Source organism: Salvelinus alpinus, chromosome 18 (assembly GCF_045679555.1).
Source record: "Salvelinus alpinus chromosome 18, SLU_Salpinus.1, whole genome shotgun sequence".
Lineage (NCBI taxonomy): Eukaryota > Metazoa > Chordata > Actinopteri > Salmoniformes > Salmonidae > Salvelinus > Salvelinus alpinus.
In genome coordinates, this window is record NC_092103.1 from 35,790,143 (window position 1) to 35,851,493 (window position 61,351).

Here is a 61,351-nt window from a genome sequence, read left to right on the forward strand (position 1 = left end):
GCCCCTTAAGTCCCCGCTGGTCAACAAGGTGGTGACGGGCCTGATAGCCCCCGTGGGGGCCCTCATGCAGGGGTCCTCACACACCCTGTCTCTGTCCCGCATGGAGATCAAAGAAATCGCCAGCCGCACCCGTAAGGAGCTTCTGGGTGAGTGAGGCACCAAGACTGGACTGTACATACACACCCCTGACTACACACACACACATAGAGGCACACACACACACACACACACACACACACACACACACACACACACACACACACACACACACACACACACACACCTGACACAGCATTCAGAAAGTTATAATATCATTAGTTTTAATTAGTTCTTGTCATATCCTCTTTCCCATCACAGCGACCATAGAGTAATTTAGCTTGTAGGTTATAGCTGTGTCTGAATACCCATACTAACATACTGTATACTTAATGAGTATATACTACATACTATATACAGTAGTGGCCAAAAGTTTTGAGAATTACATAAATATAAATTTTCACAAAGTTGGCTGCTTCAATGTCTTTAGATATTTTTATCAGATGTTACTATGGAATACTGAAGTATAATTACAAGCATTTCATAAGTGTCAAAGGCTTTTATTGACAATTACATGAAGTTGATGCAGAGAGTCAATATTTGCAGTGTTGACCCTTCTTTTTCAAGACCTCTGCAATCCGCCCTGGCATGCTGTCAATTAACTTTTGGGCCACATCCTGACTGATGGCAGTCCATTCTTGCATAATCAATGCTTGGAGTTTCTCAGAATTTGTGGGTTTTTGTTTGTCCATCCGCCTCTTGAGGATTGACCACAATTTCTCAATGGGATTAAGGTCTGGGGAGTTTCCTGGCCATGGACCCAAAATATTGATGTTTTGTTCACGAGCCACTTAGTTATCACTTTTGCCTTATGGCAAGGTGCACCATCATCCTGGAAAAGGCATTGTTCGTCAGCAAACTGTTCCTGGATGGTTGGAAGAAGTTGCTCTCGGAGGATGTGTTGGTATCATTCTTTATTCATGGCTGTGTTCTTAGGCAAAATTGTGAGTGAGCCCACTCCCTTGGCTGAGAAGCAACCCCACACATGAATGGTCTCAGGATGCTTTACTGTTGGCATGACACAGGACTGATGGCAGCGCTCACCTTGTCTTCTCCGGACAAGCTTTTTTCCGGATGCCCCAAACAATCGGAAAGGGGATTCATCAGAGAAAATGACTTTACCTCAGTCCTCAGCAGTCCAATCCCTGTACCTTTTGCAGAATATCAGTCTGTCCCTGATGTTTTTCCTGGAGAGAAGTGGCTTCTTTGCTGCCCTTCTTGACACCAGGCCATCCTCCAAAAGTCTTTGCCTCACTGTGCGTGCAGATGCACTCACACCTGCCTGCTGCCATTCCTGAGCAAGCTCTGTACTGGTTGTGTCACAATCCCGCAGCTGAATCAACTTTAGGAGACAGTCCTGGCGCTTGCTGGACTTTCTTGGGTGCCCTGAAGCCTTCTTCACAACAATTGAACCGCTCTCCTTGAAGTTCTTGATGATCTGATAAATGGTTGATTTAGGTGCAATCTCACTGGCAGCAATATCCTTGCCTGTGAAGCCCTTTTTGTGCTAAGCGATGATGACGGCACGTGTTCCCTTGCAGGTAATCATGGTTGACAGAGGAAGAACAATGATTCCAAGCATCACCCTCCTTTTGAAGCTTCCAGTCTGTTATTCGAACTCAATCAGCATGACAGAGTGATCTCCAGCCTTGTCCTCGTCAACACTCACACCTGTGTTAACGAGATAATCACTGACATGATGCCATCTGGTCCTTTTGTGGCCGGGCTGAAATTCAGTGGAAATGTTTTTGGGGGATTCAGTTCATTTGCATGGCAAAGAGGGACTTTGCAATTAATTGCAATTCATCTGATCACTCTTCATAACATTCTGGGTATATGCAAATTGCCATCATACAAACTGAGGCAGCAGACTTTGTGAAAATTAATATTTGTGTCATTCTCAAAATGTTTGGCCACGACTATACTATTAGTTAATTTTAGTATACTGTAAAATAACAGTATGCTTTCAGTTGAGCGTTCTAGCTCTTCGCCTGTCTACCGGAAGTTAATGTTGTTGCTTTGCAACCTCTTGCTAGCATAACAAATTACTACTTAGACATTTTACAACTTCGGGTGTGTTCTTAAATTCAAGCTGGAGTGCCAGAGTGCGCTCGTAAATTCAGAGCGTTGTCAGATTGTCCGTTTGTAAATTCAGAGGAGTAGGGTTGATTTGAGCGTTCTGACCTTACAACGGCAGTCAAGCACCCAAGGTAACGTTGGCTAGCTTGCTAGCTACTTCCAGACACAAATGAGACCACTCTGGCCATTTTACTCGCCCTGGCTGAGCTGGTTAGGCAGTTTTCATGTTATCCAGAGCGTTAGTGACTGCAACTGTGCTGCTGGCAATAATTTAATTACGCTTTTTTGCCTACGTTTATTAACACCGGCCATATTCAACGGGTGTTGAGCGCTCGTAAATTCGTTATTCTGCGCTCTGGTAGACTCAGACAAGAGTGCTCTGAAATCTGAATAGATAGCCAGAGCGAATTTACGAAAACACCCGAATGTCCATTGAGAACGCACAACTACTATACCATTTAGCTAAGCTAAGAATGACGGGAATAATCAAGTCAATAATCGTTAGGTAGTTAGATAGCCTATAGTTTATTTTTATTTATTTATTTTCACCTTTATTTAACCAGGTAGGCCAGTTGAGAATGTCGTGGATAATCGTCTCAGAAATATAACACTCTTACAAGAACTTGTAAATTCAATATAGGCTTTTAATATAAAATATCAGAAGCCGTGTCAGTCCGCGGAAAAGACCAACTTCCATAAGCACTGGCTCTGTTCTTATACACACACATCAAATGAGTCCATCCCATATCTCTCATTTTAGACTTCCTGCTTGTTCATGCCCAATAACGCCTGTATCCGCTCTTGATTAGATTACAATGGTGCCAGGACCCTCTCAGTGTCCTAAAATAAATATGTATTATGCCTATAGTCCATCTGTTGGTCATTTGGCTGGCCCCCTCCTTTGTGTGTCCCTCTGACCTCGGTATGTCCAGCCATTCTATGCACTTATGGCCTTGCTTTAGTTTCCTGTCCTAGACAATAGACAATGTACTTTAAGTGTCGCCTCTTCCTTTTTACCCTAAGCCTTTATGCTTTTTATGGCTTTGGCCATTATGTCTGTTATGTCTTAGATTCCTGTTTTTACCAGAATGGCAAATGCACTCACGAATTGCCTTCTCCTCTTATATTCTAATGTACACCTGTCTTTTGCTTAATAGTGTGATATCTGTCTCTATATGTCTAAGTACTAACTCCTACAAGAACAAGTTCTCATTTACAACTGCGACCTGGCCAAGATAAAGCAAAGCAGTGCGACAAAAAACAACACAGTTACACATAGGATAAACAAAAGTACAGTCAATACACAATAGAAAAATCTATATACAGCGTGCGCAAATGGAGTTAGGAGGTAAGGCAATAAATAGGCCATAGTAGCGAAGTAATTACAATTTAGCAAATTCACACTGAAGTAATAGATGTGCAGATGATGATGTGCAAGTAGAAATGCTGGTGTGCAAAAGAGCGAAAAAGTAAATAAAAACAATATGGGGATGATGTAGGTAGTTGGGTGGGCTATTTAGAGATGGGCTATGTACAGCTGCAGCGATCGGTAAGCTGCTCAGACAGCTGATGCTTAAAGTTAGTTAGTCTTCAACTTCAGCGATTTTTGCAATTCGTTCCCAGTCATTGGCAGCAGAGAACTGTAAGGAAAGGCGGCCAAAGTGGGTGTTGGCTTTGGGAATGACCAGTGAGATATACCTGCTGGTGCGCGTGTTACAGGTGGGTGTTGTAATGGTGACCAGTGAGCTGAGATAAGGCGGAAGTTTACCTAGCAAAGACTTATAGATGACCTAGAGCCAGTGGGTCTGGCAACGAATATGAAGCAAGGGCCAGCCGACGAGAGCGTACAAGTCACAGTGGTGGGTGGTATATGGGGTTTTGGTGACAAAACGGATGGCACTGTGATAGACTGCATCCAGTTTGCTGAGTAGAGTGTTTGGGATAGTCAGTTTCATGAGGGTATGTTTGGCAGCGTGAGTGAAGTAGGCTTTTTTGTGAAATAGGAAGCCAATTCTAGATTTAATTTTAGATTGGAGATGCTTAATATGAGTCTGGAAGGAGAGTTTACAATCTAGCCAGACATCTAGGTATTTGTAGTTGTTAACATATTTTAAGTCAGAACCGTCCAGAGTAGTGATGCTAGTCAGGCGGGCGGGTGCGGGCAGTGATCGGTTGAAGAGCATGCATTTAGTATTACTAGCGTTTAAGAGCAGTTGAAGGCCACGGAAGGAGTGTTGTATGTCATTGAAGCTCGTCTGGAGGTTTGTTAAAACCATTTCTAGGGTACGTGGGACGGTAGCGTCCCACCTTGTCAACAGCCAGTGAAACTGCAAGGCGCCAAATTCAAAACAACAGAAATCCCATAATTAAAATTCCTCAAACATACATGTATTTTACACCATTTTAAAGATACACTTGTTGTAAATCCAGCCACAGTGTCCGATTTCAAAAAGGCTTTACGACGAAAGCAAACCAAACGATTATGTTAGGTGAGTGCCTATTCACAGAATAACACAGCCATTTTTCCAGCCAAAGAGAGGATTCACAAAAAGCAGAAATATAGATCAAATGAATCACTAACATTTGATGATCTTCATCAGATGACACTCATAGGACGTCATGTTACACAATACATGTATGTTTTGTTCGGTAAAGTTAATATTTTATCCAGAAATCTGAGTTTACATTGGCGCGTTACGTTCAGTAGTTCCAAAACATCCGGTGATTTTGCAGAGAGCCACATCAATTTACAGAAATACTCATAATAAATGTTGATGAAAATACAAGTGTTATGCATGGAACTTTAGATGCACTTCTCCTTAATGCAACCGCTGTGTCAGATTTCAAAAAAGCTTTACGGAAAAAGCAAACCATGCAATAATCTGAGGTCGGCGCTCAGAGCCCAATCAAGACAAAAATATATCCGCCATATTGTGCAGTCAACAGAAGTCAGAAATAACATTATAAACATTCACTTTCCTTTGACGATCTTCATCAGAATGCACTCCCAGGAATCCCAGTTCCATGTGTTATGTTATGTCCAAATTCCTCCTTGTTGTTCTAGCGTTCAGTACACATTCCAAACTCACGACGCGCGTGCAAGTCCAGCGGAAAGTACGGACGAAAAGTTTTAAAAGTTATATTACAGTCCGTAAAAACATGACAAACGAAGTATTGAATCAATCTTTAGGATGTTTTTAACATAATTCTTCAATAATGTTCCAACCGAAGAATTCCTTTGTCTACAGAAGTACGATGGAACAGAGCTCGCTCTCACAAGAACGCGCATGGTCAGCGCATGTTCAGCTCATGGTAGACCTTACTCAATCCCCTCTCATTCGGCCCCACTTCACAGTAGAAGCATCAGACAAGGTTCTAAAGACTGTTGACATCTAGTGGACGCCTTAGGAAGTGCAACATGACCAATATCTCACTGTATCTTCAATAGGGGCTGAGTTGAAAATCGACCAACCTCAGATTTCCCACTTCCTGGTCGGATTTTTTCTTAGGTTTTTGCCTGCCATATGAGTTCTGTTATACTCACAGACATCATTCAAGCAGTTTTAGAAACTTCAGAGTGTTGTCTATCCAAATCTACTAATGATATGCATATTCTAGCTTTTATGGCTGAGTAGCGGGCCGTTTACTCTGGGCACGCTTTTCATCCAGACGTGAAAATACTGCCCCCTACCCCAAAGAAGTTAACACAGTGTCCAAAGAAGGGCCGGATGTATACAGAATGGTGGCGTCTGCGTAGAGGTGGATCAAGGAATCACCCGCAGGAAGAGAGACATCATTGATATATACAGAGAAAAGTGTCGGCCCAAGAATTGAACCCTGTGGTACCCCCATAGAGACTGCCAGAGGTCCGGACAACAGGCCCTCTGATTTGACACACTGAGCTCTGTCTGAGAAGTAGTTGGTGAACCAGGCGAGGTAGTCATTTGAGAAACCAAGGCTGTTGAGTCTGCCGATAAGAATACGGTGATTGACAGAGTCGAAAGCCTTGGTCAGGTCGATGAAGACGGCTGCACAGTACTGTCTTTTATCGATGGCGGTTATGATATCGTTTAGTACCTTGAGTGTGGCTGAGGTGCACCCGTGACCAGCTCGAAAAACGGAGAAAGTACGGTGGGATTCGGAATGGTCAGTGATCTGTTTGTTAACTTGGCTTTCGAAAGGCAGGGCAGGATGGATATAGGTCTGTAACAGTTTGGGTCTAGAGTGTCTCCCCCTTTGAAGAGGGGGATGACCGCGGCAGCTTTCCAATCTTTAGGAATCTTGGACGATACGAAAGAGAGGTTGAACAGACTAGTAATAGGGGTTGCAACAATGGCGGCGGATCATTTTTGTTTAGCCGAGCTGATTTGTACGGGTCCAGGTTTTGCAGCTCTTTCAGAATATCTGCTATCAGGATTTGGGTGAAGGAGAAACTGGGGAGGCTTGGGCAAGTAGCTGTGGGGGGTGCGGAGCTGTTGGCCGGGGTTGGGGTAGCCATGGGGAAAGCATGGCCAGCCGTAGAGAAATGCTTATTGAAATTCTCGATTATTGTGGATTTATCGGTGGTGACAGTGTTTCCTAGCCTCAGTGCAGTGGGCAGTTAGGAGGAGGTGCTCTTATTCTCCATGGACTTTACAGTGTTCCAGAACTTTTTGGAGTTAGAGCTACTGGATGCAAATTTCTGTTTGAAAAAGCTAGCCTTTGCTTTCTGAACTGACTGTGTGTATTGGTTCCTGACTTCCCTGAAAAGTTGCATATCGCAGGGACTATTCGATGCTAGTGCAGTACGCCACAGGATGTTTTTGTGCTGGTCAAGGGCAGTCAGGTCTGGAGTGAACCAAGGGCTATATCTGTTCTTAGTTCTACATTTTTTGAAAGGGGCATGCTTATTTAAGATCTTGAGGAAATGACTTTTAAAGAACAACCAGGCATCCTCAACTGACGGGATGAGTTCAATATCCTTCCAGGATACCTGGGCCAGGTCGATTAGAAAGGCCTGCTCGCAGAAGTGTTTTAGGGAGCATTTGACAGTGATGAGGGGTGGTCGTTTGACCGTGGACCCATAACTGATGCAGGCAATGAGGCAGTGATCGCTGAGATCCTGATTGAAAACAGCAGAGGTGTATTTGGAGGGCAATTTGGTCAGGATGATATCTATGAGGGTGCCCATGTTTACGGATTTAGGGTTGTACCTGGTGGGTTCCTTGATGATTTGTGTGAGATTGAGGGCATCTAGCTTAGATTGTAGGACGGCTGGGGTGTTAAGCATATCCCAGTTTAGGTCACCTAAAGCACGAACTCTGAAGATAGATGGGGGGCAATCAATTCACATATTGTGTCCAGGGCACAGCAGGGAGCTGAGGGGCGTCTATAACAGGCGGCAACAGTGAGAGACAAAAAAAAAAAATCGAAGCTTGAACTGTTTGGGCATAGACCTGGAAAGTATGACAGAACTTTGCAGGCTATCTCGGCAGTAGATTGCAACTCCTCCCCCTTTGGCAGTTCTATCTTGACTGAAAATGTTGTAGTTGGGGATGGAAATCTTAGAATTTTTGGTAGCCTTCCTAAGCCAAGATTCAGACACGGCAAGGACATCAGGGTTGGTGGAGTGTGCTAAAGCAGTGAGTAAAACAAACTTAGGGAGGAGGCTTCTCATGTAAACATGCATGAAACCAAGGCTTTTACGGTTACAGAAGTCAACAAATGAGAGCGCCTGGGGACACACAGGGCCTGGGTTAACCTCCACATCACCCGAGGAACAGAGGAGGAGTAGGATGAGGGTATGGCTAAAGGCTATCAAAACTGGTCGTCTAGTGCGTTGGGGACAGAGAATAAAAGGAGCCGATTTCTGGGCGTGGTAGAATAGATTCAGGGCATAATGTACTATGGAGAAAACCTAGGCATTGAGTGACGATAAGAGAGGTTGCATCTCTGGAGATACTAGTTATGCTAGGTGAGGTCACCCCATGTGTGGGAGGTGGGACAAAAGAGCTCTCTGAGGTATGTTGAGTGGGGCTAGTAAAATAAAACAATGATAACTACCCTAAACAACAGTATACAAGGCATATTGACATTAGAGAGAGATATAAAGCGAGGCATAAAGCAATCGCAGGTGTTGATTGGGAGAGCTAGCTAAGACAATGTGTAAGACAGCAACAGCTAATCAGCTAAGACAACAACAACAGGTAAAATGGCGATGAATGGGCAGAGAGGGTCAGTTAACTACACACAGGGCCTGAGTTCGAGGCTAGTGCCGACAGATAAACAAAACAAACAAAATTATGTCTTCAGACCAATCGTGATGGATCTGCGGGGCTCCGTGTCGACAAAGGGTCCAGGCCAATTGGCAAGAGAGGTAATGTAGCTGGAGCAATATCGTTTGCTAGCCGGGAGATGTGCCTGGTTCAAGGCTAACTGGTGCTAGCTTCGGGACAAGGGCGTTAGCCACTATGGCCACTCGGTAGCAGCTAGCTAGTTGCGATGATCCGATGCAAAGGTCCAGAGCTTACGACAGGAATCTGGCGATGTAGTGGCTTCTAGTCGTGTTAGTGAAGAGTTCGGGAGGCATCAGCTGTGTAGCCGAGTGATCATAGGGTCCACTGAGCAGGCTGGGAGATGGGTTTGGTTCAAAGGCTAGCTTTGGGGCTAGGCCACTCGGTAGCAGCAAGCTAGCTGAGAGGATCTGGAATAATGGTCCAGTAATGGAGTAATCTGGAGTAATGGTGGAGAAAAGCAGTCCTGATATGCACAGGGTTGATATCGCGCTGTGCAGACTGGCGTTGTGCAGACTGGCGGGTATTATCCAGGGTAAAAGCGGCTGGTGTCTGAGCTAGAGGTAAAAGCTGCTAGCAGTGGCTAGCAATGACTAAATAGCTAGTAGCTAATTAGTTGGTTAGCATCTGATGGCTAGCTTCTGATGGAGGTTCTAGCTATAAGGTCTAAAAATAGCGGATCCGTATCACATTGGGTGAGACGGGTTGCCAGAAGGTATATTTTAATTAAAAATTGAAAAAGAGATTGACATATATTGAAATATATACAAAAAAGACAAAAAAAAGAATACATTTACATGGGACAACGACAAACACGTCTGCACTGCTACGCCATCTTGGATATGCCGTCTTAATATATTGGCAAGTTTGATGTATAAGTAGCCAACTAACGTTAGGTAGCTAGCTAACAACATACTGGTACATACTGCTGTAATGATACGCTATGTGGTTCGTAAGGATAGCGTAGCTAACAAATTGTCTTATTTGAAAAGTCATTACTTTATTACATTGCTCAACATTTTCTTAACATTTGTCATAATTAGTTAAAGCAATGAATTTGTATCCGCCCTCGTACTTCAGCTGCACATTTTCCGCCATTTTCTTCAAATCTGGAAACGTTGTGAAGCCACGCCCATTTCCTGAAGAATTGCATTATGCGCACTAAAGTACAGAAATGGTGTCCTCTGCGTGTATACTTCATATTTTGGCTAATTTAGTATGACATCCGGGAACTTTTGGCATGCTAACTATATCCATACAATGACCAATAAGCAAACTATATACTCAATTCACGTCACAAATAGTATGCTTAGTGCGGTTGGTATGAGTATTAAAACACAGCTTATGTTTCCATCTACAAGCACCTACAGGTGACAGTGACACATACAGTATATTTACTATATGTTTCCCATGAGGGAATGAAACTGTCAACCCATGTGTTGCAAGCACACTAACCTGTCTAACCCACTAGAACCATCCCAGCATACTAACCTGTCTAACCCACTAGAACCATCCCAGCATACTAACCTGTCTAACCCACTAGAACCATCCCAGCACACTAACCTGTCTAACCCACTAGAACCATCCCAGCATACTAACCTGTCTAACCCACTAGAACCATCCCAGCATACTAACCTGTCTAACCCACTAGAACCATCCCAGCATACTAACCTGTCTAACCCACTAGAACCATCCCAGCATACTAACCTGTCTAACCCACTAGAACCATCCCAGCACACTAACCTGTCTAACCCACTAGAACCATCCCAGCATACTAACCTGTCTAACCCACTAGAACCATCCCAGCATACTAACCTGTCTAACCCACTAGAACCATCCCAGCATACTAACCTGTCTAACCCACTAGAACCATCCCAGCATACTAACCTGTCTAACCCACTAGAACCATCCCAGCATACTAACCTGTCTAACCCACTAGAACCATCCCAGCACACTAACCTGTCTAACCCACTAGAACCATCCCAGCATACTAACCTGTCTAACCCACTAGAACCATCCCAGCATACTAACCTGTCTAACCCACTAGAACCATCCCAGCATACTAACCTGTCTAACCCACTAGAACCATCCCAGCATACTAACCTGTCTAACCCACTAGAACCATCCCAGCATACTAACCTGTCTAACCCACTAGAACCATCCCAGCATACTAACCTGTCTAACCCACTAGAACCATCCCAGCATACTAACCTGTCTAACCCACTAGAACCATCCCAGCACACTAACCTGTCTAACCCACTAGAACCATCCCAGCACACTAACCTGTCTAACCCACTAGAACCATCCCAGCATACTAACCTGTCTAACCCACTAGAACCATCCCAGCACACTAACCTGTCTAACCCACTAGAACCATCCCAGCACACTAACCTGTCTAACCCACTAGAACCATCCCAGCACACTAACCTGTCTAACCCACTAGAACCATCCCAGCATACTAACCTGTCTAACCCACTAGAACCATCCCAGCATACTAACCTGTCTAACCCACTAGAACCATCCCAGCATACTAACCTGTCTAACCCACTAGAACCATCCCAGCATACTAACCTGTCTAACCCACTAGAACCATCCCAGCATACTAACCTGTCTAACCCACTAGAACCATCCCAGCATACTAACCTGTCTAACCCACTAGAACCATCCCAGCATACTAACCTGTCTAACCCACTAGAACCATCCCAGCATACTAACCTGTCTAACCCACTAGAACCATCCCAGCATACTAACCTGTCTAACCCACTAGAACCATCCCAGCATACTAACCTGTCTAACCCACTAGAACCATCCCAGCATACTAACCTGTCTAACCCACTAGAACCATCCCAGCATACTAACCTGTCTAACCCACTAGAACCATCCCAGCATACTAACCTGTCTAACCCACTAGAACCATCCCAGCATACTAACCTGTCTAACCCACTAGAACCATCCCAGCATACTAACCTGTCTAACCCACTAGAACCATCCCAGCATACTAACCTGTCTAACCCACTAGAACCATCCGAGTACACTAACCTGCTGTAACCCACTAGAACCATCCCAGCATACTAATTGAGCGGTTGTGTTGAGGTCGGTTCTTTCTAAGTGGTTAATTGAGCGGTTGTGTTGAGGTCGGTTCTTTCTAAGTGGTTAATTGAGCGGTTGTGTTGAGGTCGGTTCTTTCTAAGTGGTTAATTGAGCGGTTGTGTTGAGGTCGGTTCTTTCTAAGTGGTTAATTGAGCGGTTGTGTTGAGGTCGGTTCTTTCTGAGTGGGCATGACATTCCCCTACTGAATGATCTTATTCTGTGTGTTCTTCCCAGGCTTGACCGAGGAGCCGAGCAGTAAGCCCGACAGCAGCACGGTCAAACAGAGGAAGATGAGCAAGAAGACCACTGAGGAAGAGATAAAGGCACGAACATTGACATCCACCAGCAGTGACAGGTGAAGGACCCATATCATCTTCAACAACTCAAAAACCTAGATTACAGATTATATTAATATATAAAAATATATACAGATTTGTATCTATCCTTAGGCCCTCTCTGAAGGTGTAGAGGGCCCTTGCGGTTCCCCAATGTTCAAATGATATGAGTGTAAAACGTTATGATGTAGTGATTCAAACTGATGGGCATGCTCTGTGTCCTATCAGAATGGGCTCAGAGTCGGCCGACACGGACTCGGACATCCAACGGCACTGCTCGTCCAGCTCGGAGGCGGAGCCAGAGAAAGTGGTGCTTAGAGAGGAGAGCCCACCATTGGCCAGCCCCTTCACCCTCTCCACCTCGTTCGAAGAAGACATCCTGGACCTAAAGTGAAGACAATCCCATCATGCACTTATTTTCTGCCTCCTCCTCCTTTCCTCCTCATCCACCTCTTCTCTCCTCCTCATTTCCCCGTCTTCTCTGCTCCTCCTTTCCTCCTCATCCCCCTCTTCTCCTCCTCCTTTCCTCCTCATCCCCTTCTTCTCTCCTCCTTTTCTCCTCATCCACCTCTTCTCTGCTCCTCCTTTTCTCCTCATCCCCCTCTTCTCTGCTCCTCCTTTCCTCCTCATCCACCTCTTCTCTCCTCCTTTCCTCCTCATCCCCCTCTTCTCTCCTCCTCCTTTCCTCCTCATCCCCCTCTTCTCTCCTCCTCCTTTTCTCCTCATCCCCCTCTTCTCTGCTCCTCCTTTCCTCCTCATCCCCCTCTTCTCTCCTCCTCCTTTCCTCCTCATCCACCTCTTCTCTCCTCCTTTCCTCATCATCCACCTCTTCTCTCCTCCTTTCCTCCTCATCCCCCTCTTCTCTCCTCCTCCTTTTCTCCTCATCCCCCTCTTCTCTCCTCCTTTCCTCCTCATCCCCCTCTTCTCTCCTCCTCCTTTTCTCCTCATCCCCCTCTTCTCTGCTCCTCCTTTTCTCCTCATCCCCCTCTTCTCTGCTCCTCCTTTCCTCCTCATCCACCTCTTCTCTCCTCCTTTCCTCATCATCCCCCTCTTCTCTCCTCCTCCTTTCCTCCTCATCCCCCTCTTCTCTGCTCCTCCTTTCCTCCTCATCCACCTCTTCTCTCCTCCTTTCGGTCATTTTATTTGTAGTTCGTTGATTTCTGTTTAGTTTTTATCTCTGTGGTCTGGGTCTTCATCCTCAGACGTGGTGTGTAGAAGAGGAATGTGTGTGTGTGTGTTGCACTGCAGCGAGTAACCCAAAGAAAACGAGGAGGTAATTTGAGGTGGTGTGGTTAGTTCAGAGTTCAGAGGTCATTATACGGCGAAGGTTTCATCAATAAACCAAAACTGAATGTAAATCTACGCACCAAGGCACGAAGAAAAATCTGTGTTGGAACCGACGCCCTCGTGAAGTTGCTTTGGCTTACCATTTGTTGCATATTATATGATTATTTCCTAATCCACTTTCAACTGTAGTATAATATATGTATGTGTACATCTATTTATATATTAAGATGCATACACACTGACAGACATGTATGCCTTTATAGATATATTATAATACACATTTTATTCACATATTTAGTAAATGTAAGATGTTTTATGCTCTCCATGTCTGTCAGTCTTGTTCTGTTTCCTTTCCAACTCACAGTATGCAGGTAGACAGGGCTGGACTGGAGGCAGAGTCTCCCACAAGTGCCAATTCGCCACATCCTACACCAAAACCAGAACTCCCATCAGCCAGCTCTCCTCTGATTGGCTGGTCTCTGACAGTAGCAGTCTTAGTCATGTATCCCTCTGTAGATAACATCCTACAGTGACTCTGTGAGCTAGGTTCAATCATCATAGAGTCACACACACACACACCCCTCTAGGGTTTCTAAAAGCACCTGCATGCCATGCCTTTGCTAATACTGTCCTGTTTCTGGCTATCCCTGAGAATCCCTCAGTCCAGGTCCTCACAGAATGAAAAGGCATACAGTCTTCTATACACAGACTACAACCTTCCCTGACAGTAAGCTTACTGTGGCCTATAAGTGGCCCAACATTGTCATAGCCAGCGGCCAGTTAGCTCATCGGCTTTCTAGTGGGTTGACGGCAGTATCTGACACAAACAGCCGGGCACACACTGGCTGAATCAACATTGAATAGTCCTTTCAATGAAATAACATTGAACCAACATTGAATAGATGTTGAATTGACGTCTGTGCCCAGTGGACATGGTCTGTCTGGTGTTAGGCCGCTATTGTCTACGTGGGACCTCTATCAGCTTGCCTCTCTGTATAGTGGTGTGTAGACTCAGCCAACATTGATTATCTTGTTAATCGGGTTGGAGAATTTATCAAGTAGCCAACTATTTCCTTTTAGGAGTGATGGCATGAGGTAATGTAGTCGGTCATAGGCTGGGTCCCAACTTTTAACCAGGGCCCATAGAGCGCTGATCAAAAGTAGTGCATTATATAGGGAATGGGGTGGCTTTTAGGACATAGACATAGTGGATGAGAGTCCATTTAGATGGTAGATTGGTTAGGGTTAGATGGTAGATGGGTTAGGGTTAGATGGTAGGAGGGTTAGATGGTAGATGGGTTAGGGTTAGGGTTAGATGATAGGAGGGTTAGATGGTAGATGGGTTAGGTGGGTTAGGTGGTAGGAGGGTTAGGGTTAGATGCTAGGAGGGTTAGATGGTAGATGGGTTAGGGTTAGATGAGAGATGGGTTATGGTTAGATGGCAGGAGGATTAGGGGTTAGATGGTAGATGGGTTATGGTTAGATGGTAGGAGGGTTAGATGGTAGATGGGTTAGATGGTAAATGGTAGGTACTGTAGCCTAACTCAGAGTCCCTATAGGAACTATTTGGAAGATGGAATTTCCTCTCCTCTCCAACTCTTCACTAGGAGCAAGGCATAACTCCCCAAGTGCAATGGGACATTTCTGAACACAGGAGTTGTGATGCATGTAAAGAGAGAGTGGACTGAAACAGCACAGAGGAAGCCATAACACACCTCTGATACTTAACACACCTCTGATAAGATAGATAAGTAACCAATCCCAATGAGTAGAGTGATATCAGCCTATCAGCACGCGGGTCGGGTCAAACATGACTCAATACTGGGGCGTCATGGTAAATGTAGTGTTTCATCAGTATGTACTGGACATGAGTTGGGCTCACGCCTGCAACTTCAAAATCAGTGTCATCCTTAACCCAAGTGGGAATTTCCTACTGGGCTAATGGTTAGGAGTCTGGTATCTCCCATGGGAGACCAGGGTTCAGACCCCTCCCTTGACGTACAGCATGATATTGTGTTCTCAGTGTCTTAAGCTGCATCATGCTGAGAGCAGTGTTAGGGAGCGGCTCTGTTGTTACTACTATACAGGTCACGGTGATATTGCTGCAAAACCTACATACAGTACATGTCCTGAGAGGAATATTAGGGAGAGTTCTTGGCTTAAGCATCTGTGCATACGTTTGGCCATGTGTGGTCGGCTTGCGACATGGCACCCCTCTTCTGATCTAGCATGAGCCCCCTTCTCTCTCTCTATCACACCCTTTTCTTCTGTACTTGCCTGTCTCAATATGGTCTCTTTCAATACTATTACGCAAAACCAGAGGGAAACAGGGGGACTATTTTTACAATGGAATTTGACTTGTTATTTATTACCCTGGTTCTTAACAAGAGTGTAGGTGAATGGGAGAGGGATGTCTGGTGGTTTGAAGGTTTGTAATACGGCTTCTATCACTTTGATCATTCTCCCTGTTACTCTCTCCTTTGTTTCCGTCGTCCCTGTTAAGTTCACACCGCCCTACTCCTTGATGTTTTTGCAGTGGTTTTTGTATCTAAATCAATATTTAGTGTTTAGACTGTTGCTCAACCTCTCTGTGATATCAAAACGAAAGAAAAAATAATAAAAATAACACCAAGTGTCTTAAAAATATTGTATCGCCATCGTTTTTAATGCCAAGTACTACTTGTAAATGTTTGTGTTTCAAATGTGGCCTCAAATGAAACTTTATTCTAAAATTATTATTATTATTATTATTTTTTGAACAATTATTTCAGTTATTTGAACAAGTGCTGTAGACCACTGCTGTGAAAGTAGTAAATTCTGTTCATTGATATGTAATAAATATTTATGAAATTTGAACACATTTTGTTTGTTGTCTTCCTCATTATGGATTAGTTATTCATGGTGTTGTGATGTCAGAAATTGCTGGAAGCTGTATCTGTACCACCGACTGTAAGGATCTACCTGCTAAACTACATTTCCCATGATTCCCCAACTGTCACACATGGAAACACCGCTCTTCCCACCTGGAAGGTGGCGGCACAAACTGAGAGGCAAATTAGGGCCATATTAGCAGGTCAATTTAGCACAAGCTTCGTGTCAACACATCTGGTGTCTGGTCCAGTCCCTGTTTGTCGTGTGTGTGTGTGTGTGTGTGTGTGTGTGTGTGTGTGTGTGTGTGTGTGTGTGTGTGTGTGTGTGTGTGTGTGTGTGTGTGTGTGTGTGTGTGTGTGTGTGTGTGTGTGTGTGTGTGTGTGTGTGTGTGTGTGTGTGTGTGTGTGTGTGTGTGTGTGCAGCTGATCAGAATTCATCTCTCACCTCTCTCTGAGCAGAATCATCAATCTCCCTGTAACAGCTGCACCCCCGGTGGAACACACACATACGGTCACATACGCACACACACTCTCAACCTTATTTCATTCTCCCTGTGACACAAATGGGCAAAGTTTTTCCACTGCACTCTCCATCCCTCCCAATACCTCTGACCCCTTCTCTCTTCAAAACCATGGGGAAAGCAGGCGATGGGGCCAATGCGGCACTCTGCAGAGCTCTTTCCCAATGCTTTTGAATGCACCACTAACTGATACAATTAGGGGTGTATTCATTACGCCAATTCTGTTGTAAAACATTTACTCTGTTGCAAAACGTTGCAATGAAAATAAGACCTATTGGACACATTCAGGTAGGTCTACTTTCTTCAATTTCTTAACATTACCAATGTCCTCTCCTAATCCTTTAAACGTATTGAATTATTTCCAAACAATGTTACCCAGTGTTATACTAATGTAACAACATAGAAAGCTGATTCTTCTTTCTTGGCCTGTGTCCAGTTGTCCCCCAACTGAAATGTAAAAGCGTCAGTGACAGATATAGGGAAGATAATCAAGGAGGTGATGGAGTCCAGGTGAGTGTCATGAGGCGCAGGTACGCGAGACGATGCTGACAGGTGTTTGGGATAATCAGCAGCCTGATGACCTAGAGGCCGGAGAGGGAGTATACGTGACAACCTCTAACTTCCTTCATACTGGATGCATGAACTTAAACATTTTCATCTGAGTCTGGGGAAGAAGATAGAGAGCCAAAATCCCAAACTGTCCCTTTAGGTTATTTTAAGATAATTTGGACATGAAGCGCAGAGAATGTTAATATGAATTACTACATTACTAATGTTGGCAACACCCAAACCATATCTGGTGTTTTGGGAGCAGCAGTTTGCAAATCTGAACTAAACGGACTTGACAAGTACCACTCCCCATCCTCTTCCATGACGACTGTGAAAAGTATCCCATCATGCCCCAGAGTTGCGTTAGAACAGAAGTGTGACTTCACTGACTTTCCTCCAGGAACCAGCAAAAGGCTGTTTTGCCATGCACAGGGACACTAAGGCCTCAAGCCCAATCCAAAGCCCTGGGTAATGAATGTTGTGTTGAACATGTGAAGGAGGGTCAGTGAATGTTGTGTAGAACGTGTGAAGGAGGGTCAGTGAATGTTGTCTAGAACGTGTGAAGGAGGGTCAGTGAATGTTGAGTAGAACGTGTGAAGGAGGGTCAGTGAATGTTGTCTAGAACGTGTGAAGGAGGGTCAGTGAATGTTGTCTAGAACGTGTGAAGGAGGGTCAGTGAATGTTGTGTTGAACATGTGAAGGAGGGTCAGTGAATGTTGTGTAGAACGTGTGAAGGAGGGTCAGTGAATGTTGTCTAGAACGTGTGAAGGAGGGTCAGTGAATGTTGAGTAGAACGTGTGAAGGAGGGTCAGTGAATGTTGTGTAGAACGTGTGAAGGAGGGTCAGTGAATGTTGTCTAGAACGTGTGAAGGAGGGTCAGTGAATGTTGAGTAGAACGTGTGAAGGAGGGTCAGTGAATGTTGTGTAGAACGTGTGAAGGAGGGTCAGTGAATGTTGTGTAGAACGTGTGAAGGAGGGTCAGTGAATGTTGTGTAGAACGTGTGAAGGAGGGTCAGTGAATGTTGTGTTGAACGTGTGAAGGAGGGTCAGTGAATGTTGTGTAGAACGTGTGAAGGAGGGTCAGTGAATGTTGTGTAGAACGTGTGAAGGAGGGTCAGTGAATGTTGTGTAGAACGTGTGAAGGAGGGTCCGTGAATGTTGTGTAGAACGTGTGAAGGAGGGTCAGTGAATGTTGTGTAAAACGTGTGAAGGAGGGTCAGTGAATGTTGTGTAGAACGTGTGAAGGAGGGTCAGTGAATGTTGTGTAGAACGTGTGAAGGAGGGTCAGTGAATGTTGTGTTGAACATGTGAAGGAGGGTCAGTGAATGTTGTGTTGAACATGTGAAGGAGGGTCAGTGAATGTTGTGTAGAACATGTGAAGGAGGGTCAGTGAATGTTGTGTAGAACGTGTGAAGGAGGGTCAGTGAATGTTGTGTAGAACGTGTGAAGGAGGGTCAGTGAATGTTGTCTAGAACGTGTGAAGGAGGGTCAGTGAATGTTGTGTTGAACGTGTGAAGGAGGGTCAGTGAATGTTGTGTAGAACGTGTGAAGGAGGGTCAGTGAATGTTGTGTAGAACGTGTGAAGGAGGGTCAGTGAATGTTGTCTAGAACGTGTGAAGGAGGGTCAGTGAATGTTGTGTAGAACGTGTGAAGGAGGGTCAGTGAATGTTGTGTAGAACGTATGAAGGAGGGTCAGTGAATGTTGTGTAGAACGTGTGAAGGAGGGTCAGTGAATGTTGTGTAGAACGTGTGAAGGAGGGTCAGTGAATGTTGTCTAGAACGTGTGAAGGAGGGTCAGTGAATGTTGTGTAGAACGTGTGAAGGAGGGTCAGTGAATGTTGTGTAGAACGTGTGAAGGAGGGTCAGTGAATGTTGAGTAGAACGTGTGAAGGAGGGTCAGTGTGTCAGAAGAGACGTTTTGAAGGACAGAGTGCCGGCCGGCCAGAGATACATTCCAACTCTGTGAGTGCTTCCAGGAGGAGGGGACATGTATGGCAGTGTTCTGCTTATTAAAATGACGTACAAATCTGCTTTTCTGTGTTGGAATGGTGTGGGCGTACCCCAACAATAGAATGGTGTGGGCTTATACCGGTCATTAGAAATATTTATTTCACTGGATAGTTACTTAAAAACGGCAACATTTTATCTTAGACTCATGTCAAAATGTGTAGAGTAGCAGGAAATTAGCTTTAAAACTGTAAAATGTTCTCTCATCCTCATCGCAGAAGAATAGCATGAAATGAGCTATAAAATAGCAAATGTTGCTCTATGCCCCATGGCATTGCAGGAAATTAGCTTTAAAACAATGACAAAATGTGTAGAATAGCATTATAGAACTGAAATTTTTTTCTAGCTGTTTCTCTCCCCCACTTATCCTTCCACTTATACTGTTTTTTTCAAAGTACCCCTTCATATACCCCTCAAAAGTAAGTCATGTGAAACTAGAATTGCAGGAAATATTTTTAAACCCCCCCATATCTAAACCACAATTTCACCCTTGACGTAGAGTCTTCTGTGAAAACCCAAAAGGGTTCTACCTGGAACCCAAAAGGGATCGACAGCCGATTTAGCATTTTTGGTTCTAGATATAACCTTTTTCTCTACAAGTGTAGTTACAACCCTGTCCTTAGCCGCTACCCAACCGAAACTACCAGTGGCCCACAAAGCCACTTTTCTCCAGTGTGTCAGTGAGCTTCTTCTGGTTTATGTCCCTTAGGACTTGATCTTCAGAGCCCCCTTTCTGGCATCCCTCTCCTGGTTCTCATCTTCAGCATGCATCACTTCCTCATCCTTCCTCTGACTCTCAGTGCAATCTGGGTATTGTTTACAAAGAATCGCCTTGAGCATCTTCAGCTCATTTCTCACCAAGGTGATGACATTATCCTAAAGTATCTGAAACAAACAATTCAAATGGAAAGCAAAAGAAAGTTGCGGTGATGCTAATTGTGGTTGTTAACTGCTATGTTGCAATGAGTAGTTGTTCATGAGCAAGGTTTCAAAGCTATTTTATACTAGCTTATTAGGAGAATTAGGCTCACTGTGTGTCACGCCCTGACCTTAGAGCACCGTTTTATTTCTCTATTTGGTTAGGTCAGGGTGTGATTTGGGGTGGCCATTCTATGTTGTCTATTTCTTTGTTTTTGGCCGAGTATGGTTCCCAATCAGAGGCAGCTGTCTATCGTTGTCTCTGATTGGGAATCATACTTAGGCAGCCTTTTTTCCCACTTTCAGTTGTGGGATCTTGTTTTTGTTAGTTGCTGGTTTAGCGCTACTATATGTTACGTGTCATTTATCTTTCTTGTTTTTTTGGTGTTCATTTAATAAATTCAAAATGTACGCCTACCACGCTGCACCTTGGTCTCATTCCGATGACAGCCGTAACACTGTGCATATGGAGGTCAGGTCCATTTGTTGACAGGACAGACTGACCACTGGGGATCTCTAAATGTGAGCTCTCCTGTTGGTCTTTGGAAAATCAATAAGACAGCAATAGATTTCTGAAAAAGTCCAGAAAATTTACACTTAGAAAAAAGGGTTCCAGATGGGTTCTTTGGCTGTCCCCATAGGAGAACCCTTTTTGGTTCCAGGTACTGTAAAACCCTTTTAGGGAAAATGTATGGAGCAAAAAGTATATTATTTTCTTCAGGAATATAGTGAAGTAAAAGTTGTAAAAAAAAAATATATATATATAGTAAAGTAAAGTACACATACCCCCAAAAATGTGTAATTGAAAGTGTAGTGTCTTAGCCCTTATTACTTATTTATATAATAAGAAAGACTCTGAATACAAGAAATGGAACTGGAGCTTCACATTTACTGAAAAGAGTTAGTACCAGAATAAACAGAACAACACTGCGCATGACCAAGGATGCTCCATTCTTAAAGAGGACATCAGTAATTAACAGAACATAACATTCCCTCTCTTATACAATCAGAGTTACTTTTACCAAACCACAACTGAAACACTTCCCAGAACTTGTTGTAGTTATTTAGCATCTTTTAATTTGAACTTGAACAGTTAGTTTTTGTTTGTTTGTTTATAAGTCCAGTCTGTCTGGTGGACGGTGCCTTCGTTCTGGGTAGCGCCTAGGATTGTCTGGAGAGGCTCCTGAACATCCTCAGTGTGTGCTTGCTCCCTTATAGCTTCTGCTATAGCAGCACCTTCATCAACACGTTCCCTTCTTTCAGCCTGGGGTCTCTTTACTGCTCCAGCGCCCTCTACAGTTCCCTGTGTGTCACTCTCAGGAGCTCTCTGTGCCTGTTCTCTCTCGATTGTTGTGCTGTTTTCCGTGGAATGCATTTGGTTAATGTGACGCCGCCACATTATGTCTGGGCTCACTTGAACCTGGTAAGTTCTGGGTCCCGTTTGTGTATGTACGGTCCCTCTTGTCCATTTCCCTCCTCCTCTGTAGTCTCGCACCATCACTTCCTGTCCTGTTTGGAGATGGCGCTCCCGGCCACCGGAGAGCATCTTGGCTTGTTTGTTCAGCACTTCATTACGCCTGTTAGGCTTCATCATGTCCAGCCGTGTGCGGAGAGGCCTCCCGAACATCAGTGCGGCTGGGCTTTCATTTGTCGTGGCATGTGAGTGTTTCGGTAGGAGACCAGGAACTTGGCCAGTTTTGTTTGCAAAGTCCCTTCGTCTCGTTTTGCTGCACGGAGTCCTTGCTTTAGGGTTTGCACAAAGCGTTCTGCCAGCCCATTGGTGGCAGGGTGGTACGGAGCTGAGGTTGAGTGTTTGATTCCATTTACTGACATGAATCTTGTAAACTCGTCACTTACAAAAGCTTGCGCGTTGTCACTTACTAGCTGCAGCGGCAATCCGAAGCATGCAAACGTTGTTCTGAGACACTCTATCGTCTGAGCTGAGGTGGAGGAGTCAGTGCAAAACACCTCTGGCCATTTGGAATGGGCATCAACTATAACCAGAAACATGTGCTTTTCAAAGGGACCAGCGTAGTCCACATGAATTCTCTGCCATGGCTCTGTGGGCCATTCCCAAGGGTGGACTGGGACAGGAGCAGGCATGTGAAGGGTTTCCAAACATCCGCTACAGTTCTTTGCCATATTTTATATCTGTGATCCAGACCTGGCCACCAGAAGTGGCTCCTTGCGAGCAGCTTCATTTTGACAATTCCAACATGACCTTCATGTAGTTGCTGCAAAACCTGATGTTGGCATTTCTGGGGTATCATGACTCTCATTCCCCACATCAAACATCCTTGGTACGTTGTAATTTCATTTCTCCGCTGGAAATACGGAGTCAGCTCCTTTCTGCCAGTAGCTGGCCATCCTGACATGGTGTAGGTGTACACTTTTGACAAGGTCACATCTTTCCTTGTCTCCTGTTTGATAACTGTGCTTGTGACCGGTAGTGCCTCGAGCTGAGCGGTATGGAAAATGTCCACTGCATCCACACTCCTTTGTCTTTCTCTTGTACACGGCAGTCTGGATAATCCATCTGCATTTGTGTGGAGGGACGACGGCTTAAACTCAATGTCATTCATATGACTGGCGAGGAACAAGGCGTATCGCTGTAACCTGGCTGCTGTCAATGCCTTTCTTTGGACTGAAAATGGAAAGCAACGGCTGGTGATCCGTAACCAGTGTGAAACGCTTGCCATATAGGTATGCGTGGAATTTCTTGACGCCCCACACTAGCGCCAGTGCTTCTTTGTCGATTTGTGAGTAGTTTTTCTCTGCATCGTTCAATGTTCGTGACGCGAATGCAACTGGCATCTCTGACCCATCAACTGGCATCTCTGACCCATCGTCCCCACAAGCCAACTTCACTGGCAGTTCAGGGTCGTAATGCATCAGGACCTGTTCAGATGTGATGAGCCGTTTTGCCTCCAGAAATGCATTTTCACACTGTTCTGTCCACCGCCATGTCCTATTCTTTTCCAGGAGCTGATTTAGAGGCTGGAGTACTGCTGAAAGGTTTGGGAGGAATCTTCTGTAGTAATTGATCAGTCCCGCAAAAGATCTCACTTCTGTGATATTTTGTGGTCGTGGTGCCTGTACCACTGCCTCGATTTTGTCCTGTGTTTTGTGCAATCCATTGCGGTCAATTTCATGTCCACAGAAGACAATCTTGTCTTTGAAGAACTCACACTTCTGTAAGTTTGCCTGTAGACCATACTCTTTCAGTCTTTTCAGGACCTCTTCCAGGTTAGCCAGGTGTTCTTTGTCGGTGCGTCCTGTTATGATCATGTCATCCAGGATACACTGGGTTCCTGGGATTCCTTGCAAAATCTGGTCAATAGTTCGTTGCCAAATGGCTGGGGCCGATGCGATGCCAAAAACCAGGCGGTTATACCTGTATAGACCTTTGTGTGTGTTTATTGTCAGGTACTGTTTGGAGCTCTCTTCAACCGGTAGCTGCAGGTAAGCCTGTTTCAGATCGATTTTACTGAAGGGTTTCCCACCAGCTAGTGCAGCAAAGATGTCCTCCAGACGTGGCAGGGGGTATTGGTCCACATGCAACATTGAATTCACAGTTACCTTGAAGTCCCCACACATTCTAACAGACCCGTCTTTCTTCACAATAGGAACTATGGGTGTGGCCCATTCGCTTCTGTCCACTTTCGTCAGGATCCCTGTATCCTGCAAGCGATCGATTTCCGCTTCCACCTTTGGTCTCAGGGAGTATGGAACCGATCTGGCTTTGCAGAATTTTGGGGTTGCGTCATCTCTCAGTACAAGTTTTGCTGTGAAGCCTTTTACTGTTCCCATCTGATCACTGAAAACTGTGTGGTATTTCTTCCACAAGTGTTCCAGTGTTTGGTCTGTGTCTTTCTCTTTGGACTGGAACGTGTGGAGAATTTTCAAATCACACCAGTTCAGCTTTATTTTTGAAAGCCATTCCCTGCCAAATAATGGGGGGCCAGTTCCAGGTACCACATACAGCTGTAACTGTTGTGTTTGCCCCCCATAGCTCACTCTGACCTGCAACGCCCCCATTGAGCTCAATCTCTCTCCTGAGTAGGTCTTCAGCAACACATTTGTGTTCTTCAGCTTGATAGCCTTGAAGTGCTCATTGTAGACAGTAGTGGAAATTATAGACACTGCAGATCCTGTGTCCAGCTCCATTTTGAGGGGTTTGCCTTCGATATCTGGTGTCACCCATATTATGCTACTGCTGGGAGAAGTCACTGTGTTTAACTCCATTGTACCAATTAATCGTTCATCTGAATCACTGCCACTGTTCTCTGCTAGTGCATTCACAGACCCTTTAATTTTCTCAGTTTTCCTGTTGTGAATGAATTTTGCTCTGCATGCTCTTTGAATGTGCCCCCTTCTACTGCATTTGTGACAAATTTCGTCTTTGAAACGGCAGTCCTCTGCTCTGTGACCATCTCTGTCACACCTGTTGCATTTTTCGGCCAAACGGGGGCGCTGTCGGCTGCGCGAAAACTTGTGCAGGGAAGTTTGTGATAGTTCAGTATTTCTTTTACTTTGCAACTGAAATGCATCTTTCGTCGCGATTTCCATAGTCACAGCAATTTCAACAGCCTTTGCAAACGTGAGATCTGATTCTGTGAGCAAACGTTTTTGAATGTGTTCATGTTTCAGTCCACAAACAAATCTATCCCTTAATGTGTCATTTAAGGTTCTCTCCGAACTGGCAATGTTCAGACAGTTTCTTCAACTCTGCTACATATGTACGAACACCCTCACCCTCATTCTGATCTCTCTTGTGGAAACGAAAACGTTCCGCGATGAGGAGTGGTTTAGGTGATAGGTGATTTTGCAATATCTCCACAATCTCTGTGAATGTTTTATTTGAGGGCTTCAGAGGGGCAGTCAGATCTCTTAGCAAACTGTACATTTTTGGGCCAATTAAACTCAACAACGCTGGTACTCTCTTGTTATCAGCAATGTCGTTTGCAATGAAGTACTGTTCCAGTCGTTCAATGTAAGTTGCCCAGTTTTCTTGCGTGTCATCAAACACATCTATTTTCCCGATGCTAGCCATTCTCTTTACCTCCGGCTCCACGGGTCTTTGATCTGCCGCCTCGTTCTCGTCAGCTCTCCCCTCGTCGTCACTGCTTGCTAGCTGTTGTGCTACAGGGTCAACATCTTCCTCTCTTCCTACGAGCTCCATCTGCATTCGTGATGCACACTGCAGTTAATCATCCTCGTCGCCATTGTAGTGTCTTAGCCCTTATTACTTATTTATATAATAAGAAAGACTCTGAATACAAGAAATGGAACTGGAGCTTCACATTTACTGAAAAGAGTTAGTACCAGAATAAGAACAACACTGCGCATGACCAAGGATGCTCCATTCTTAAAGGGGACATCAGTAATTAACAGAACATAACAGAAAGTATTTAAACTTTTATTTCTTGCACTTTTTACAGCATTTCAATCATGTGCATTCATATTTATCTCCATGTAAGCTCACTTTGATGAAGATGCAGAGCAACAACTGTATTGATATCTTTTCTCGTTATAAGACAAAGTATTGTTTATGAATTACAATAAGTTAGACTGGTTCTCTATTGTCAATCTCAGTTTAAGTAGTATTATGATAAACTATAAAGGGCATTTTAATGAATTGCTGCCGAATGAATGAATTGACTGTGATGAAATGAAGGCACTATGATGTCAGCTACACCAGGCCTGACTTACTGTAACGGCTGTTGGAACGAGAGGACCAAGGTGCAGCGTGGTAAGTGTTCATATTTTAATAGAATAACACTGAACAAAATAGCAAAGAGCAAGAACGAAAAAACGAAACAGTTCTGTAAGGTGAAGACACACAAAACAGAAAACAACTACCCACCAACACAGGTGGGAACAGGCTACCTAAGTATGGTTCTCAATCAGAGACAACGATAGACAGCTGCCTCTGATTGAGAACCACACCCGGCCAAACACATAGAAAAGGACAACATAGAACAAAACATAGAATGCCCACCCCAACTCACGCCCTGACCAAACCAAAATAGAGACATAAAAAAGGAACTAAGGTCAGGGCGTGACACTTACCCAAAGCAGGATGAACAAGGTAGCATGTTCGGCCGTCGCTCATCCATATATTTATATCTACATATTCTCATTCACCCTTTTAGATTTGTGTGAATTAGGTAGTTGTTGGGAATTGTTAGATTATTTGTTAGATATTTCTGCACTGTTGGAACTAGAAGCACAAGCATTTCGCTACACTCGCATTAACATCTGCTAACCATGTGTATGTGACCAATAACATTTGATTGATTTGATTTGAGTTAACTTTGATCTGACTCATTTTGTGGTGCATTGAGAAAGCTATAGTTGGATATGTGTTATAACTTATCATACTCAGTTTTACCATGTCCATTCCAATCTTCTTTTATGAATTAGGAAACTAACAACATCTATCTCATTCATCTTTGTGATTTAACCCCTCTGGTGATGGACAAGAAATGGACACTATGTGTTAAGTATACTCTAAATTAAAATACTCTTAGTCCACACTGTTTATTGTCCAAAATGATTGATACATTCCTTCTTATAATCCAGTAATGATGTCACTCTTAGTGTATTGGTAAACTAAACTGAGCATTGTGGAGCCCTGTATTGTGGCTGAGTGCTGGCACACACAATATATGTTTTTAAAATTGTTATTAATAAGTTATTAATCTGTAACATATATCATTCTAAGACCGACGTGTTGACATTGTCTTGTCTTTATTGAATGAAATAATTAATTAATTATTTTAAAAGCATAGAACACTATACTAAAATACTGTAAATAAATCCTTTATTTAGTCCCAAAGAGATCCCCACCAGACCAGTAGACATTTTCACCTCGTCTCTTCTTAAGTTACTACTGGATCTTATACAATGTTTGATATAATATAATAATATAAAAGTATAATAATGTAATAGTATAATAATATAATAGTCATTTCTCATCAAATAATCTCTTAACAGTTTGTTTACCTTTGGCACAGGAGTTGGAAGAGACGGAGGAGAGTGATTTGTCAAGAGGAGAGAAAGAAATGAAAGAGAGGACGAGTGGGGACAATAAAGGAAGGAGGGTGATTGTCAACCAGAGAGAGGGAGAAAGAGAGAGAGAAAGAGAGATCAATGAACAAAGCTCCCTTGGTCTATGAACTAATATCTGACGACAAGACTTCCTCCACCTAACTGAAACTTGGCAACAACCTGGTGATTTATTTTCTCTTAACCAAGCTACTTGCCGCTGGCTATCCTTGTGTACCGTCCTCCTGAACTTAATGAATCATTCCTGTCTGAACTACTCACCTTTGCTGTCCCATTCTCCCACCGCTTAATGTTGCTTTGCGATATGAATATTCACACGGACTCATCAAACTCAAAACTTTCCTCTGATTTCATTGCTGTTCTGGACAGTTTCAATATTGCCCATAATGTACATTTTCCCACTCACATCAAGGGACACATACTTGATTTTGTCTGCTCTGTTGGCCTCAACCTAACTCATATCTCCCCCTCCCTATTCCAACTGTCTGGCCACAATAACCTTCATTTCTCTCTTCCCTCATACTCACACCACAACACTGACAAACGCCTCCTTTCCTTCTGCAACATCAAAGCTGTTGACCCCCTCCAACTCTCTGATGCCATCTGTTCTGCCCTGCCTCTTGACCACACCCCCAACCCCCCTGATGAACTAGCTTCCCAATTCAATACTACTCTATCTGTTTCTCACAACTCTCTGGTCCCCCTCCAAACTAAGTATTGGTGTCTCTGAGGGGTCTTTGGCCTGCTTTGCTAACTACCTCTATCAATGAGTGCAGTGTATAAAATCAGAACATCTTCTGTCTCAGCCACTGCCTGTCACCAAGGGAGTACCCCAAGGCTCGATCCAAGGCCCCACGCTCTTCTCAATTTACCTCAAAAACATATCTCAGGCAGTAGGAAGCTCTCTCATCCATTTATATGCAGATGATAGTCTTATACTCAGCTGGCCCCTCCCTGGATTTTGTGTTAAACGCCCTACAACAAATGTTTCTCAATGTCCAACAAGCTTTCTCTGTCCTTAACCTTGTTCTGAACCACAACATGTGGTTTGGTAAGAAGAAAGCCCCTCTCCCCACCGGTGTAATTACTACCTCTGAGGGTTTAGAACTTGAAGTAGTCACCTCATACAAGTACTTGGGAGCACATATCAAAGCTGCAGGCTAAAGTTAAATCTAGACTTGGTTTCCTCTATCGTAATCGCTCCTCTTTCACCCCAGCTGCCAAACTAACCATGATTCAGTTGACCATCCTACCCATGCTAGATTACAGAGACATCTGTAATAGATTGGCAGGTACAGTAAGGATGTGCTAGATGTGATTTACCATTCGGCCATCAGATTTGCCACCAATGCTCCTTATAGGACACTTCACTGCACTCTATACTCCTCTGTAAACTGGTCATCTCCGTATACCTGTTGTATACCTGTCGCGAGACAGATATTTGTCTATCTGAGATATCTACTGCAGCCCTCATCCTCCACATACTAGTGACAGGAACGAGCTGTAAAAAACACTCAAACTTGACAGTTTTATCTCCATCTCTTCATTCAAAGAGTCAATCATGGATACCCTTATTGACAGTTGTGGCTGCTTCGCATGATGTATTGTTGTCTCTACCTTCTTGCCCTTTGTGCTATTGTCTGTGCCCAATAATATTTGTACCATGTTTTGTGCTGCTACCATGTTGGCTGCTGCCATGTTGTGTTGCTACCATGGTGTTGTCATGTTGTGTTGCTACCATGCTGTGTTGTCATGTGTTGCTGCCATGCTATGTTGTTGTCTTAGGTCTCTCTTCATGTAGTATTGTGGTGTTTCTCTTGTTGTGATGTGAGTTTTGTCCTATATCTTATTTTTAATTTTTAATCCCAGGCCTTTAGCCTTTTGGTAGGCCATCATTGTAAAAAACAATTTGTTCGAAACTGACTTAAATAAAGGTTAAATAAATAAAAATAAATATTTCCCCAGCACTCACATCTCTAGCCATGAAATGCTTTGAAAGGCCGAACGGTTATATATTTGTTTCATCAGACCAGAGGACATTTCTCCAAAAAGTACGATCTTTGTCCCCATGTGCAGTTGCAAACCGTAGTCTAGCTTTTTTATGGAGGTTTTGGAGCAGTGCATTCTTCCTTGCTGAGCGGCCTTTCAGGTTATGTCGATAAAGAACTCGTTTTACTGTGGATATAGATACTTTTGTACCTGTTTCCTCCAGCATCTTCACAAGGTCCTTTGCTGTTGTTCTGGGATTGATTTGCACTTTTCGCACCAAAGTACGTTCATCTCTAGGAGACAGAACGCATCTCCTTACTGAGCGGTATGACGGCTTCGTGGTCCCATGGTGTTTATACTTGCCTACTACTGTTTGTACAGATGAACGTGGTACCTTCAGGCGTTTGGAAATTGCTCCCAAGGATGAACCAGACTTGTGAAGGTCTATATTTTTTTCTGAGGTCTTGGCTGAGTTCTTTTGATTTTCCCAGGATGTCAAGCAAAGGGGCACTGAGTTTGAAGGTAGGCCTTGAAATACATCCACAGGTACACCTCCAATTGACTCAAATGATATCAATTAGCCTATCAGAAGCTTCTAAAGCCATGACATCATTTTCTGGAATTTTCCAAGCTGTTTAACCTTTCACGAGTCACAAACCCGGATCCGGGATCCCCCCCATCAAAAAAGCTGACTAGCATAGCCTAGCCTAAAGCGACAGGGATATCATATAATCAAATGTTCATGAAATCACAAGTCCAAGACACCAAATGAAAGATACAGATCTTGTGAATCCAGCCATCATTTCCGATTTTTTAAATGTGCTACAGGGAAGACAAAATATGTATTTCTATTAGCTAACCACCATAGCAAAAGACACCACTTTTTTTTGTCCACCATTTTTTTACTCCATCAGTAGCTATCACTAATTCGACTAAATAAAGATATATATAGCCACTAACCAAGAAACAACTTCATAAGATGACAGTCTGATAACATATTTATGGTATAGCATATGTTTTTTTAGAAAAAATTGCATATTTCAGGTATAAATCACAGTCCTACATTGCAGCTGCAATCAGAAATAGCGTTGGAAGCAGCCGGAATAATTACAGAGACCGACGTCAATTACCAAAATACTCATCCTAAAACATTTCTGAAAAATACACAGCATACAGCAAATGAAAGCCCAACATCTTGTGAATCCAGCCATCATTTCTGATTTTTAAAATGTTTTACAGGGAAGACACAATATGTAAATCTATTAGCTAACCACGTTAGCAAAAGACACCACTTTTTTTTGTCCACCATTTTTTTACTCCATCAGTAGCTATCACTAATTCGACTAAATAAAGATATATATAGCCACTAACCAAGAAACAACTTCATAAGATGACAGTCTGATAACATATTTATGGTATAGCATATGTTTTTTTAGAAAAAATTGCATATTTCAGGTATAAATCACAGTCCTACATTGCAGCTGCAATCAGAAATAGCGTTGGAAGCAGCCGGAATAATTACAGAGACCGACGTCAATTACCAAAATACTCATCCTAAAACATTTCTGAAAAATACACAGCATACAGCAAATGAAAGCCCAACATCTTGTGAATCCAGTCATCATTTCTGATTTTTAAAATGTTTTACAGGGAAGACACAATATGTAAATCTATTAGCTAACCACGTTAGCAAAAGACACCACTTTTTTTACTCCACCATTTTTTTACTCCATCAGTAGCTATCACTAATTCGACTAAATAAAGATATATATAGCCACTAACCAAGAAACAACTTCATAAGATGACAGTCTGATAACATATTTATGGTATAGCATATGTTTTTTTAGAAAAATGTGCATTTTTCAGGTATAAATCACAGTTCTACATTGCAGCCACCATCACAACTCTCACCAAAGCGACTAGAATAACTACAGAGAGCAACGTGTATTACCTAATTACTCATCTTAAAACATTTCTGAAAAATACACAGCGTACAGCAATTGAAAAACACAGATCTTGTGAATCCAGACAATATTTCAGATTTTCTAAGTGTTTTACAGCGAAAACACAATATATCGTTATATTAGCATACCACATGAGCTAACATCACCCCAGCATTGAATCAATGCAAAAGGGGCGATAACGTTATCGCCACCAAAATATATTAATTTTTTCCCTAACCTTCTCAGAATTCTTCAGATGACAGTCCTGTAACATCATATTACACAATGCATATAGAGTTTGTTCGAAAATGTGCATATTTAGCCACAAAAATCGTGGTTATACAATGAGAAAAGTAGCTAAACTGGGCAGAAAATGTCGGGCGCCATCTTGGAGAGTGACTTAGTCTAATCATTAAATAATCATAAACTTGACTAAAAAATACAGCGTGGACAGCATTTGAAAGACAAATTAGTTCTTAATGCAATCGCTGAATTACATTTTTTAAATTAACCTTACTGCGCAATACAAGTTGCGCCAAAGCGAAGCTACCCAAAAAAAAATGGCAGCTTATGCGTTTAACATTTTTCAACAGAACAACGATTTATCAGCATAAATAGTTCTTACTATTAGCTGAGCTTCCATCAGAATCTTGGGCAATGTGTCCTTTCTCCGGTCTAATCGTCTTTTGGTCGAAAGATGTCCTCTTGTCCTGTCGAAATGGCCACTAACGTTCGGCATGTACAGGAAAAGTGTCCAACTCTTGAAAGTGCGTCACAAAGAAATGCCAGAAAATCGCAATAAACTGATATAAACTGAAATAATTCGGTTCAAAATAACAAGATTATGATGTCTTTAAAGCTTATATCGAATAAAAACATGACCGGAATTATCTAAGGAGCTAAAACCAGAGCTTCCACAACGATACGCAAAGCTCCTCTTTGCGCCCGAGCGAAGATCCAAAAGAATGGCCACCGTGATTCCAATCAATTTATAACCTTTGGGAACTACGCAGAAAGTCCATTTCAAGTCTCCCTATTCGCTGACACCCAGGGGAAGGCGTATGCAGTGCATCTCAACCAATAGAGGACAGGCAAATTAATACACAGGTCTCAGAACAGCCAGTACAATTCTGAATTCTGACATACACATAGGAAAATTGACACACACACACACACACACACACACACACACACACACACACACACACACACACACACACACACACACACACACACACACACACACACACACACACACACACACACACACACACACACACACACACACACAGACAGATGCAGTCGCAGACAAAGTCATAGTAATAAATCAAATTGCATTTATCACATGCTTCATAAACAACAGGTGTGGACTAGCAGTGAAATACTTACTCAGGGGCCCTTCCCAACAATGCAGAGAGAACAAAAATAGAGAAATAATAGAAAGTAAACACTTATTAATAAAGGTAATGATAGATACACAATAAGTAATGATAACTTGACTATATTCAAGGGGTATCAGTACCGAGTCGATGTGCAGGGGTACAAGGTAATTGAGGTAGATACAGTTGAAGTCGGAAGTTTACATACACTTAGGTTGGAGTCATTCAAACTCGTTTTTCAACCACTCCACAAATGTCTTGTTAACAAACTATAGTTTTGGCAAGTCGGTTAGGACATCTACTTTGTGCATGACACAAGTAATGTATGCGAAAACTTAGAGTTACGCATGTTGGTGTTAAGTTAAGATCCAGCCCTAAATGATAAGGGAAGATTCCGCTTTCTTCTACCTACCATAAGCCAGGCCAGCGTTTCTTTCTACCATACATGGTGCTGGCGTTTCTTTCTCTCTCTCCCTCCCTCTGTCTCCTCCCTCTGTTTCTCTAACTCCACCCTCTAGCAGAACCAGGAAGTCCCTCCCCCTCCCACAAACTCTCTTCTGAGGAAACGAAACTGATCTGAGTCTCTCTGTCGTCTGTCTGTGTGAGAGTGAACAACAACAGTCTAAATGGCTCAGCAGGGAGTTCTGCTGGACCAGGACCAGTTCTGTTGTGCTGTCTGTCTGGAACTACTGAAGGAGCCGGTGGCTATTCCCTGTGGACACAGTTACTGTAGAAGCTGTATTGAGGGCTACTGGGATCATGACGATCAGGGCATCTACAGCTGTCCTCAGTGCAATCAGACCTTCACTCCAAGGCCTACTCTGGGGAAAAATAACATGCTGGCTGAGGTGGTGGAGACACTGAAGAAGACAGGACTCCAGGCTGCTCCCCCTGCTCTGTGCTATGCTGGACCTGGAGATGTGGCGTGTGATTTCTGCACTGGGACCAGAAAGCAGAAAGCCCTCATGTCCTGTCTGGTGTGTCTGGTGTCTTACTGTGAGACTCACCTCCAGCCTCACTATGATCTTCCTGTACTAAAGAAACACAAGCTGGTCAAAGCCACCGCACAACTACAGAAGAAGATCTGCTCTCATCATGACCAACTGCTGGAGGTTTACTGTCGTACCGATCAACAATGCATCTGTTATCAATGTATGATGGATGAACATAAAGGCCATGATACAGTGTCAGGTGCAGCAGAGAGGACTGAGAAACAGGTTAGACCAGAACAACTTGTTGGTAACTCTCTGATAAACACAGAAATAAAGACAAAGTAGGAAGGTTGGTTTAATAGGAGAGAGAAATAAACATAGTTATTCAAATGACATCTATCCACAGCAGAAGAATTATGAATACGGGTGGCAGGTAGCCTACTGGTTAATAGCGTTGAAAGGTTGCTGGTTTGAATCTCCGAGCCGACTAGGTGAAAAATCTGTCAGTGCGCCTTTGAGCGAAGCACTTGACCCTAATTGCTCATCTAAGTCACTCTGGATATGAGCCTTTTCTAAAGTAAAAAAACATCATTCTGAATGAGCTTTCATGAGCCCAATGTTCAGTCTCTCTGATTTGTGTTGTGTACTGTACTGTACTGTACTATAAACATTCAACTGTGTAGTAACTGTTTGCTAAGTGATTGACAGGTTATGTAGGTGAGAAAATAGGTTTAGATGGCTGGCCTTTTTTAACAAACAACATAGATCATAGTTTTCCAAAGGGACTTTCTCCAGATTCATCTCTATCCTGTTAGTTACTGTGACTTATTGGACACATAAAACTTGGTAGCTCAATAAAGAGTGTTTCTCCACAGAGTCAGCTGGGGATGAGTCAGCAGAATGTCCAGGAGAGAGAGAAGGTGCTGAAGGAGATCCAACAGGCTGTGGAGTTTCTTAAGGTGACTATTATTATTGACCAGAAGAGACGCACCATTTCACTTCCCTCCTCGAGTTAACCAGTTAAAGAGAGTGCGAGAGAGAGAGAGAGTTCTGAGTTTTAAATCATCTTTATTGGGTCTGGGAACCCACAACACAATAAAAACTCATACAAAACCATATTTACACATCAATTAAAAACACAACACCAAATCCTCCTCCACAGTAACTAAACACAACAGACTCTGAATACACCATATACTCATAAACAGATCAATATTGTTAACCAGTTTGTAATAGACAAACTCAACCCTCAGTCTCGCTGCCAACATTCCCTCCAGCATTCCCACCACATCCACAGACCCCTGTCCCCGAATACTGTTCTTTTGGGTCTTCCATATTGCTAATTTAGCTGCCCCTAACACAAAATTAAGCAAAATAACTACACCCTTTCGACTAAACCTGTACTTTAGCCCAAATATAAACAGTTGGGAAGAGAAAACCTCTCCCAAAGCTGAGAACCAAGAAGGGATCAGGTCAATCATCCCAACCAACTGTAAAGGGACACTGTAAAAACAGATGTGCCAGAGTTTCAGACTCAGCACAGAATGGACACCCTTCCCCAACTGTCGGATCCAGGTGTACCAGAGGCATATTGGTGGCTTTGGCTCAATTTATGTTTTTATTTTTTATTTAACCTTTATTTAACCAGGAAGGGCTCATTGAGATTTCAAATCTCTTATTCAAGAGCGTCCTGGCCAAGATAGGCAGCACCAAGTCATTACTAAAATTACAGACAGACAACATGAAAAACTACAAGTAATCTAGTAAAAACCATTGAATTAACAAGAGTATAACAAAATCAAAAACAGCAAATTAAAAACATTGACAGGTCAGGGAATCAGCCTCAAAATCCTTCATCAGTGATTTAAAAACACCAATCGGGACAAGTTCTTCCAGTTTAAAAGTATTTTGTAAGGTGTTCCAAGACGATGGCGCAGAGTACATAAAAGCCCTTTTACCAAATCCAGTTCGGACATTTGGAACAGTTAGCAGGATAAAGTCCAGCGAACGAAGAGAGTACCCACCACAATTCTGAACAATAAAAATGCCCAAATAAAAAGGTAGTAAACCCAAAATGGCTTTGTAAATAAAAGTATACCAGTGACTGAGCCTACGAGTGACTAGAGAAGGCCAGCCTACCCTGGTATACAAAGTGCAGTGGTGCGTAAGGGTTTTGCAGTTTAAAATAAATCTCAAAGTGCCATGGTAAAGAGTGTCAATTGATCTCAAACACTGAGCGGAAGCATTCATATATAAAATATCCCCATATTCTAGTAAAGGCATAAATGTAGCTGATACTAGCCTCCGTCTGGCTTCAAAAGAAAAACAGGCCTTATTCCTAAAATAAAATCCCAATTTCAGCTTCAATTTTTTTGTAAGTTGTTGAATATGCAATTTAAAAGAGAGGCCATCATCAATTAGAATTCCAAGATATTTATATGAGGTTACAACCTCAATCTCCTTGCCCTGACAGGTAGTAATAGGTGAAAGGTTCAGAGGTCTATTTCTTGCATTAGAAAACACCATTAGTTTAGTTTTGTCAGTATTGAGGATAAGCTTCAATTGACACAAGGTATGTTGAACAGTATAAAAAGCAGTTTGCAAGTTCTGGAAAGCTTTTGTAAGAGACGAGGCACAACAGTAAATAACAGTATCATCAGCATTAAAATGAAGTTGTGCATTTTGGACATTTTTGTCTAAATCATTTATATAAATAGTGAATAAGAGAGGACCAAGTACAGAGCCTTGGGGCACACCATTAAGGACAGACAATTTAACAGACATAAGCCCATCAAATTGAGTGCACTGAGTTCTATCAGACAGATAGTTAGCAAACCATGCAACTGCATGCTCCGAAAGACCTACACTCAACAATCTCTGCCTTAGTATAGCATGATCAACTGTATCAAAAGCCAGTTGCCAATGGTATTATCCTCCATTGGAGGTCAGCTGTCAGTTTGTGAGGCAGTTTGTATAAAGACCGCCAACAACCTTTTGGGGATGCACCTGTACCCAACACGGCAGGTAGCCTAGTGGTGAGAGTGTTGGACTTGTAACCGAAAGGTTGCAAGATCAAATCCCTGAGCTGACAAGGTAAAAATCTGTTGCTCTGAACAAGGCAGTTAACCCACTGTTCCTAGGCCATCATTGAAAATAAGAATTTGGGTATTATCTCTGCCCCACTGTTGCCCCCCTGGTAACTGTGGAGCGGACCCCAACTGAAGCCTCCCTGGTAACTGTGGAGCGGACCCTATCTGAAGCTGACCTGCCCACAGCGATTCACTCTTTTCCCAATTGACTCTAGCTGAGGAGGCCACCTCATACACCTTTAAAGCGTTTGAGAGAACCTTAACATCCTCAACCCCTGTAATAAAAACTGTCACATCATCTGCATATGCAGACAGTGCTATCGTGGGACCCTTCATTACACCTGGCACAGATGAACTAGTAAGCCTCGCTCTTAAAAAACAAAGCATTGGTTCAATTTCCAGACAATATAACTGCCCTGAAATTGGGAATCCCTGCCTGATGCCCCTTTGGACGGGGATGGGGCAACTCAAACCACCCCCCACCTTCACCATACACGAGGCCCCAGCATACAGTAAACTCATCCAAGACAAAAAAACATCCCCAAACCCAAAGGTTTTCATTGTCTTGAACAAGTACTGGTGGTCCACACGGTCAAAGGCCTTCTCCTGATCCAAAGAAAGTAAACCCACATTTACATCAGACAGTTTACAAATGTCTAAAACATCTCTTATCAGAAACAAGTTATCAACAATAGAGCGGTCAGGTACACAGTAGGACTGGTCCTTGTGGACCAACAGCCCCAGATACTCTTTCAACCTGTTTGAGAGACATCTAGATACAATTTTATATTCTGCGCACAGCAATGCAACAGGTCGCCAATTTTTTATAAGAGCCAAATCCCCCTTTTTTAGCAACAATGAAAGCACCGCACGTTGACAGGATACAGGAAGAGAACCCTCATGAAAAGATCCACACACCACTTCATAAAAATCCTCCCCAATAGACCCCCAAAAGTGCTTATAGAACTCAGATGGTAAACCATCGATGCCAGGGGCTCGGCCTGATGAGAGCTGCATAACTGCTGTTGACAGCTCATGCAGAGTAAAGTCAGAGTCCAAAGCAACTCTCTGCTCTGGTCCCAATTGAGAAAGACCGTATAACAACTGTTCAGTACACAGAGAGTCACAATCCTCCGCCTTATAGAGGGCAGAGTAGAAATCCACGGCATGTTGGCGCATTTCACTGTCATCCGTAGTCACCTTCCCATCAGGGAGACGAAGGCAAACCATCTGTTTACGTTGCAATGTCGACTGTCCTAGGTTAGGAGCATCCATATCCTTGAGGGTAGCAAAACAAGACCTAATCAAGGCACCCTTCACTCTTTCATGTAAAAACGACCTCAGTTCATGTCTCTTGTCCTGTAAGTTCATAACTAGTCCGGGGTCATTCTGTGTGAGCAACTTCAATTCAATAAATTTGATGTCCTGTTCAAGGGCCCTGATAGTCTCTTTAACTTCAATACGAGACAGGGCAGTATACTGTTGACAAAACAATCAATCGTATTTGGGCCTTCCCAACCTCCCACCATTGTCTCAAGGACTCAAAATTCACTTTTGTAACCCTCCATTTTTCCCAAAACAACAAAACCTTTCACAAAACATGACATCATGTAACAACTTAACAATAAAATACCAATAAGGTGATGACATTCGAGGACAGGACAAGTGAATATCAACAGTAACAATATGGTGATCAGAGAAACCCACAGGAGTAATATCACACCTTCCAACCCTACTAGAGTAGTGCTCAGATACATACAACCTGTCTAACCTTCCAACCCTACTACAGTAGTGCTCAGATACATACAACCTGTCTAACCTTCCAACCCTACTAGAGTAGTGCTCAGATACATACAACCTGTCTAACCTTCCAACCCTACTACAGTAGTGCTCAGATACATATAACCTGTCTAACCTTCCAACCCTACTAGAGTAGTGCTCAGATACATACAACCTGTCTAACCTTCCAACCCTACTAGAGTAGTGCTCAGATACATATAACCTGTCTAACCTTCCAACCCTACTAGAGTAGTGCTCAGATACAGACAACCTGTCTAACCTTCCAACCCTACTAGAGTAGTGCTCAGATACATATAACCTGTCTAACCTTCCAACCCTACTAGAGTAGTGCTCAGATACATATAACCTGTCTAACCTTCCAACCCTACTAGAGTAGTGCTCAGATACAGACAACCTGTCTAACCTTCCAACCCTACTAGAGTAGTGATCAGATACATACAACCTGTCTAACCTTCCAACCCTACTAGAGTAGTGCTCAGATACAGACAACCTGTCTAACCTTCCAACCCTACTAGAGTAGTGCTCAGATACATACAACCTGTCTAACCTTCCAACCCTACTAGAGTAGTGCTCAGATACATATAACCTGTCTAACCTTCCAACCCTACTAGAGTAGTGCTCAGATACATACAACCTGTCTAACCTTCCAACCCTACTAGAGTAGTGCTCAGATACATACAACCTGTCTAACCTTCCAACCCTACTAGAGTAGTGCTCAGATACATACAACCTGTCTAACCTTCCAACCCTACTACAGTAGTGCTCAGATACATACAACCTGTCTAACCTTCCAACCCTACTAGAGTAGTGCTCAGATACATACAACCTGTCTAACCTTCCAACCCTACTAGAGTAGTGCTCAGATACATACAACCTGTCTAACCTTCCAACCCTACTAGAGTAGTGCTCAGATACATACAACCTGTCTAACCTTCCAACCCTACTAGAGTAGTGCTCAGATACATACAACCTGTCTAACCTTCCAACCCTACTAGAGTAGTGCTCAGATACATACAACCTGTCTAACCTTCCAACCCTACTAGAGTAGTGCTCAGATACATATAACCTGTCTAACCTTCCAACCCTACTAGAGTAGTGCTCAGATACATATAACCTGTCTAACCTTCCAACCCTACTAGAGTAGTGCTCAGATACATACAACCTGTCTAACCTTCCAACCCTACTAGAGTAGTGCTCAGATACAGACAACCTGTCTAACCTTCCAACCCTACTAGAGTAGTGCTCAGATACATATAACCTGTCTAACCTTCCAACCCTACTAGAGTAGTGCTCAGATACATATAACCTGTCTAACCTTCCAACCCTACTAGAGTAGTGCTCAGATACAGACAACCTGTCTAACCTTCCAACCCTACTAGAGTAGTGCTCAGATACATATAACCTGTCTAACCTTCCAACCCTACTAGAGTAGTGATCAGATACATACAACCTGTCTAACCTTCCAACCCTACTACAGTAGTGCTCAGATACATATAACCTGTCTAACCTTCCAACCCTACTAGAGTAGTGCTCAGATACATACAACCTGTCTAACCTTCCAACCCTACTAGAGTAGTGCTCAGATACATACAACCTGTCTAACCTTCCAACCCTACTACAGTAGTGCTCAGATACATATAACCTGTCTAACCTTGCTGCACTGACACGACCTGCATTAACTTTTAGCCATGTTTACTGCCTAACTTTTGCATTCCTTACTCTCCACACATCAGAAAGCTCAAACTCAGGTAATAGACCAGACAGACAAGTTGCTGACCGCAGGTGAGGTTCTTCAGCAGTGTGATCCACTGTACAGTTCCAGTCCCCCCTAAAACCATACACCCCTCTTGGTCACACTGTCTTAAGGTTTCCTTTATTTTATCAAATACAGCAATACACTCTGTACCCTCATTAGGAGCATAAACATAAAAATAAAACAAATATTTAAAAAACATAACATCCGCCTTGACCAATAAAACCCGACCCATGACAATCCATAATAATCCAAGGTAGCTTAGCAGTTCAGACGTCTTTTTCTGTTCCGTATTGTTCGTGTCCTGTATATATATATATTTACACCTTTCTTCGCATATCTTTTATCTATTTTATTATCCAAGAACTCAACTACAAAAGCTTTCCTGCAAAAGCTTTCCTGCAACCCGCTTCACCAATTACAAAAAGTATTACTTACCTCAATCTGAAAATCCATCGTGGAAGCTAGCCAGGGGCTAATTCAGAAGCTAGCCTGAAAGCTTAACCAGAAGCTACTCCGATAGCTAGCCAGAAGCTAATCTGTAGCTGCCCCGAAATTAGCCGGTTTGCTGGCTAGCGTTGGTGTTTCAGCTGCCCACGTTTAGTGGTCATCAGCTATTCCTTTAGCTCGATAATCTACCGGCACTTTTGTGCAACGCGACTCGGACCGGAGCATTCCGGGACTCTTTTTCTCTCAGTTTCCCCGGATTCCAGCCGCAGGCTCTGGACACTTGTACCTTGATTTCGCAGCTAGCTAGCTGCAAACCGTGTGACTATTGGCTTACGTCGACCCCGGAGCAAACTCTAATCATTCTGGAGCTAGCCAGCTGAGGAGTTCCATCACCATCCGGACCCGTTTCTTTTGTTGCTGCTGCAGATACGGAACCCCACCGGGCCTTCACGACTGACTGCCGCGACTGACTGCCGACGTTATCTGCCCGAGGGATTTATCCAACTGGCACCTCCGTCCCGACGTTACCTGAACGCTCATCTGAGGCCCGCTAATCGTTAGCTGTCTTATCGGCTGCTATTTGAACAAGTATATTGGACAACTATTATTATTATTATTATTTATTTATTTTATCTTTTCCTTGGGTCACTATATCTATTTTGCCAATTTGGATTGATCCCCTCTACCACACGGAACCCCACTACACGGAACCCCACTAACCTACCGACGGAAACGCACGAGGTATCTACAAACAGACCTCCATCCTATGCTGCTACCGATAGCCATATACCCGGCCAGCTGTCTGGATCGCCACGACCCCAACCAGCCTCTACTCACTGGACCCTTATTGATCACTCGATTAGCATGCCTCTCCTTAATGTAAATATGCCTTGTCCATTGCTGTTCTGGTTAGTGTTTATTGGCTTATTTCACTGTAGAGATTCTAGCCCTGCTCTCTATACCATATCCAACCTCTCAGTTCCACCACCCACATATGCGATGACATCACCTGGTTTCAATGATGTTTCTAGAGACAATATCTCTCTCATCATCACTCAATACCTAGGTTTACCTCCACTGTATTCACATCCTACCATACCTTTGTCTGTACATTATTCCTTGAAACTATTTTATCGCCCCCAGAAACCTCCTTTTACTCTCTGCTCTAGTAGCTCTAGGCGACCAATTCTCATAGCTTTTAGCCGTACCCTTATCCTACTCCTCCTCTGTTCCTCTGGTGATGTAGAGGTGAATCCAGGCCCTGCAGTACCTGGCTCCACTCCTATTCCCCAGGCGCTCTCTTTTGATGACTTCTGTAACCGTAATAGCCTTGGCTTCATGCATGTTAACATTAGAAGCCTCCTCCCTAAGTTTGTTTTGTTCACTGCTTTAGCACACTCTGCCAACCCGGATGTTTTAGCCGTGTCTGAATCCTGGCTTAGAAAGACCACCAAAAATTCAGACATTTTCATCCCCAATTACAAGATTTTCAGACAAGATAGAACGGCCAAAGGGGGCGGTGTTGCAATCTACTGCAAAGACTGCCTGCAGAGTTCTGTTATACTATCCAGGTCTGTTCCCAAACAATTTGAACTTCTACTTTTAAAAATCCACCTCTCTAAAAACAAGTCTCTCACCGTTGCCGCCTGCTATAGACCACCCTCTGCCCCCAGCTGTGCTCTGGACACTATATGTGAACTGATTGCCCCCCATCTATCTTCAGAGCTCGTGCTGCTAGGCGACCTAAATTTGAACATGCTCAACACCCCAGCCACCCTACAATCTAAGCTTGATGCCTTCAATCTCACACAAATTATAAATGAACCTACCAGGTACCACCCCAATTCCGTAAACACGGGTACCCTCATAGATATCATCCTAACAAACTTGCCCTCCAAATACACCTCTGCTGTTTTCAACCAAGATCTCAGCGATCACTGCCTCATTGCCTGCATCCGTAATGGGTCAGCGGTCAAACGACCTCCACTCATCACTGTCAAACGCTCCCTGAAACACTTCAGCGAGCAGGCCTTTCTAATCGACCTGGCCGGGGTATCCTGGAAGGATATTGATCTCATCCCGTCAGTAGAGGATGCCTGGTCATTTTTTTTAAATGCCTTCCTCACCATCTTGAATAAGCATGCCCCATTCAAGAAATTTAGAACCAGGAACAGATATAGCCCTTGGTTCTCTCCTGACCTGACTGCCCTTAACCAACAGAAAAACATCCTATGGCGTTCTGCATTAGCATCGAACAGCCCCCGTGATATGCAACTTTTCAGGGAAGCCAGAAACCAATATACACAGGCAGTTAGAACAGCCAAGGCTAGCTTTTTCGAGCAGAAATTTGCTTCCTGCAACACAAATTCAAAAAGGTTCTGGGACACCGTAAAGTCCATGGAGAATAAGAACACCTCCTCCCAGCTTCCAACCGCTCTGAAGATAGGAAACACTGTCACCACCGACAAATCCACTATAATTGAGAATTTCAATAAGCATTTTTCTACGGCTGGCCATGCCTTCCACCTGGCTACCCCTACCCCGGACAACAGCACTGCCCTCCCCTCTGCTACTCGCCCAAGCCTTCCCCATTTCTCTTTCTCCCAAATACAGTCAGCTGATGTTCTAAATGAGCTGCAAAATCTGGACCCTTACAAATCAGCCGGGCTAGATAATCTGGACCCTTTCTTTCTAAAACTATCTGCTGAAATTGTTGCCACCCCTATTACTAGCCTCTTCAACCTCTCTTTCGTGTCGTCTGAGATCCCCAAAGATTGGAAAGCAGCTGCGGTTATCCCCCTCTTCAAAGGGGGGGACACCCTTGACCCTAACTGCTACAGACCTATATCTATCCTACCCTGCCTTTCTAAGGTCTTCGAAAGCCAAGTCAACAAACAGATTACCGACCATTTCGAATCCCACCACACCTTCTCCGCAATGCAATCTGGTTTCAGAGCTGGTCATGGGTGCACCTCAGCCACGCTCAAGGTCATAAACGATATCGTAACCGCCATCGATAGGAAACAATACTGTGCAGCCGTATTCATTGACCTGGCCAAGGCCTTTGACTCTGTCAATCACCACATCCTCATTGGCAGACTCGACAGCCTTGGTTTCTCTAATGATTGCCTCGCCTGGTTCACCAACTACTTCTCTGATCGAGTTCAGTGTGTCAAATCGGAGGGTCTGTTGTCCGGGCCTCTGGCAGTCTCTATGGGGGTGCCACAGGGTTCAATTCTTGGACCGACTCTCTTCTCTGTTTACATCAATGATGTCGCTCTTGCTGCTGGTGATTCTCTGATCCACCTCTACGCAGACGACACTATTCTGTATACTTCTGGCCCTTCTTTTGACACTGTGTTAACAACCCTCCAGGCGAGCTTCAATGCCATACAACTCTCCTTCCGTGGCCTCCAACTGCTCTTAAATACAAGTAAAACCAAATGCATGCTCTTCAACCGATCACTGCCTGCTCCTGCCCGCCTGTCCAACATCACTACTTTGGACGGCTCTGACTTAGAATATGTGAACACCTACAAATACCTAGGTGTCTGGTTAGACTGTAAACTCTCCTTCCAGACTCACATCAAACATCTCCAATCCAAAGTCAAATCTAGAATTGGCTTCCTATTCCGCAACAAAGCATCCTTTACTCATGCTGCCAAACATACCCTTGTAAAACTGACCATCCTACCAATCCTCGACTTCGGTGATGTCATTTACAAAATAGCCTCCAAAACCCTACTCAATAAATTGGATGCAGTCTATCACAGTGCCATCCGTTTTGTCACCAAAGCCCCATATACTACCCACCACTGCGACCTGTACACTCTCGTTGGCTGGCCCTCGCTTCATACTCGTCGCCAAACCCACTGGTTCCAGGTCATCTACAAGACCCTGCTAGGTAAAGTCCCCCCTTATCTCAGCTCGCTGGTCACCATAGCAGCACCTACCTGTAGCACGCGCTCCAGCAGGTATATCTCTCTAGTCACCCCCAAAACCAATTCTTCCTTTGGACGCCTCTCCTTCCAGTTCTCTGCTGCCAATGACTGGAACGAACTACAAAAATCTCTGAAACTGGAAACACCTATCTCCCTCACTAGCTTTAAGCACCAGCTGTCAGAGCAGCTCATAGATTACTGCACCTGTACATAACCCATCTACAATTTAGCCCAAACAACTACCTCTTTACCTACTGTATTTATTTATTAATTTATTTTGCTCCTTTGCACCCCATTATTTCTGTCTCTACTTTGCACTTTCTTCCACTGCAAACCAACCATTCCATTGTTTTATTTTTATTTATTTTTTTAATTTTTTTTGAATTTTTTTTATTTTTTTTTATTTTTTTTTTATTCTTAGTTTTTATTTTACTTGCTGTGTTGTACTCACTTCGCCTCCATGGCCTTTTATATTTTTATTTATTTATACATATATTTGTTTGCCTTCACCTCCCTTATCTCACCTCACTTGCTCACATTGTATATAGACTTATTTTTTTTTATTTTTTTTCACTGTATTATTGACTATATGTTTGTTTTACTCCATGTGTAACTATGTGTTGTTGTATGTGTCGAACTGCTTTGCTTTATCTTGGCCAGGTCGCAATTGTAAATGAGAACGTGTTCTCAATTTGCCTACCTGGTTAAATAAAGGTTAAATAAAATAAATAAAAATAAAAAAAATCTCTGTTGTAGATATCACAGTCACCCCTAAGCCTGAGGAAAACAAGATTGCCACCCCAGCACTGAAATTAGTACCATGACTGAGTATATCCCACCACATACCCCAGTCAACCTCATTAGCCTCATCACTATGTGTCTCCTGTAGAAAAACTATATTAAGCCTTTTCTGTTTTATTACTTCTAATACCCAAGCCCTCTTATTCCTGTCCCTTCCCCCATTAATATTGACAGAACCTACGCTTAGTACCTCCATATAAAAAAGAGAAAGGAAAAGCAGAAGAAACCACAGAGAAACCAAAGAGGAATAATGAGGCATAATCATCATCATTGTTTTAATTTTCTCTTAAAACCTCACTAGGATATGTGAGACGGTAGCGTCCCACCTCGTCAACAGCCAGTGAAAGTGCAGGGCGCCAAATTCAAAACAACAGAAATCCCATAATTAAAATTCCTCAAACATATAAGTATTTTACACCATTTTAAAGATACACTTGTTATAAATCCAGCCACAGTGTCCAATTTCAAAAAGGCTTTACGACGAAAGCACACCAAATGATTATGTTAGGTCACAGAAAAACACAGCCATTTTTCCAGCCAAAGAGAGGAGTCACAAAAAGCTGAAATAGAGATCAAATGAATCACTAACCTTTGATAATCAGATGACACTCATAGGACTTCACGTTACACAATACATGTATGTTTTGTTCGGTAAAGTACATATTTATATCCAAAAATCTCAGTTTACATTGGCGCGTTATGTTCAGTAGTTCCAAAACATCCGGTGATTTTGCAGAGAGCCACATCAATTTACAGAAATACTCATAATAAACATTGCTAAAAGATACAACTGTTATGCATGGGATTTTAGATCCACTTCTCCTTAATGCAACCGCTGTGTCAGATTTTTAAAAAACTTCACGGAAAAAGCACACCATGCAATAATCTGAGTACAGCGCTCAGTGCCCAAACAACCCAAACAGATATCCGCCATGTTGTGTAGTCAACAGAAGTCAGAAATAGCATTATAAATATTCACTTACCTTTGATGACCTTCATCAGAATGCACTCCCAGGAATCCCAGTTCCACAATAAATGTTTGTTTTGTTCGATAATGTCCATCATTTGTGTCCAAATACCTCCTTTTTGTTAGCGCGTTTAGCCCAGTAATCAAAATTCATGAGGCGCGATCACTAGGTGCAGACGAAAAGTCAAAAAGTTCCGTTACAGTCCGTAGAAACATGTCAAACGATGTATAGAATCAATCTTTAGGATGTTTTTAACATAAATCTTCAATAATGTTCCAACCGGAGAATTCCTTTGTCTTCAGAAATGCAATGGAACGCAAGATAACTATCACGTGAACGCGCATGGTCAGCTCGTGGCTCTCTGGCAGACCTCTGACTCAATCCCCTCTCATTCGCCCCCTCCTTCACAGTAGAAGCATTAAACATGGTTCTAAAGACTGTTGACATCTAGTGGAAGCCTTAGGAAGTGCAATATGACCCCATAGACACTGTGTATTCGATAGGCAAAGAGAAACCTCAGATTTCCCACTTCCTGGTTGGATTTTTTCTCAGGTTTTTGCCTGCCATATGAGTTATGTTATACTCACAGACATCATTAAAACAGTTTTAGAAACTTTAGAGTGTTTTCTATCCAAATCTACTAATTATATGCATATTCTAGCTTTTATGGCTGAGTAGCAGGCAGTTTAATTTGGGCACGCTTTCCATCCAAAATTCCCAATGCTGCCCCCTACCCTAGAGACCTGACCACATTTCCCACTACCTTTTGCTGCTGTGACAGCAGTAACAAATTTCCTTCTTCTCACTCAGCTGGTCTAACCCCACCATCTTCTGTAACATCACAGCTGACCTCACAAACTTATCAACATCAAAAAAATCTGGCAATTTGACAGATTTCCCAAAAGTCTGATCCAGGAACCCATTTACCTCCTCTAGACTGTAAATTGAGTCTTCATCAGCTGCTATCATATCAGGAGAGATATCCATATCCTTCTCCTGATCCTCCTCAGCTGAGGCCACAGACCCCTGACTCCCCTCTACCACATCCCTCTCAACACTCCCCACTTGCACCCCATCACTCGTACCAGGCATCTCCTCCACTACCTGGGAGACTAGCCCCACCTGAACCCCCTCCTGTACCCCATTACTCATAGTGGGCATCTCCTCCACTACCTGGGAGACTAGCCCCACCTGAACCCCCTCCCCTACTCCATTACTCATAGTGGGCATCTCCTCCACTACCTGGGAGATTAGCTCCATATGAACCACCTCCTGTACTCCATTACTCATAGTGGGCATCTCCTCCACTACCTGGGAGATTAGCTCCACATGAACCCCCTCCTGTACTCCATTACTCATAGTGGGCATCTCCTCCACTACCTGGGAGATTAGCTCCACATGAACCCCCTCCTGTACCACAGCACTCGTACTGGGCAACTCCTCACCAGTCTGAGGAAATAGCTCTTCAGATCTGTCCTTACCTTCTACAACAATATTTTTCTGCTGCATAACATTTCCCTCTGGTACAAGTTGCAACTCCGTGCCCTCAACACGGACAACTTGTTCCTCAGCAACAGGTGCTTGTGGCTGCTCAACCACTGTCGGCCCACCTCTCCCTACATCAGTGGGCCCAGGCGTTACGAAGACCACCTGCGCCCCTCCCTCTGTCTTCTCCCTTTTCGGGCAAGCATGTCGCTTATGGCCAACATCCCCACACTCAAAACACCGTTGACTACCCGTACTAGCATAAGCCATATACAGTCTGTTGTCATACTTGACTTTAAACGATAACTCCAAAGTCTGTTCCGGTGAGTCCAAAAACATAAACACCTGTCGCCGAAACGACATAACCTGTTTCAACGCCGGGTGTTTGCAACCCAACGGGACAACCTTAATTGAAATTGCAAACTTCCCAAACCGCAATTACTCGCGCTCCAATAGCTCATTGGGAATAAACGGAGGTACATTTGAAATAGTTACCCTTGTTGACGGAGAAAAAAGCGGTGTAACTTGAATAAACATTCCTTTAAGAAGTACGCCATGCTAAACCATACGATCAACAAGACGCTCTTCTTTAAGAAAAACCACCACCGCTTTATTCATCTGTGACGCATAAGCAACATTCTCATATCCTACGGCGACCAGAAACTCCTCCACAGTGACAGTAGCTTCAGTAACACACCTAAAGCCGTGCCGCAGTGACAGGGACGGCGTCCCTATGTGGGTCGCCATCCCCGCCAAAGCCAGGGTAATTTCGACACGAAAAACAATATACTTAATTCTACCACAACAACTAAATAGAAATAATGATAACCTTAATCATGCAGAGGAAAAAAGAAAAATGATACCACCAAGAAAAGGAAACCTAAAAGAAAAACCAGGATATCTAACGCTACACAGCACTCACTCATACAATTCCCAGCATGCACCAAACACTCCCAGCATGCAGAGAGAGAGAGAGACAGAAAGAGAGAGAGCAGCCGCTCTCCAGTCCCACTGTCCGAGTCCCACTGTAGGGAACAGGCTGTCTGGGCTCCCAGTTTGAGTGGAAATATACTTTTTGACAAGGAGCCTCCTCTCTCTCTCCTAACAGCGCTCTGCAAATGCAGCAGTGGATGACAGTGAGAGTATCTTTACTGAGCTGATCCGCTCCATGGAGGAAAGGCGCTCTGAGGTGAAGGAGCTGATCAGAGCCCAGGAGAAGGCTGAAGTGAGTCGAGCTGAAGGTCTACTGGAGCAACTGGAACAGGAGATAGTTGAGCTGAGGAGGAGAGATGCTGAGCTGGAGCAACTCTCACACACAGAGGATCACATCCATTTCCTTCAGGTGACTATACTGCCTTGTTAGGCCTATACATGATATGAATATGAAGTTACAGTAATGTAAATCTCTCTCTCTCTCTCTGTCCAGAGTTATCAATCTCTCTCAAGTCCCAGTGTATCTTCAGACTTGCCCAGCATCATTGTCTGTCCTCTTCAGTACTTTGGAGATGTGAATAAGTCAGTGTCTGAGCTGAGAGTGAAAGTAGAAGACCTCCTTAAAGGAGAATGGACCAAGATCTCCACTACAGGTGGGTTGGAAATACTAAATCTACGAGTTATACAGGTGGCCCAAATCTGATCTTTTGCCCAATTATTTGTCTTTTGACCAATCAGATCAGATCGTTTGCCAATAATTGTGCAAAAGATCAGAATTGGGCTGCCTGTGTTAATGAAGCCCTTTATTTAAATACAAAATCTCGTACCTTTCTTAACTATTGAATTAACTATTTCTATCATGTTACCGCTGCTCACGAACCAAATTTCCCTCTGGGGACAATTAAAGTTTGATGGATTGATTATAATAACATCAACTTATTCTTATTGAAGGTCCTACAGCTATCAAATACAGCATTAAATTGTCATCCTGTGTCCTCCTGTCTCTCTGTCTCTCTCTGGGGATAGCAGGTCATAACAACCACAGCTCCCAGATGAAAGCTGCTCTGCAGCAAGACGACCCCATGGAGGACAAGGACAGGGGTCAGGAGGTCAAACGCCGCCCAAGCAGCGAGTTCCCTGTTGGAAACCTGGTCGATATTGACAACACTCCGGTCGCCAAATCACTGCATGGAGACAGTGAGAGAGAAAGGGATGAGGAAAGGGAGAAAAAGAGGGGTGGAGGGAGGGAAGTTGAAATGGATGGCGCAAGTGTAGGAGAGAGGGATGGAACAACTGAAAGAGAGATGGAGGGGGTGAGGGAAGAAGCGATGGATATAGGGTGGGAAAGCGAGAAGGATGGAACGAGAGAAGGAGTGAGGGATGAGGAGGAGAAGAGGTCGTGCTGCTCTCTCTCTGAGCTGAAGAAAGTCCCTCAGTGTCACGTGGAGCTGGAGCCGCTGTCCTTCAGCAGAACTCACAACGTCCTCATAGATGTAAGACTCTCTGGCATCGCTCTGTCTGGTCAGAATAACTGTGGTGTCTTTCTTTGTTTGTGATTATGGAGAGAATGAGGAGGAGGAGGTAGAGTGAGATAGTTAAAACAGTCTAGCTCAATGAAAAATATTGTTTTTAAAGCGACAGAGTGAACTGGATCTTTACACCAGAAAATGTATGTTGAAATCATTGCTGTCTCTCACAGATCATTCATGTCTCTGTCTACCTCCCTATTCAGGTGAATGAGTTCCACCATAAAAGGACATTAAAACCTCATTCTGGACATCATGTGTGGCACAGTGACTTTGTTAAGATGCCCTGCTCACCAGAAAGCCTCATCAAGAATGGATGGGTGTGTTCATTGATTCATTCATTTACTGTTTAATTTATACATTATTTGTCGATTGATTGGCTTATTGAATGTTTGGTTGATTGGTTAATTGATTGATTGGTTTGTTGGCTGAATTATTGATTTGTTAGTTGGTTGAGTGGTAAGGTAGTTGATTGGTTAGTTGGTTGATTGGTCAGTTGCTTGAATGGTTAGTTGGTTGATTGGTAAGGTAGTTGATTGGTTAGTTGGTTGATTGGTCAGTTGCTTGATTGGTTAGTTGGTTGATTGGTTAGTTGGTTGATTGATTGACTTTCCCAGGTAACCAGCTCTGAGCGAAGTCGGTGGGACGTGGTCTCTAAACAGCTAGAGATTCTGGCCAAGAAGACCACTGCATCAGTGGGTGACGTAGAGGTACGACACACACACACCTCCGTTATCCTAACATTTCCTAACATGCCTCATGTTAACCTGGGTTTGGGGTAAGAGTTAAGGTAGGGGTTAGCATGTTTGACCAGTACTGTTTAACTATGACCTACATGTTTCTCTCCACTTAGAAAGCCATAAAGAAATACAACCCAAAGTATGAAGATCAATGGTCCTTTGATGCCCTGCATACCTTTGTTCAGGTCAGTTACCACTTCACTGTGAAGGAACTCTCTCTAATGGTGTTGTTATGTAGAATTAAGCAATAAGGCATGAGAACCTGGGAGGCCCGACACGGAGCGGAGGGCCGGAGAAACAGCCCTTAGGAGGGTGTTATTCCTAATAATTCCCGGGTTCGAGGGCCTTATTGCTTTTGTAAAACGCTTACCAACAAAGACGAATGACATGTTTTCATTGAAAAAGTTATTTTAATAAGTAAATTAGTTTTATTTCATTTTTCCACCAGACATTATAGTCCAGGCAAAATCCAGTTTTTAGTTCTGAGATTCTGAAGTTGCTAACCAAACAAGCTGGTCGTCCAATCCAAATGTTCTAAGCAAAAAGGTTGCCATGAAGGCTAGCTACTTCTCCTTTGCTAGCTAACCAACTAAGGCCGAGATTCAATCAGATCTTTTGGCGGTGTCAGAGGTGGAACTGGGTTGAAGCCATCAAGTTGGTGAGCAACTGCTCTTGTGGTCATTGTCACACCCATCTTACTCGCATTCAGGACGAGAAAGTGTAGTCTGTATAGAAACAATTACGCTCAAACTGAAAAATCATTCAACAAAATGTTTTGGATTTCTATTATCCTAATTGAGGTGTATTCCAGTGTTCCAACTTGTAAACAAGGCTGCATGGGATTGCAACCTGATCTCAGTCTATTTCGTATTATTCTGTAGGTAAATCCAAGACACTCCATTTAGTATGATATGTTACGTTTCGTATGGTATGTATTAATTTGTGGATGTCCTTCACCCATTTTGTATCAAATCAAATTTTATTTGTCACATGCGCCAAATACAACAGGTGTAAACCGTAAAACGCTTACTTACAAGCCCTTAACAAATAATGCAGTTTCAAGAAAAATAAGGGTTAAGAAAATATTGACTAAATAAACTAAAGTAAAAAAATAAAAGTGCAACAATAAAATAACAATAACGAGGCTATATACAGGGAGTACCGGTCCCGAGTCAATGTGCGGGGCTACAGGTTAGTCGAGGTAATTGAGGTAATATGTACATGTAGGTAGGGGTAAAGGGGGGTTAGCTGTTATGCAGTCTTATGGCTTGGGGGTGGAAGCTGCTAAGAAGCCTTTTGGTCCGAGACTTGGCGCCCAGTACCGCTTGCCATGCGGTAGCAGAGAGAAAAGTCTATGACTTGGGTGGCTGGAGTCTTTGGCAATTTTTAGGGCCTTCCTCTGACACCGCCTGGTATGGAGGTCCTGGATGGCAGGAAGCTTTACCCAAGTGATGTACTGGGCCATACGCACTACCCTCTGTAGCGCCTTGCAGTCGGAGGACGAGCAGTTGCCACACCAGGTGGTGATGCAACCAGTCAGGATGCTCTCGATGGTGCAGCTCTAGAACTTTTTGAGGATCTGAGGGCCCATGCCAAATCTTTTCAGTCTCCTGAGGGGGAATAAGTGTTGTCGTACCCTCTTCACGACTGTCTTGATGTGTATGGACCATGATAGTTTGTTGGTTATGTGGACATCAAGGAACTTGAAGCTCTCACCCTGCTCCACTACAGCCCCGTCGATAAGAATGAGGGCATGCTCGGCCCTCATTTTCCTGTAGTCCACGATCATCTCTTTTGTCTTGATCACGTTGTGGGAGAGGTTGTTCTCCTGGCACCACATGGCCAGGTCTCTGACCTACTCCTTATAGGCTGTCTCATCATTGTTGTGATTAGGCCTACCACCGTTGTGTCGTCGGCAAACTTAATGATGGTGTTGGAGTTGTGCTTGGCCACGCAGTCATGGGTGAACAGGGAGCACAGGAGGGGACTGAGCATGCACCCCTGAGGGGACCCCGTGTTGAGGATCAGAGGGGCAGATGTGTTGTGCCTACTCTTACCACCTGGGGGCGGCCCGTCAAGAAGTCCAGGATCAAGTTGCAGAGCGAGGTGTTAAGCCCCAGGGCCCTTAGCTTAGCTAGGCTAGGGGTTAGGGTTAAGTTTAGGAGTTAGGTGAAGGGTTAGCTAAAGTGCTAAAGTTGTCCGTGATGAGATTTGAACTCGCAACCTTTGGGTTGCTAGACGTTCTCATTATACGCACACCCATCCACCCTGACCAACCACCCTACTTTCGTTTTTGTAACGTAACATATCATACTAAATGGTTGACTCTGATTTACATACAGAATAATACGAAATGCTCTTCACTTAATGCGACTTCATGCAGCCATTGTCAGTGTCCTTTTTAGGTATAATGCCAGAAACCACTTGTACATTAGACAGCGCTAACGCAGTTCCACCTCCGAGACTGTCAAAATAACCATTATGCGGATGTCGGCTAAAGTGGATCTGATTGAATAGAGTGCCAAAGCTAACACACAATCACATCAAGCAGCTGAAATGACAGCCAACTATGTCCATTTTTATTTGTTTTACGTTTGTTTCTATTGCCAGTTATTTTGATATATCCATTATAATGATGCTGATAAATGAGTTGGCCTGGCTCAGAGAAGCTGAGAAGTCTCGTCATGTTCATTCTCTCTATGACACAGTGGAGATCGCTAAAACATACTACTTTGTTGCACAAGTTGGAGAGGCAGGCAGCAAGGTTAAGACAAACCGCAGCTGTTGCAAACAAAATGCTAGCCTAGTAGCATGGGACAATAATGTCTTGACACTTTTTTCCATGGGAGATTAAGTTTATAAATTGCCTGGCTGGGCTGTGGGACAGTGGATGCACATTGATATTTCAAATGGAACAGGCATTACCCGGGGATTGGGGTGAATAACTCCCTGCAATCAACAAATCAGCATCCAGGACCAAAACAACCCCTTTACAATGATATATTCTCCTTTCCCTCTCCTCTAGAAAGCACCTAAAGAAGAGAACTACTACACGTCTGTTTTTCCTAAGATAGCAGAGCTGGCCTCCAACCTGCCTCACGATATCAAGAAGGTAACAACATAGGAACTGAATGATGTACTATGGTACAGAGGTAGTGTACTATGTAGGGTACAGAGGTAGTGTACTATGTAGGGTACAGAGGTAGTGTACTATGTAGGACACAGATTGTAGAGGTACTGGATGTGTGTTCTCTAGTCTGTTAAATGTGTGTGTGTGTGTGTGTGTGTGTGTGTGTGTGTGTGTGTGTGTGTGTGTGTGTGTGTGTGTGTGTGTGTGTGTGTGTGTGTGTGTGTGTGTGTGTGTGTGTGTGTGTGTGTGTGTGTGTGTGTGTGTGTGTGTGTGTGTGTGTAGGCTATCCCTCTGCTCCAGAAGGGCCAGACTCAGTCCATCACGTTGTCCCAGAGTCAGATAGCTTGTCTGCTGGCCAACGCCTTCTACTGCACCTTCCCCCACCGCAACTCCCCCAACCCCAGAGCAGAGTACCATAACTACCCCACCATCAACTTTAACAGGTCAGAACACACACAACAAAGTCCACTGAGGACCCACACACATAGAGACAAACATGAAGTATTCCAACTTCAACAGATGATAACATGTGACCACTCTATCTCTCTGTGTTGTCAGTCTGTTTGAAAACTGGTCTGAGAGGAAGAGAGAGAAGCTGAGAGCCCTCCTTCATTACTTCCACACGGTCACAGACCCAGGTACGTTACTACCACACACTACTATAGTCACTATAATGACTGGAATACAAGTACTGTAGTGTACTGTAGGGTACAGAATAAGTGTATTATGTAGGTTACAGGAACCTATTTAAGACAGTCTGATGAGTGTCGATGAGGAATACCCTCTGATAATAGTTGCTGTGGGAACCAGATTTACCTGTCTGAACTTGACCCTTGTTGTTGCCATGACAGCGACCAGGCCCCGTGGACTGGTGACCTTTGAGAGGCGCTACATCAGAGACATGCCCAACTGGAGGAGGTACACACACACACACAGACACACACACACACACACACACACACACACACACACACACACACACACACACACACACACACACACACACACACACACACACACACACACACACACACACACAAACACACTTAGTGTTACACACTCACAAATTCACACACACACACACACACACACACACTTAGTGTTACACACTCACAAATTCACAAACGCACACACATACAGCATTACACACACACACACACACACACACACACACACACACACACACACACACACACACACACACACACACACACACACACACACACACACACACACACACACAGACACACAGACGAACTTAATACGTTCCCTCTTGTCTTTCTCTTTGTGTCAGTTGTAAGGAGACTGTTCCTAAACTCCACGTCTCCTCAGTAGGCTTCATAGAGGAACAGGGAGCAGGAATGCTACAGGTTGGTGACATCTACTGGCTTGGCACAAGCTTCGTGTCAACACATCTGCTGTCTGCTCCAGTCCCTGCCGGAGCCTGTTTGTCGTGTGTGTGTGTGTGTGTGTGTGTGTGTGTGTGTGTGTGTGTGTGTGTGTGTGTGTGTGTGTGTGTGTGTGTGTGTGTGTGTGTGTGTGTGTGTGTGTGTGTGTGTGTGTAATGCTGTATGTGTGTGCGTTTGTGAATTTGTGAGTGTGTAACACTAAGTGTGTGTGTGTGTGTGTGTGTGTGTGTGTGTGTGTGTGTGTGTGTGTGTGTGTGTGTGTGTGTGTGTGTGTGTGTGTGTGTGTGTGTGTGTGTGTGTGTGTGTGTGTGTGTGTGTGTGTGTGTGTGTGAATTTGTGAGTGTGTAACACTAAGTGTGTGTGTGTGTGTGTTGCAGGTGGACTTTGCCTGTAACATGATAGGAGGTGGAGTGTTGGGCTCAGGTCTGGTTCAGGAGGAGATTCTGTTCCTGATGAACCCTGAACTCATCGTATCTCGACTCTTCACTGAGAAACTAGCAGACAATGAGTGTCTCTTCATCACAGGTGTGTGTGTGTGTGTATGTGTGTGTGTGTGTGTGTGTGTGTGTGTGTGTGTGTGTGTGTGTGTGTGTGTGTGTGTGTGTGTGTGTGTGTGTGTGTGTGTGTGTGTGTGTGTGTGTGTGTGTGTGTGTGTGTGTGTGTGTGTGTGTGTGTGTGTGTGTGTGTGTGTGTGTGTGTGTGATCACAGGTTATATCATCTCTCCTCCCTTTCCCTCAGTCACATTTTCTCTCTCTCTCTGTAGGTTCTCAACAGTTCAGTCAGTACAGTGGCTACAGCGACACTTTTAAGTGGGTAGGGCCTCACAGAGACGACTTTGAGAGGTGAACACACACACTCACTCACACACACACACACTCACACACACACTCACTCACACACACTCACACAATCACACACACACTAAAGTCCCTGATTGCTCTGCCTGTGTTTGCAGGGATGAGTGGCAGAGGCTACACAGACAGATTGTGGCCATGGATGCTCTCCACTTCAGACACCAGAGAGAACAGTACAACATGAAACAGGTCACCAGGGAACTCAACAAGGTGAGAGACAACCCTCCTCTCCTGTAGGGGCCAGATTACAGCTGATTAGTAGAATCTGATGTCGGTGGTCTCCTGTAATATCCTCCCTCAGGCGTATTGTGGCTTTAAGGCAGATGACAACACTTACCCAGACTTCCTTCCTGACATCGCCACGGGCAACTGGGGCTGCGGAGCCTTCAATGGAGACCCCAAACTCAAAGGTACCGCTAACTGTTAACCCCTTACTCAAAGGTAGCCCTAACTGTTAACCCCTTACTCAAAGGTACCCCTAACTGTTAACCCCTTACTCAAAGGTACCCCTAACTGTTAACCCCTTACTCAAAGGTACCCCTAACTGTTAACCCCTTACTCAAAGGTACCCCTAACTGTTAACCCCTTACTTAAAGGTACCCCTAACTGTTAACCCCTTACTCAAAGTTACCCCTAACTGTTAACCCCTTACTCAAAGGTACCCCTAACTGTTAACCCCTTACTCAAAGGTACCCCTAACTGTTAACCCCTTACTTAAAGGTACCCCTAACTGTTAACCCCTTACTCAAAGGTACCCCTAACTGTTAACCCCTTACTTAAAGGTACCCCTAACTGTTAACCCCTTACTCAAAGGTACCCCTAACTGTTAACCGCTATCCCTTGACCCTTAAGTTAAAGGTACCCCTAACTGTTAACCCTGGCTCCTAACCCCCCAAACAATAACTCAACTCTACTCACAGAGACCCACTCTGAAAATTCACACAAAATGACTCTGTGATCTGATTGGTTGTTTTTCCCCTCCCAGCTCTGATCCAGCTGATGGCTGCAGCCAGGGCCAAGAGGGGCGTGGCCTTCTTCACATTCAAGAACTTCAGCTTGGAGAGAGAGCTGCAGAACATGCACCACCTACTGGTCACACACAGAACTACAGTGGGTGAGTTAGTACACACAGAACTACAGTGGGTGAGTTAGTACACACAGAACTACAGTGGGTGAGTTAGTACACACAGAACTACAGTGGGTGAGTTAGTACACACAGAACTACAGTGGGTGAGTTAGTACACACAGACTACAGTGGGTGAGTTAGTACACACAGACTACAGTGGGTGAGTTAGTACACACAGAACTACAGTGGGTGAGTTAGTACACACAGAGCTACAGTGGGTGAGTTAGTACACACAGAGCTACGGTGGGTGAGTTAGTACACACAGAGCTACGGTGGGCGAGTTAGTACACACAGAACTACAGAGGGTGAGTTAGTACACACAGAATTACAGTGGGTGAGTTAGTACACACAGAACTACAATGGGTGAGTTAGTACACACAGAACTACAGTGGGTGAGTTAGTACACACAGAACTACAGTGGGTGAGTTAGTACACACAGAACTACAGTGGGTGAGTTAGTACACACAGAACTACAGTGGGTGAGTTAGTACACACAGAACTACAGTGGGTGAGTTAGTACACACAGAACTACAGTGGGTGAGTTAGTACACACACAACTACAGTGGGTGAGTTAGTACACACAGAACTACAGTGGGTGAGTTAGTACACACAGAACTACAGTGGGTGAGTTAGCACACACAGAACTACAGTGGGTGAGTTAGTACACACAGAGCTACAGTGGGTGAGTTAGTACACACAGAACTACAGTGGGTGAGTTAGTACTCACAGAACTACAGTGGGTGAGTTAGTACACACAGAGCTACAGTGGGTGAGTTAGTACACACAGAGCTACAGTGGGTGAGTTAGTACACACAGAACTACAGTGGGTGAGTTAGTACACACAGAACTACAGTGGGTGAGTTAGTACACACAGAACTACAGTGGGTGAGTTAGTACACACAGAACTACAGTGGGTGAGTTAGTACACACAGAACTACAGTGGGTGAGTTAGTACACACAGAACTACAGTGGTTGAGTAACTATAGTAAATATTAGACTGCAGGAGGTGGAACCTGATCTGAAAGTCCTCCTTCCCCTCACTGTGTTTAGTCAAACCTCATATCCTCCTAGTGGCCGTGTAAATCAAGTTTGATTGATTTATTCCTCTCCCCTGTCTCAGGTGAGCTGTATGAGTTGCTGGATGACTACTGTGCTGTGATACGATCGGCTCACACACATGTGGACCTGTTTGATTGGATCAGGAATACCCTGAAACACATGAGTCAGCCTTGAGGACACATCTCCATACTTTAAAGGAGCTTCCTTTCCTTGTCTCCCTTCCTTTTTTCACATTATTGAGATGCACCCCAGAGATAGAGTGGCTCTATGAATGATCTGTAATGGTTGATTATGAATGTGCTTGTCTTTTCAATAGTTAAACTGTTCCTAAATCAAACTGATATATTCGTAACTACTGCATACTGAACTATTTAGAAAACTACTAAATGTGATGATAAAACGAAGCTAATGAAATGATGTCAGCACAATCAGGGGTCCTGCTTTTTGATTTCTCCATTGATGATAGCCAACAACTTGACCAAACACTGGAAACTATGCACATCACAGGAGGTTGGTGGCACCTTAATTTGGGAGAACGGGCTCGTGGTAATGGCTAGAGAGGATTCAGTGGATTGGTATCAAATACATCAAACATATGGTTTCTATGTGTTTGATGGCATTCCAATTTCTCCTTTCCGGCCATTATTATGAGCAGTTCTCCTCTGCTGTGATGCACATGAAGTGTACTGTAAAATACTCTAGAATTATTATTATTTTTAAATGATTCATAAATTCCTCTTTATAATCCAGTAATAAATTCCTCTTTATAATCCAGTTTTTATTTTGTGGCTGTTTTTAGCACCATAGCTTTTTTGAGCAGTGTGACTGTTTTCAACATTTTGGCTGACACATACACACACTTAAAACAAGGACTTGTTGTAAGTCCATGTGGGCCACCATCTTTATGCACCTCTACTATTGTCACTCTAACGGTGTAACCAAGGACAGATTGTTTAACCAATCAGCATTATGATGACCACCTGACCCATACAGAGTGTGTCTGGAAATGATGACTGTACTGTTAGCTTTGGCTGAGACAGACAGACGCTAGGCTGGCTGTTGTGTTTAGTTCTGTTGCAGAACCCTTATTCTGTACTATAACCCCATTTTCACTACACATTTTCAGAGGCATATACCTGTATATAATATAGTACAGTACATATACACATTTACATAATCTGCCACTAAACTAGGCTGTTGTTGATCAACCCGATTTTCAGCTATTGGAACATTTAGTGACATGAGTAGATTTTTTTTAAGGAGATGGCCGGATAGGAGCAAAAGCAGGGAGATAAAGTAGAGTTTATTTAAGGAGATGGCCGGATAGGAGCAAAAGCAGGGAGATAAAGTAGAGTTTATTTAAGGAGATGGCCGGATAGGAGCAAAAGCAGCGAGATAAAGTAGAGTTTATTTAAGGAGATGGCCGGATAGGAGCAAAAGCAGGGAGATAAAGTAGAGTTTATTTAAGGAGATGGCCGGATAGGAGCAAAAGCAGGGAGATAAAGTAGAGTTTATTTAAGGAGATGGCCGGATAGGAGCAAAAGCAGGGAGATAAAGTAGAGTTTATTTAAGGAGATGGCCGGATAGGAGCAAAAGCAGGGAGATAAAGTAGAGTTTATTTAAGGAGAACGGAATTCTGAACTCCTTTTGTATTTGTTATGTATTATTTATGATATACACAGGCCCCATGCTGGGATTGAATAGAGATCTCCACCCCATTACTGGTACTGGGCTCACTAGAGTGGTAGACTGTTCACCATGACCAGGTAAGAGACCAATGTTAAATCAGTCCAGTCAGGTAAAAGGCTTAACTGAATAAACAACAGAGACAACACATGAATATGAAAGTATTAAAATAGTTTAGCGGATGGCCTCGTCTGTGAAGCGTTACCCCCAGAGCCAGATGCTGGCTTGGCAAGTAGCCCTTTGGTGGGCAGCTGGCATGGAAACCCCCCATCCCGCTGAGTGAGAGGTTCCGATTACGGAACTTCAGCTGGTGGCGGTGGGTGGGGAGGTGGTGGGTTGACGGTAACACTTGCTGCAAGACAGCGAGAGATAGAACAGGGGTAAATACATCACAAGATGTATGCCCGTTGTTGAGAGGAGAGCAAGCTGATCATCGTACAGGGATTCCCAGGTTATTTAGCAAGAGTGGTGAGGTTCTATTATTCTTTTACATTTATATTTTATTTATTCACTTTTTCCCCAAACAATTACAAACATACATATACGAACCACAACATACAGACGCACACAAACATCGAATACACCCCAACGGCCCACCCATATGTTCATACCCCTAGGCTTACTATGCTGTTTTTCATGGTTCGGACTAGGCCCTTCTAGATGATTCTGTGCTTCCAACTTTGTGGCAGCAATATGGGGAAGGCCCTTTCCTGTTTCAGCATGACAATGCCACCATACACAAAGCGAGGTCCATACAGAAATGGTTTGTCGAGGTCGGTGTGGAAGAACTTGACTGGCCTACACATAGCCCTAACCTCAACCCCATCAAACACCATTGGGTTGAATTGGAACGCTGACTGCGAGTAATCATCCAACATCAGTGCCCAACCTCACTAATGCTTTTGTGGCTGAATGGAAGCAAGTCCCATCAGCAATGTTCCAACATCTAGTGGAAAGCCTTCCCAGAAGAGGGGAGACCATTATTGCAGCAAAGGGGGGACCAACTCCATATTAACGCCCATGATTTTGGAATGAGATGTTTGACATGCACGTGTCCACATACTTTTGGTCATGTCGTATATATGTCTACCGTGTCCATCCGACCTGGGACCCAGGCTCGATTCTTTCTGAATAAATTATTACGAACCTTCTGCAAAGACAATTCCCCTGGGAACACTGAAAGAGAACCATGTTATTTTTCATTTCTTGTCAGTGAGTTCAAACCTCAAATCTACACAGAACTAGTCAGCTTGTAGTAGTAC

At 43.7% G+C, this 61,351-nt stretch overlaps 2 protein-coding genes across 9 annotated transcripts in view; both read left to right on the forward strand.

Moving 5' to 3' along the window:
- Nucleotides 1-16,019, forward strand: part of garnl3 (GTPase activating Rap/RanGAP domain like 3) — a 183,823-nt gene extending 167,804 nt beyond the window's left edge. For all 6 annotated transcript variants that reach the window (XM_071351733.1, XM_071351739.1, XM_071351732.1 and 3 more), the window contains 3 exons: nt 1-146; nt 11,772-11,892; nt 12,101-16,019. The exon at nt 1-146 is cut by the window's left edge and continues 67 nt beyond it. In XM_071351733.1, the coding sequence (XP_071207834.1) occupies nt 1-146; nt 11,772-11,892; nt 12,101-12,266 (433 nt within the window). In that variant the 3' untranslated portion in view covers nt 12,267-16,019. The remainder of the gene's footprint in view (nt 147-11,771; nt 11,893-12,100) is intronic.
- Nucleotides 16,020-32,928: 16,909 nt separating this feature from the next.
- On the forward strand, nt 32,929-59,177 carry LOC139544535 (poly(ADP-ribose) glycohydrolase-like). Of its 3 annotated transcripts, none has more exons than XM_071351747.1 (19): nt 32,929-33,623; nt 34,214-34,297; nt 48,734-48,967; nt 49,052-49,211; nt 49,585-50,051; nt 50,291-50,404; nt 50,702-50,794; nt 50,938-51,009; nt 53,850-53,936; nt 54,237-54,397; nt 54,513-54,592; nt 54,806-54,872; nt 55,249-55,324; nt 55,741-55,888; nt 56,128-56,206; nt 56,320-56,428; nt 56,520-56,628; nt 57,204-57,332; nt 58,465-59,177. In XM_071351747.1, exons 1-19 carry the CDS (start codon nt 33,033-33,035, stop codon nt 58,575-58,577), a joined length of 2,973 nt encoding a protein of 990 aa, XP_071207848.1. In that variant the 5' UTR covers nt 32,929-33,032; the 3' UTR covers nt 58,578-59,177. The 3 variants fall into 3 exon arrangements, with proteins under 3 accessions (XP_071207848.1, XP_071207849.1, XP_071207847.1); XM_071351748.1 differs by having other exon boundaries at nt 49,588-50,051; XM_071351746.1 differs by having other exon boundaries at nt 49,052-49,210; nt 49,578-50,051.
- Nucleotides 59,178-61,351: the final 2,174 nt, after the last annotated feature.

Excerpts from the sequence above, each read along its gene's own strand:
- LOC139544535 (XM_071351746.1), top strand. The coding sequence starts at position 33,033 with ATGGCTCAGCAGGGAGTTCTGCTGGACCAGGACCAGTTCTGTTGTGCT. Across the intron at positions 33,624-34,213 it reads CAGAGAGGACTGAGAAACAG|AGTCAGCTGGGGATGAGTCA; the intron begins GTTAGACCAGAA and ends GTTTCTCCACAG. Across the intron at positions 56,429-56,519 it reads TCACCAGGGAACTCAACAAG|GCGTATTGTGGCTTTAAGGC; the intron begins GTGAGAGACAAC and ends ATCCTCCCTCAG.